The sequence below is a fragment of the Vespa velutina genome, chromosome 16 (genome assembly GCF_912470025.1).
Source record: "Vespa velutina chromosome 16, iVesVel2.1, whole genome shotgun sequence".
NCBI lineage: Eukaryota > Metazoa > Arthropoda > Insecta > Hymenoptera > Vespidae > Vespa > Vespa velutina.
Window position 1 is genome coordinate 682,501 of NC_062203.1, and position 55,000 is coordinate 737,500.

The 55,000-nt window shown below is 37.2% G+C and overlaps 1 long non-coding RNA gene across 1 annotated transcript; it reads left to right on the forward strand.

The window, feature by feature from the left end:
* The first annotated feature begins 10,430 nt into the window (after positions 1–10,430).
* Positions 10,431–51,843, forward strand: LOC124954764. The gene is made up of 3 exons (XR_007102649.1): positions 10,431–10,763; positions 25,142–25,566; positions 51,465–51,843. It is a non-coding gene; the product is annotated as an uncharacterized LOC124954764 (long non-coding RNA).
* The last annotated feature ends 3,157 nt before the right edge of the window (positions 51,844–55,000 follow it).

A 55,000-nucleotide genomic window follows, 5' to 3' on the forward strand; every position in this document is an offset into this window, starting at 1 on the left:
CAAAAAAAAAAAAGAAAATAATAGTAATAATAATAATAATAATAATAATAATAATAATAATAATAATAATAATAATAATAATAATAATAAAGAAAAAAAACGGATTAGAAAATGCGAATAGAATATTTCGAATAGAGAGAGTGAGAGAGAGAGAGAGAGAGAGAGAGAGAGAGAGAGAAAGAGAGAGAAGGGGGAAAGGGAAGAGAGAGAGGGGGAGGGGAGAGAATGGTATTAAAATTATCGCTACTTTGCCAATCACGACGACGGGATCAGCAAATCCAGCGATTTTTTCGCGAGCGGAACTTATACAATCTAGTATCGAGGCAAGAAGTGTATTCATTGTAATTCAGCATTATTACCTATAAATAAATAGTTGTTATTCTACACAGTGACCCTCCTTCCGAGTCCCACGTCGTCGCACGTCATCCCACGGAGTTTAAAAAAAGATATCGGCTATTATTAGAATACGTGTCGCGTGGATAAAAGTTCCAAGGAAAGTAAGAAGCGATCATGCGTGTGAGCAAAGCATGAGAATTATCGAAAAAAGCAAAAAAAGAAAATAAAAAAGAAAAAAAAAACAGAAAAGAAAAAATAGAAGAAGAAGAAGAAAAAGAAGAAGAAGAAGAAGAAGATGAAAAACTCCTGGCGAACGAGAAAATCATTCGAACACGTACGTATCCTATTTATTTTATTAATAATCGTAACCTTTTTCGTTTTTATTTATTTATTTATTTTTTTTTTTTTCCTCTTTTTATTTTCCCTTCATCCCTATTAATACCATTTTATACGTTGAGAAATTAGTACAGATCATATTTTAAAATACGCAATTGCATGAGATCTAAATCTGTCGAAAGATTAGAAGAAGAAAAAAAAAAGGAAAAAAAACAAGGAAAATAGTAGGTATAAGAAATTTATAATTTATTAATTAAAAAGTATTATATAATCGAAAAGTAATGATTTTTTAATCTGATTTAAAGAAAAAAGAAGAAGAAAAAAAAAAACAAAGAAACAGAAAAAACAAAAAGAAACAAGTTACTTATTGGATTTCATTGAGGCATAAGGAAATATAAAAATAAACCGAGCAAGTCTATTTTTACGTACATACATAAATACATACTAACACATATTATTCAAGCTCGAATTTCTCTCGCGGGCATTAAATATAATCGACGATATGCGGATTCTGTTCGCCTAATCGCACGTAAGAAATAATCAAAGGGCTCTAACCCGCGTGGATCGACAGCACGCAAACAGGGCGCGAGCCTAAAGAGATTTGAAAAGCACGAAGCACGGCGTAACGAAGCACGACGGCGTTCCGTGTCCGATATCTTCGGACTCAAAGTGGAGAGCTTTAAAAGCACCAAGTCCTTGTGTCTGTGTGTATGTGTGTATGAAAAAAAGAGACAGAGAGAGAGAGAGAGAGAGAGAGAGAGAGAAAGAGGGGCTGCACGAGCAGCGTGCGACGATGCATTCTTATCAATTTACAGGTTCGTAACGACTGGAGGCACGCGATCTCAGCTCATTGGTCGAGACAAGCTCCACCCTTTCCAACAAGAAATATATATATATATATATATATATATATATATATATGTATATATATATATATATATATATATATATTATTTCTTTTTATTATTATTATAATCTTTTTTTTTTTTTTTAATAGTAAAATAACGATATTCGTAAAGTTAGCGAGGCGTCGAGCAAGGTCCCTTAATTAAATCAGTCACACGGCAAGACCGTCGAAAGCATCGACGTCTTAATTGAGGCTCACGGCTCGCAACTCACTAATTAGACGTTTTCCCTTATTTCTTTTTTCTTCTCCTTCTTCTTTCACCCTTACCTATTTAATATCTTATTTTTATGCCCGTAGTTATAGATATTGGTATAGATATAGGTATAGATATATATGCGAATAATACGATATAATAGAATAATAAGAATAATAATAATAATAATAATAATGACGATGATGATGATGATGATGATGATGTTGATGTTGATGATAATGTCTATTAGTAACTATAGCAAATGATTGCTCGAGAGAGAATTCGTTTCATAATTTTAATATCGTTATTTTATGTCGGAGAAGCGAATAATTTTGTAAGTTCTCTTTTTTCCTTTCTTTTCGGTTTTTTATTTTCTTTTTTTTCTTCTTTTCCACCCCTCTCCCTCTCTCTCCCCCCCTCGCCACCACCCCACCTTTCCACCCCAGGGAAAATCAAGCTAGCGTTTTTTGCTCGTAAGATGTCCCATTTGTTCTCCCTCTCTCTCTCTCTCTCTCTCTCTCTCTTTTTCTCTCTTCCTCTTCTTTGCCATCCCGTCGGGACTTCCGTAAAAGTGTTTAGCATAATTCGTGTGGTATAGTAACGCGGACCGCTTCCACCACGTTCCTTGCCGCTTCTCGATAAAAATGTCTTGTTTTGCTCCGCTTAAACTCTCCTCGTTAGCGGCGCTGACATCTTGACGAAAGGGCAGAGACGAAAAATAAGTGTACGGTAAAAAGCTTTAAAAGATCCCGCGGGAACACGGCCAAGTCATCGGACGTGTAGACTTACCGCAAAATAGTAACCAACCGGTGAACGTATACCATGTCTTTTTAGATGTGTATATACGAGCGTGTAATAGTGTCTATTTTTCACTCTGCCTGCCCACTCCTCTCCCCCTAACACCCTTTCAATTTATTTATCATGTTCTTTTCTTTATCGCACAAAGTTACGTCAAAGATTTATAACCGAGAGTATAGTAAATTATAAGAAAAAAAAAATATATATATATATACAAAATGAAAAAATATATATGTATATACAAAATGAAGGAATAGTAAAAAAGAAAGAAATGACGAAAAAATAGAGAGGATATACAAATAAAAATGAATAAGTTAAAATAAAAGGAGACAAACAAAGAAAGAGAGAGAGAAAGAGAGAAAGTAAAAGAGAGAGAATATAGCCTTTCACGATTCTAATTATCCGGCCAGCCGGATGGGCAACAACATTAAGCTAATCGGCCGCAACGAAGGAGGGTCCTACTCCGTGACTCTTGCAAGAGAGTTTAAGAGCTACGTAGGCGCGAGATGAGAAATAAGGGAGAAAGAGATATAAAGGAGGGAGCTTCCTTGCCCCAGAGATAGACAGAGAAAGAGATGAAAACAGAGAGATAGAGAGACAGAGAGATAGAGAGAGAGAGAGAGAGCAAAAAGGAAAAAAAGGGACTCTTACGAAAGGAAAGAAAGGGATGATAGAAGGGCAAAAGAAAAAAAAAATAAAAGAAAAAGTGAAGAACAGCAAAATTAGCCGCACTGCCAACAAAATACCATTCGAAATGTTTCAGGGTTGCTACCCTGCCACTTCCTCTCTCTCTCTCTCTCTCTCTCTCTCTTTCGCTCTCTCTGTCTGTCTATCTGTCTATCTTTATCCTTTTTATTCGATAATTATGCAAATGCCGGAATGATTGTCGGGCAATATGTCCCCGGAATAAAAGTTGAGAGGTACGAGGATCCTGTTATCTTTATGATTCGTTACTCGACTTTCGGAGGGCTATAGACTTTAGAGGAAAGAGAGGAAAGAGAGGAAAGAATGGAGATGAAAACGGGGTTGTTCGAAGATGTCACCGACTATGTCTCGCTCGCCGGCAATCTCATTTGCATCTTTTTTCAACGACATTTCCCTATGTACTTTTTATTTCTCCCTATCATTTTTTTTCTTCCTAATTTCTTCCTTTTAACACTAGTAAATACCATCGAAATATATCTAATAAAGAATTAAAACTGATTCGATATTCTTTGGGTATGTCTTTTCTTTTAACATAGAACATTCTCCGTATCTAATTTGCTTATATATATATATATATATATATATATATATATATATATATATATGTATGTATGTATATGTGTGTATGTGTGTGTCTACGTACATAAATTTCTGGTAAGTTTGTTGAAAATCTTACGTTTACATTTTTCTAAATGTAAGTTTATTAAAAAATGAAATATTTATTCTTGCGTCAAGTATATTTGAACTGATGTTGTTTCTCTCTTTTTCTTTTTCTTTCTATCTTTTCTTTTTTTTTTTTTATTTTTGTTTTTTTCATAAGACCTCCTCATTCTCGTTTTTACTATGATTTTTCAAAAGTCTTGTGTATATCGACGTATGAGAAAAGTAGTGGCAAAGAAGAAATACGAAGGGTGAAAGAGAAAGCTGTGGATGTATGTGTATATATATATGTATACATACATATATATATATATATATATATGGATGTATATAGAGGAGTGGGTGAGAGGGAGGAATAAAGGGGGAAAGAAAGAAAAAGGGAAGCGTAGGTAAAGTTTGAGAGAGAAAGAGAAGAAGAAAGGGAAGACGAGAGAGAGAGAGAGAGAGAGAGAGAGAGAGAAAGAGAAAGAGAGAGCGGGGGGAGAAAGAGAGAAGGGGAAGCTGAATCGAGCCGAGGGCTTTTTCGAGTTTTGAATAAATTTGCATTGCCATCCCGCCCTCGTGCCGCATTCCAAGCAGGTTAGTTTAGCAGACGTTCTAGCGCAAGACTCGTTCGCGTCACGTATGTACGAACGTATACTATATATATATATATATATATATATATATATACACGTATGAGTGTGTGTGTATGTATGTATTTATGTATGTATGCATGTATGTATGTATGTATGTATGTATGTATGTATGTATGTATGTACGTAGGTTCCTGTATCAGAAGAGAACCGCACCCTTTCGCTGGACGAGAATAAGAAAGAGAAAGAGTTCGTTGTTCCGCTTTGACTCTGTTGCCCACGTAAAACTCTGTCTAGACGTATATATATATATATATATATATATATATATATATATATACATACATAGAAGATACCTATACTTACTACTTTCAAAAAGTTCATCAAATTCGCTTTATCGAAAAGGAAAATTGAAAAGAATTTTTTGAAGAGAGAAAAAGTGAGGAGAAGGTGGGTCAAGGAAACGGATAAAGAAGGAAAGAAATTTTCAAAATCGACGAAAAAGATAGAGAGAAAGAAGGGGGGGAGAGAGAGAGAGGAGAAAATTTAAATAAAATTAAAAAAAAAAGTCAAGCTCGTTTGAATTCGATTGTAATTTTTGTCACGTAAATGTCGATCAACGAAGATATCCACGTTCAATTTTTGTAGAATAACTTTTTAAAGATTGTTATTAATTATTTTTCAAAAATATTCAGTTACAATTATGTTAACCATTGCAAGATTGATTTTCATTTATTCTCATAAGCAGCATCGAATAATACAGAATTTAATCTTTTCATTGCTAGTTTCCTTCCTCCCCTTCATATTATATCCCTAGAGAGATGTTTCGTTATTTAAACAGATTAACGAATACTGTAGTCTCAGAGGGAACGTCTTACGTGTTTCCAATTCAGGTCGTAGTTTCAGTCGAGATAATTAATCCTTCTTCTTACGAGTTCAATTCCTGACGAACTTGTTACTTTCGAATTTTCGAATGTTTCCAATATGTCACGAAGAATGCGAATAAATAATAATTCAAATATAATACATAGAACCGAATGATCGATCCTTGCGAATTTGATTATTAAAACGATCTAAGTTAAAGGATAGGTCATACCCAAGAAATATTTCATGTAGAAGAACGAGTTGAGAGGAACCATGAGAAGCTCCTATGAACGTCTCGATCGAAACGTTACCAAGGCAAACTACTTAGTTTGCCCAGTTCGTGGACGTCCTGTAAAGTTTCGACGAAGCTCAACGTGGACGTTCACGTTGAACGTAAGAGGATAGCTCGAAGGATCGAATGGCCGGCTAGGAACAGGCTCTTGGAACCGATTCTCTAATACAAATTCATGAACGTCCTGCCGTTTACCCTCCATTAGAGGGAAGCGCAATCAAAACGGACCCGATGGACGACGCCGAGAGCTGTAAATCAAACTACGAGATATATTCAACCTCTCTCTCTCTCTCTCTCTCTCTCTCTCTCTCTCTTGTGAAACGTCGACTATTCTATCTCGCTCGTTCACTCGATGCAGAAGGGTGTAATTATGCGTTGAAGATTTTCAAGCAAAGGGGAGCACCTTCGAGACCATCTTCCTTTGCCAGATTTCATTTGGCAATCCTCTTTTTATTTTCTATTTTTATTTCTTTTTCTTTTTTTTTTAGTCTTTTGTTTTTTATTTATTATTATTCCCTTCTATTACATTTTCCATCTCTTTCTTTTTCGCCTCTCCGAAATAATAAAGAGGAAGAAAGTAATATGAAAGATTTTCGAAGATAACAAGGGCAATCTTGTAAACGATTTTGCGGATCCTTATATCAAAAATCGTCTGATATTTAATTGGTTATTAAAACACTATTAATAAAGTAATTAATGAATATATATATATATATATATATATATATATATATATATATCCGGCAAACGTATGAATTCGATCGGATGGAATGATTTAATATCGATTGGAAATTATTTAAGGCGTCAGATATTCTGATGATATCGAAATAGAAAGGGGGTGCAGTACATATATATATATATATATATATATATATATATATATATATATATATATATGTATATATATACTTAAAGAGATAAGAAAGGCGCACATTGGGAAGGCAAGTTTCTCACGGAAGAGATTTTTCCGTCTGGCCCGATTAAATCCGGCGAACCACATCCGGTCGATCGTTATGGGCTAAGGTGTAACGCCAGATCGTGCCGCATTCTTGCGTGTAACTCTCTCCGCGAAACACGAACCGCCGTCTCGTAGTATAATGAAAAAGGAGGTGCAAGAAGAGGCGCCCAGCTTGTCCGAGGCCTTCGACGGGCGCCATCCACGGAAAAACCGATCGATTCCATCGATCCGATCCATTATGTTTAAAATTTGTTAGATTTTAAAAGTCTTTCTTGAAAGTGAAATTTATAAAAAAAGAAAACAAAATTATCTAAGCTAATATTTAAAAATTAAAAAAGGAATTATAACAATAACAATAACAATTATGATGATAATAATAATAATAATAATGATGATGACGATGATGATAATGATGATAATTTTACTATTATCATTACCATCAACTTAAAAATTATTATATAAAAAGAGATACGTATATATGTATATATATATATATATATATATATATATATATATATATATATAAATTATACTCGTCAATCAAGGTCGAATAAATGATGTCATCTCGTAATTAATCAGAATACATAGTAAAACCAGTTTCTAATACCACTTGTGTAAGAACTCTTATAGTATATATAGTAAGAATATTCCAATGATCGTCTCGACTATCATGCTACTTGCAAGAAAAGCCCTTACTCTTCCATTATGATTAAAATTTATTACATTGAAAAAGTCTTTCTTATAGAGGATTAAAGTAAAGTTCTAAAAAATAATGATAATAATAATAACAACAACAACGATAATAATAATAATAATAATAATAATAATAATAATGATGATGATTTTATTATTGTCATTATCATCATCTTAAGAATTATTATATAAAAAAAAAAAAATATATATATATATACATAAATTGTATTTGTCAATTGAGGTCGAACGAATGATGTCATCTTATAATTAATCAGAATACATAGTTAAATAAGTTTCTAATCCCACTTGTCTTAGATCTTATCGTATCAAAGAATATTCCAATGATCGTCTCGATCATGCTCCTTGCGAGAAAAGCTCTTACTCTTCCGTTCGATCTTCCGGTAATTGAAAACTCGCTTCGCTCGCACCGTTATCTTGCAACGATCATTACGCTACAATTAAGGCGTCGCAGAAAGGAAGAGAGAGAGAGAGAGAGAGAAAGAGAGTATATAGATAGAGACAAAGAGAGTGTGGATGGATAGAGACAAAGAGAAAGAGAGAGCGAGATAGAGAAAGAGAGAGAGAGAGAGAGAGAGATCTTACGATGGGATCCTTTGTAGAAACCAGATTAAATCATCACGGTACATTTACGCAAGCGCACTCGATTTACGTTTCCACTCTGGCTGCTCAATTATATTTTCCAAAGTAATTCCAGTTCTAAGCATATATTATTCAAAGTAGAAAAGAAATAATGAAGGTACATATATGTAAAATAGTTGTTTTAATTTCGATACGCTAGACGGCACTCTTTCTTTCATTCTCTCCTTCTTTATTATTTTCTTTTCTTTTTTTTTTTTTCTTTTTTGCATTATTTTTCCACTTCTTTCTTTCTTTCTTTCTTTCTTTCTTTCTTTCTTCTTCTTTCTTTTTTTTGTTTTAATTCATCGAAATTTTTCATTTCAATGAACACTTTGATTCGTTCCTTGTTCTTGAAAGGAGATTCACATTGCCGACAATTTTATTATCATTTATTATCAATAAGATCTATGACGGTGAAAGATAAGAGATGCTAAAAAAAAAAAAGAAAGAAAAGGAGAAAAAATAAAAAGAAAGAAACAAGCCTGAAGAGAGTTTGATAGTATCTAGTAATAAGACCACGTGTACCTGTTATATACGAGACATTACATATGAGAACGTACTAGAGGTTGCATCAATAATTATCAAACCACGATATCGCAGCAATAACTATCGATATAATTTTATTGCAATTATTCTACGCTATTCTTTGAACATAGTTAAGCTCATAGAATTATTATCGAAAAGTCTTTAAGAAAAGTTAACTCTCATTCTCTCCTTCCCCCGCCCCCTTCCTTTCACTCGTCCCTGTACGCCCTCCCTCCCTCCCACCTCCCTCTATCCTCCATCCAACTTTATTTTCTCTGGTATAACTTTGGAATAGCCGTAATACACGATTAAATCGTTTAGATAACGAACTACACGATCGTGTATCCGTCGTGAATAAAACGGATTCCATTTCTTTTGAATAGGAAAAAAAAAGTGACAGATAGAAAAAAGACAAAAGAGAAAAATATCGTGCTTCTCACGATTATATATTTACCATCATGTCGTAAGTATGATATTATAACGAATATAATCTCTATGTATGTATGTTTATTAATGTATGTATATATATATCGAAGAAAAAGATCATTGATCTTTTAGATAAAATTAGTTTTACACACACACACACACACACACATGTGTATATATATAGTTAGAAAAAGAATAGAAAGAGGAAGTTTGGTCGCGTAGTTTCGTTACTTCGTCTTCTGAGGCTTAGAAGAAAAGAAGAAAAGTGACTCCATTTTTAAGATGATCTACGATAGTTATAAACGGTAATAGAATAACCACAGGGACACGAGAAGTAATTGTAAGAATTAACTAATAACACGTCAGCGAGATAGTAAAAGGGGGGTCGTGCGAAACCTCTATTCTCAACCTCTAGCCTGTCGTATATACCTTCGGGCCCAGCACTATTGGGTACCGTTGAGCTTCGAAGGGATCTATCAATTACTACGGTTTAAGTGGATCCTAGATCGGACAATAGAATTGGCCAACTATGAATTTTACTATGATGCCCACGCGTCTCGATCATCTTGTCTCTCTCTCTCTCTCTCTCTCAATCTTTAACTCTGTCATTGATCTCTCTATTATCCTTCTACACATTTTTCAACTATTTCTAAATTATTTTCTAATACCTCCTACTTACAAGCATCATTTCTTCATACGACAATTTCTTTATCAATTACAATTAACGATTTGAATTCTTAATTATTATTATTTTTGTGAATGAAAATTTCAGTCTTTCTGATCTGTACAGCTGAAAAAGAAATTGACAAATTTGTCATTAGAGAATCTTAAAAATTCGTTTAGTTTATTAAAGGAATTTTCGATTTTAAAAGGATTCGTTCGGTACAGGCTCAATTAATAATTTCGCCTGCGTGCTTTCTGGTCATGGGATTTTTAAATGTGTGTGTATATACAGATGTGTATATATATATATATATATATATATATATATATATATTTGTGTATGTACAAGTACGGACACATGTACGTATAACTAGGTGTATGTCGAGATATATGGTGGTGCATTATTTTCCAATATTACGTCAATGAAGATAGAGAGAGAGAGAGGGAGAGAAAGAGAAAAAGATAGAAAGAAAAAGAGAAGGGATGGAAGTATAGACTCGATCGGATCACGCACGGTTGAATTTCCGAGTTGGGGGAAACGGGGGCGGACCCTAAGCGGACCCCAGGGACACGACGTCTCGGGCTTCGAAATTCCCTAATCGATCGTCCGTTCTCAACGCGAATCGAGATTGAAAGGTTCGCGTGCATTGCTACGAATGTAACTAATTCGATGAATTCTATTTACTATGATTTTCCATAACATTATTATTTTTATAAATTTACTTATCAGATTAATAAAATCCAAACGTTTTATTATTTCCAATAGAATGAGAAATATGTACATGTACCAAATAATATATATATATATATATATATATATATATATCGTAGATCATTTTACGTTATTTAAATATGTAATAATTGATTAACAATTGATATTATTATATATTTATATATATACGTATATACGGATAAATGAATTTCCTCGAATCTAACAATAATAATAAAACCCAATATTTTTCTCTATGAGTCTCGGAATATGTAAATATCTCGTGTATAAGAAGATAATGTGCCGTAAATGTAAACACGACCGTGACTCTCCATCTAAACAAATACGTGTAACCTCTTAAGCAGTCGGTTATTGGATCTCAACGTGAGCGTAAGTGTGTCAGCATTGAAGCAACGTTAATGTCGATACTTTGTGATTTGGTGGACATCGATCGTATAATACTTCAAGGGAATTAATTACAAAGGTAACCAGCTCCCTGTTAAAAATACTGTACTGTAATTTTAATATTACAATGTGTTTTTCTACGTCTATGACGTTGTCGATGTTAATACAGAAATAGATTGTATATTTTTGTAACGCATCAGAATACATACATATATATATATATATATATATATATATATATATATATATATACCGTGAGTTAATTAATTTATTTTTAACTTTTAATTGTATAACGTCATTAATGGAAAACAGGACTTTATTTACAAATAATACATTTATACACGCTCAGACATTACTTTATTTATAAAAAAAAGTAAAAAGAATTAATTATCGTCATCATGAAAGATAAAATATTAATATTATAGTAGGTTTCGATGTTTATCGTATAAATAATTCATAGCCTATACTTATTCGTCGTTCTATTTTCATCCTTATTAGTTATCGATAATTATCAATCGCCGTTTTCTCTCTCTCTCTCTCTCTCTCTCTTTATTTTAACTATTATTCAGATATCAATAAATTCGATTGTACGTTTGAAAATAAAATATGTACTATTATTTTATTATAAAGAATATCATCGGTATGTTAAAAATATTACTATTATTCTTTGTTTCAACCTATTCTTTCATCATCGTTCTAATTTCATAATAATCGATAATTATTCATCCTTGCTTTATTTTCTTCCTTTTCTTTTAATAATTAGATAAAAATAAATAAATTTGTTTATAGAAGTATTAGAAAGTACATCCACGTTACACATACAAGTACACGTACATGTGCATACATACACATGAAGGATCGTTTTCATCAACGATAATAAAATTTGTATGAAATTATTATACGCGACATATAAAATACGTATACATAGTTTTAATGAGATCTGAGTCTACGTTTAGTTTAACTCTTGACACAGATCGATTGTACACATTTGTTCTCTTGTAATAGATCGTATTTAAGCGTTTATTCGAGTATCGAGATAAAGAGACACGACAACTTCCATAGGAAGTATTTTTCATCAAAGCAAAACAATTATTTTTTAAATAATTATTCGCACTCGTATAACGAGAGCACGGTGTATATTGTAGATTTTCATCGACGATATCGTTTAAATCATAGTTGTTGCGTCGACCATTTACAACGCTTATTCCATACTACGAGAATGGATAGCCCAACGTTGAGAGTAAAACATATATACCAATACACACACACACACACACACACACACACACACACACACACACACACACACACACACATATATATATATACATACGAGATGTAATCTGTATTGCTGTAAAAAGGAAATGGACCGAAAACGAAAAAAAAAAAAAATATTAAAAAAAGAAATAAACAACGGAAAGAAAGAATAAAAAAATACATTTAAACAACGCTATCACGAGAGAGAGAGAGAGAGAGAGAGAGAGAGAGAGAGAGAGAGGGAGAGGAATATATATATATATATATACATATTGTGTGTAGAGGTATAGAAACGAGTACATACTGTGTTTCTGCGAAGGTAAACAATAATTCGGCCCAAATAACAATCGTGCTGGAAAAGCTTGGTTTGTCCGAGGAAAAACGCGTTTATATTTCACCGGCTGCGAGAGCGAATTCCCTTTGTGACTGTAGGATGACAATTTCACGGCATTTAGCTGCGACTGGGACCCGCGTACCAGGGAAACAATGCCCGCCGAATCGCGAGCCAACTTGCGTTGTTACTGGCTCTCCCTTTCCCTCTCCCTCTTCATCCCTCTCTCTCTCTCTCTCTTTCACATTCTCTCTACACATTTTCTCTATCTCTCTCTTTTATATATATATATATATATATATACATATATCTACATGCGCATTTATTTTCCCTCTTGCCTCGGTATACACACTGGATGGTCTCTTCTCTCATCGGTTCCCTCCTACTACCCACTTTGTGTTTTTCATCGGAAACAAACGCGTTATTGCGGAAATTAAATGACACGTCGCAAAACGTTCGGAGAGAGAGAAAGAGAGAGCATGCCGTGCAAACGAACGAATGGAGAAGGATCGAAACGTTCGTCGCGATTGAAAATATAAATAATACAATTGTCTACGTTGCGGTACATCTATTCTTAAAAGTTGTAAATCAAGTAATTATACATCAATGCATGTACGTAAGTACAAAATTCGTATAATCTTATTGATTACAAATTATTTGTTTTGATCGGTTTATTATGTAATCGGTGTCTATACGAGAACAATAACAACAACAACAACAACAATAATATCGATCGAATTTTATATATGCATTGAAAAAAATAATGTAATTTTTAATTTCTATATAAATTATTGGAAATGTTTCAATTGTAATCATTGTATTGTTAATAGGCACGAAATATTTTCTATGATCTATATGTACATATCTATATATATATACATATATATATATACACATATAAAATATCAGTGGCGCGTTAAGACAATATCGTAGCGTGTATACGCAAGAACGATGAAAAGCCAAAGGCAATTAAAGGAGGTTCTAACAAGCTGAAATCACTATCGTTTCCTCTAGATCTATCCGCTGAAAGGATTCACCTGGTAATAAGATACAACGCGCGCACGACGTTCGCCTGAACGTCTGTATATGTATCTATACTTATGTATTTGAAACGTATACTTAAATAACGTGATGGTTATATCATATCCAAGATATCTAAAGGAACAATTCGATATGGCCGAACTTTTCACGCTTCGATAATTATTTTCCTAATCGTGAATATATATCGATTTGGATTTTAAAATGCTTTTATTTTTTTTTCTCTTCCTGTTCTCTCTTTTTTCAGTTATTTTTATATCTCACTTTATATAACTACGACATAAATAACATTAATTAATCTTTCAATCTATATATATATATATATATATATATATATATATTATGATGGTATCTCTACATAAAACTTTTAATTCTAATTTCGATTGAGATCCATGATTGATATCTAATACACGTTACAAATTATTTCTAATGTTTATTAATGATAATTTTTGGTGTAACGTAAGATAAAGGGTAAAAAGAAAAGAGAGAGAGAGAAAGAGAGACAGAGAAAGAGAGAGAGAGAGAGAGAGAGAGAGAGAGAATAAAACCAAGAGGCTTATCAAAAATCAGAAACAAACTATTATACAAAGGGCATTTCACGCACGGTAGAATATAAACAGATTGATTCGCGAGAGATTTCACTGTAAAGAACGAAGGGAAGAAGAATAAGGGAAAACGTTCTCATCCGTGGCACAGCTTGTCTACCATTAAATCTACACGACGTTCGGCGCGTTGAGAGTCTGGTAAACATAAATCCGACAATCCCAATTTCCTGGCATAGTAATCAAAGCGTTATGGATAGACAAGGTAGAAGGATCATTCAGCAGGGAGGCTAGTTACCTGCTGAGTTTATCTCGGATGGATCTTTCCCACTGACGTCGTTAGCGCCTGCTATAGCAATCTCTCTCTCTCTCTCTCTCTCTCTCTCTCTGTCTCTCTCTCTCTCTCTCTCTCTCTCTCTCTCTCTCTCTCTCTCTCTCTCTCTCTAAACAAACTAAACGTATCGTTTTTCTTTTCTATTTTTTTTTTTTTTTTTTTTTTTTTTTTTTTTTTTTTAATAAAATATATGTCAATCGAATCTTTTAACTTTATTATTGCCTAGTATATATTTTCAACGTTTCATTATATCGGTTTTAAAAAATTTATTATCGAGATAAGATATCTATATAAAGGGGGAAAAAAAAGGGATGAATTTAATCGTATTAAAGAGACATTGGACCGGAACGAATAAAACTCATCCTCTTGAGGCTAGATAGACACGGACAAACACAGAGAGAGAGAGAGAGAGAGAGAGAGACATACATATACACACACACACACGTGCACATGCATATATACGTACACACGTAGAAACGGGATACATACACATACGACGTGCTCATCGTCGAAGTAAAACGATCGTTAATTGGAGTAACGATCGTCGGGCATCGTGGCTCGCCATACGCCGTCGTGTTTTGTCACGAGCGCCTTTGTCGATGCAGGCATGCGAGAGAGAAGAAGGGTCGAGGGGTGGTGAGGGAGAAGGAAGAAGAGGAGAGGGAGGAGAGGTCCAGCTTTCGAACGCGTTCACTCGACGAAGGGAACGCGTGACTTTGAGAAGAAGGAATTGGTGAACCCGTCCTCGGCCGATCAGATGATCCCGAACGACTTCGTGACTTCGTATTTGCTCAGCTATTTCCCCTTCAAAGAGAAAGAGCGAGAGAGAGAGAGAGAGAGAGAGAGAGAGAGAGAGAGAAAGAAAAGGAAGGTTCTATCCGTTCGGTCCATCGACATATCCTTCTCAGTATACCATAATTATATTATAATAAATTGTAACTATAGACCTTGTTCTCAGTTTTCGTATCGCTAAGCCAGTGGTTTTCAAATTGAAATGGCGTTAAATATACTCTTTAAAAATCAACCAAATCATTTATATAGAAGGTTACGAATTATAATGTAAACGTAACAATTATTACAAAGAGGTGTTATTCAATTAGTAAAGACCACCTAGAATAAAGAGGGATGCCGACTTATTCGTCATTGATTTTGATGATAGAGTAAAAATGTTTTACAGAGAATAACAGAGTTTATTGTCGATGTAATTAGTAGAACGATCGTAATCTTTCCATGTAATTTAGTCGTAATTATTTTCAAAAGGGCATACTTATCGCCTCTAACGAGATTTAAGAAAAAGGAAAAGAGAAAAAAAAAGAAAAAGGAAAGAAAAGGAAGAAAAGAAGAAAAGGAAAAAGAAAGGATAAAGAAGAAGAAGAAAAAGAAAAAAAAACGTCTGTGTACGTACGTACGTACGTACGTAAAATGGTGTAAGTAGGAGGTATCCGCTACTCTACTGTTAGATTTCTCTTCGGGAAAAATACCTCTTCGTGTCAGAGGGCCGAGTTTATCACTGTCATCTCTTCACGCTGAAGCTTCGCTGTCTTAATAGCTTTAATGTCCGTCGTTTCGGAGGCCTGACTCTCGAAGACTATAACCACTGACTTGTACGCGTAACATCATCCTTTCTTTCTTTCTTTCTCTCACTCACTCTGTCTCTCTCTGTCTCTCTCTGTCTCTCTCTCTCTCTCTCTCTCTCTCTCTCTCTCTCTCTCTTTATCTCTTTATTTTCTTATCTTAACACGTTAATTGCGATTATTCGAATGTTGTTTGCTTGACTAAAAAATTTGCAAATAATAATAATAAACGTTTGCTATCTTGTTAATTATAGAAGGAAAAAAAGAAATTTAGTCTTATTATTATTGTAATAAATATATACGTATATATATATATATATTCCACTTTATTTATATTAAATATGTAATAAAATATCAATAAAAATCGATAGAACGATCTACTTATGTATCTTTTCTTACTATCGATAAGAGATAATTATATAAGAAAGATCTTTTAAAGTGCGAATAATAAAACGTAGACGAATAATAAAAAGAGGTAAGAAAGAGGTAAGGTAATGAGCGATGGAGGATTTGAATTCGTTGACAAAACGGATTACCTTAAGATGCCACGACGAAAAAGCGAGAGCTAGAGCGAAAGAGAAAGAGAAACAGAAAGAGAGAAAGAGAAAGAGAAAGAGAGTGAGAGAGAAAGAAGATTCACGAATAAGTAAAGGAGGTAACGTTGAAGAATGAAATGGCCCTGGATTCAAAGCGCTATCCAAACAATCCTTTTCCTTAATCATTTAAGTGATTCAGTAAGCACTTCGGCTCGCGTCGAACCGTCGGTAACTCTTGTGTAAACTCAACCCTTTCTTCCAGAGTTGCGTCCCTCCGTCGCGTCGTCCGATAATGATAATACCTTCTCTCGCGCTCGAGCGAGCACCAGGGAGAGAAGGAAATAATGCTCCTAGAGAGGTGCCGTTCTCTCTTTCTTTCTCTCTCTCTCTCTCTCTCTCTCTTTCTCTCTCTTCTCTTCCTTTCTCTCTCCGTTTTTCTCCCACCGATCGACCCTTACCCAAGACACCTAGCTCCGACCTTTGCCGGTTTCTAAAGAGCACTTGTTGTTGTCTCTCGCGTGCTGTTCTGTGTGATCGTCGACAAAACTCTATCACACGTTTTAAACGAACGCTTCGTGCTTCTTTTCCACCTTCTTGTTTTTCTTTTTTCCTTTTTCTTCTTCATCTTCTTTCATTCTTTTTTATTATTTTTCTTTTTTTCTTTTCCTTATTACTGACGACATACGCAATACGAATCATTGTCGATATCTATCGTTGTTATGTATTACATTAATCCGAATTTTAACGTTCATCTTACATACATACGTCTTCGTTTTTTTATTCCCTTTTCGTTTTTTTTTTCTTTTCCGTAATAAAATTAAAAAGAGAAATGAAAAAAAAAGAGGAAAAAAGAAAATAAAAAAAGAATCGTCTTGGACGAATTCGAAGAAAAATTTTTCATTCATTCATTCATTGATTGATTGATTGATTGATTCATTCATTCATTCATTTATTCATTCGTTCGTTCGTTCGTTCATTCATTCATTCGTTCGTTCATTCATTCATTCATTCATTCGTTCATTCATTGATTCATTCATTGATTCATTCATTTATTCATTCATTTATTCGTATCACCATAGGTAAGGTATAGAATATATCTATGATACGTTTGAGAAAGTTACAATATTCTTACGCGAAGCGACGGCACCAAGCGTGTCGAGTTCGATTAATTTTCCGGTCATTATTTTTTACGACTCCTTATCGCCGGTTCAGCCCTCGTCGACCAGTTTCATGGACCGAGAAAAAGAGTAAGAGAGACTAAGAGAGAGAGAGAGAGAGAGAGAGAGAGATTTGACATAAGGGTGCCACCACAGCAACCTCGCCACCCCCAAACTCTCAAAGTCAGTTTCTCCCCTTCTTGTGAAACTTCCGTCTGCTTTTGTCTCTCTCTCTCTCTCTCTCTCTCTCTCTCTCTCTCTCTCTCTCCTTCTCTTTTGAGCATTATTCCAGTGATGCTGCGATTATCGGACCAGCCGAGGAGGCGTTGATCCGTGCTCGATATGCTTTTACATAGACGTCACCACGGATCGTTCAGACTCCTAAAGATGTCCCATAGATACGACGAAATCCTGCTCGAATTACGACAGGACACCAGGGTGGGCCGGAATCTACTGACGTAGCAAGATCTTACGAAGATGGACCAGCTTGGAGGCACGCGTTATCGGATATACATATATCGTTTAAAATCATGCGAAAAAATTTTGATAACGTCATAGATTCTCTCACGATCGAACATCGTTTATTATTCATTGTCCTATTAAAAATTTTTCCTTTCTTTCTTTCTATTTTTATTATTTCCTTTTCCCTTTCTTCTTACTTCTTTTTTTGTTCTTTTTCTTTTATTGTCAATCGAACGAACAGAGAAAAAATGTCGATGACGATGATGGGAGTGAGGGAAGAAGACACCAATAACAGACGTTAGCGATTAAGATGATACTTGATATTTCAATCGTTAAAAAGAAGAAAAAGAAAAAAAAGAAAAAAGAAAAATAAGAATATGGTATAAGTCAAAGCTGCCCCATAAGCTCTAGACTAGTCTTCTTCTTCTTGGCTGTTCCATTTGATGGTCTCTCTCTCTTTCTCTCTCTCTCTCTCTTTCTTTCTTTCTCTCTCTCTCTCTCTCTCTCTCTCTCTCTCTCTCTCTCTCTCTCTTTCTCTTTCACGTGGCGAGTTCCACATTGCAGGGAGGAGCTCCGTAGTCGGGCTGGGCGGAGCCTCGGAACCACAAAACAGCCGTCGACTCACTTCGCGGCTCTCTGGCTACTATTAATTATTTATGCTTCGAGTGTTGCGCGGCTACCACTCCGTACAAAGCCGTTAGCGTATGTTCACGTGTTCACTTGGCAGATCCTTCTAAGACCCAACTTTATAGACTATTTTCTTCTCTCTTTCTCTATCCCTCTGTCTCTCTCTCTCTCTCTCTCTCTCTCTCTTTCTCTTCTCTTTCTTTCTATCTATCTCTTATTGTCTCTTTCTTTCACTCTTGAAGAGCCAATCCTATCGAGAGCCACGATCGATTCGCCTCGAATAATAATTATGATTGGATTCCTGGTGGTTTTGGGGGCAGGACTTGAGTTTAGCCAGCCACGACTACCCATATCCTCTGAAAGGGCCCCTACGGCCCTTCAGCGAGAATTAAAGCGCGAACGACTACGCCCTGGTCCTGGCCATCTTTTCGTTACTTCGCGAGATCACCCGTCCGACCGTCCGACCGATCGACCGACCGACCAACCGATCGATTGATTGATTGTTCGACCGACCAATCGAACGACCGACCATTTGTACGAAGAAATTGATAAAACTCTTTAAATTAATTACGGTAGTATATACCTTATATCGTTTTATATCGAGAACAACTACATTGTATCAATCGTAATCGTAACATTTCTCCCGAAGACGTATGAACTCGCGAACAACCAAATCCATCCGATTACGAGAAATCGATAAAAATAAAATCAAGGAAAAAAGAAAAAGAAGAAAAAGGTAAGAAAGAAAGAAAAGGAAAGAAGATAACAAATAAAAGATATAGAAAAGAGGAAGGACGATATAGGAGAGATATTACAAAATCCGCAATGTTGTCGTCTTCGTTCTGTCCTTTCTTCTTCTTTCCTTTTTTTTTTTTTTTGTTCTTTTTTTTCCGTTTCCCTTCTCTTCTTCTTCTTTTTTTTTCTTTTTTTTTTTTTTTTTTTTTTGAGGAATCCATACATTTGAAAGAAGACGCAACGACGAGAGGATAGAATCAGAACGGACGAAGGAAGAAAAAGATAGTGGTGGGAGGGGGAGGGGGAGGGGGGTGGGAGGAGGGGTGGTGAAGGAAGGAGGAAAAAATGGATAAGAGAGGAGAAAGGAGATCGAGTTCGATGCGGTGGAGGCGGCCGGGGAGGAGAGCAGAGGAGAGGAGAGGAGAAGAGAAGAGAGAATATCGTGCAAAAAAGGAAAATAACAAAAGGAGAGACTCGCCGCTCGGCGAAGCATTTTTCTTTGGACCATGGTGGAGCAGCCACCGTGTGATTACCAGGGACGAGGGGCATATATGAGTAATTTGTATTCAGCCCGATCATCCGTATCGAAATTCGAATCTACTTAGTTCTGAGAAGCCCTGTGGTACCACCATGGCCTCTCTCTCTCTCTCTCTCTCTCTCTCTCTCTCTCTTTCTGTCTTTCTCTCTCTTTCTCTCTCTCCGGTTCCCCCCTTTTCTCCCCTCTTTCACCTCACTCGATCCGCTATTCCACCCCGTCGGCCAGCACCTTTCTCCCCCTCCCCTTCTCTCCATCCCTTCCCTGTATATCCTATAGCTCAATATAATATTATTCCCGGTTTAGTTTAATAGTGTTGGGCGATTATTACGTGGCCAACAGTCTGCAGACCGACTGCTTCTCTCACAAGCCTTCGGGTACTCCTCTCTCTCTCTCTCTCTCTCTCTCTCTCTCTCTCTCTCTCTTTCTCTTTCTCTTTCTTTCCTTCCTTCTTTCCTTTCTTTCTTTCTTTCTTTCTTTCTTTCTTTCTTTCTTTCTTTCTTTCTTCCTTCCTTCCTTCCTTCCTTCCTTCCACCCTTTCTTTATTCTTTCTCATCTTTATCTTTCGTTCCTTTAGTTCGTTCCTTTTAACTTCATCGCTCTTAGCCGATCCAGAGCTATCGATACACGTACACCTTCGTGATTTGGTACATGTATGCGTACATGCATGTAATATCTCTAGAAGAAGACGTAGATACCAATGATGGCGGAGGTCAAAAGAGAGAGAGAGAGAGAGAGAGAGAGAGAGGATCTCCAGAGCGCAAAAAGCGGCAAAACAAAATGCCCTTGTGATTAGTTTCTTCAGTGATGGGTGGTCCAAATTACTCTCCCTTGAAATTCTTTGTTGAAAAAACAAACAAAAGGGAAAGAGAGAAAGAGAGAAAGAATGAATGAAAGAATGAAAGATTATATATATATATATATATATATATATATGTATGTATATTTATCAAGTCGTGTCTGAGATAGGTAACTATGTACATATCGATGAAAATTAATGATTAATTTATTGGACAAATTTTTCTATACATCCACGTTAAAATGAATTTAAATGAGGATAAAAATAAAAGGAATCTCTCTCTCTCTCTCTCTCTCTATATATATATATATATATATATATGTATAATCTTTTCGAGGAACAAGACGAATCGTTTCGAAGCACTCCTTCTCGCAGGAGATGCACAAGCGTTCTTTCATCTCTCTATCTCTCTCTCTCTCTTTTTCCTCCTTTCTCTCTTTCTTACTCGCGTTAGAGCTCGTAAGGAAATCTCCCAAGTCGTTACAACGCGTAAGAGTAATTAAGAGTCGAATAATTACTCGTATCGTTCGAGACTTGATAGATCGACCGATCGTGGCCAGTTTGACCCGCGAAGATTTGAGGGATCGAACAAAGAATTTTACAATCGACGATCTAACATCAACGTGGAGTTGCATATAAATGAAAAAAAAAAAAAATAAAAAAATAAAAAAAGAAGACGAATAAAATCATTTAATCTGGTACAAAAAAAGAAAAAGAAAGAAAAAGAGAGAGAGAGAGAGAGAGAGAGAGAAAAGAAAAAAATATAATTTCAGAGAGAAGATTGAGGAAAAAATTTTGGTAGTAACTTTTTTCAAATCGATCGAATCGTTATCGATTAAAATCATTGACTAGATAGAGTAGATCGTTTCGACACGGACAGCTCATTACAAGAGGGATCTCGTATGGATCTCTATCGAGGCAGATGCGAGACGAAGCGACAAATCGTCGATGCCCTTCGTAATTTACGGAGCGAGATCGATTAAATGGTGGCAAGAAGTCGAGTAATGTATGTATCGTGGCGGATGAGGATGTGTATGAGTATGTGGATGTGGATGAGGATGAGGACGTAAGAGAAGGAGGAGAAGAAGAAGAAGAAGAAGAAGAAAAGGAAGGAGGAGCAACGAAAAGCCACTGCTCTTTCTCTGTTGCTTCTCCTGCTGCAAGGATATTAATGAAGATATTCAAATGAGAGAAAAATGAAAGAGAAACAGAGAGAAGGATAAAAAGAGAGAAAGAAAGAGAAAGAGAATGCTCTTTGTCGGGCGTAAGGTTCGTCCGGTGACTCGGCCTATGTAGATTATCCTACCTGCTTTACTCTTTGCTTCCTTCACCTCAAACTTCTTTATCTTCCTCCTCTTTCTCCTCTTGTTCCTCCTCCTTCTTATCCTTCTCCTTCTTCTCTTAATTCACCTCTTTATTTTCCCTGAACGTGATCATCTTTCATTTTCGTCCATCTACAAATACACTTTAACAGATCGACCAATTCATATCGTCCAAAAAAAAAAAAGGAAAGAAAAAAGAAAAAAAAAAGAAAGAAAAAAGAAATAAAAATTATCTCTAAATTACTTTCACGGTTCCCTTAGGGATATATAAGTGTGTACGCGTAAAAAGTATGAGATAAAAGGGTAGGTTACTTTTTTCTTTTTTCTTTTTTTCTTCCTTTTTCATCGTCATCTTGAAGAACAGTGGCCAAGAATCTTATTTTCCATAGAGATAAGACGTACCCACCCACGCTGTAAAACGTAGGCTAGCTTAATTCACTTGTTTCTTCGGTTTCCACTCGGATGAAATTAGAGCCTCGGAAGTAGAGAAGAAGAGACCACCCCTCTCCTACACCCCCACTCCCACCCCCATCCCCTTAACCCGATGGCTGGCTAGGCGAGAACCGGCGAGCTCTCGTCCTCGTTGGCCAGTGGATGTCATTAAGAACCTTTTAAATCGCCCTTAAGACCCGTCGACCCATTAGACCTTCTCCTGGCGAGTGAAAAGGGCAAGTCTCGTACTACCAGTATATACACCATGCACACACACACACACACACACACACACACACACATATATATATATATATATATATATATATATACGTAGGTACATACGTATGTAGGTGTATAGATTTTTTTTCTCGTTTCTTTTCTTTTTCTTTTTTTCGTTTTTTTCTGTTTTTTGTAACTATCGTTCAAAAGAAAAAGCGAAACATCCAGCTTCCTTCTCTACCTTCTCCTTTTTTTTTCTTCTTCCTCATCTTCCTCATCTTCTTCCTCTTCTTCTTCTTCTTCTTCTTCTTCTTCTTCTTCTTCTTCTTCTTCTTCTTCTTCTTCTTCTCGGGACAACGTGGAGTATCGTCAACGTGGCTCTCCGTTAACGGTATTTCCTGTAGTACAATACTCGGCTTACGGGACACGGGGCCTCTCGTAGGTATCTACTTTGCACTTTATCCAGTTAGTTGCGACTAATGTCGTTACTCGTCTTGGAGAATGCCTTTTGCCCTCTACCACCCAAGCCAGTACTCCTCCAACCCCTTACGAAAGGGGTTGCCACCTCCAGCTTCGCTTACTTATCGTCTCGTTGACCTCTCGAGACACTATGCTTCCTTCGTTACACACTTTCTCTCTCTCTCTCTCTCTCTCTCTCCCTCTCTCTCTCTCTCTCTCTCCTGTCTTTCCTATCTCTTTTTCTCTATTTCTTCTCCTATAGAACCATACACACACACACACACACACGCATATTCACATACACACACGCGCAAAAGAATGGACATACTCTCCCTTTCGTTCTTTAGCTCACCGAAAAAAAATCTCTAGATGAAAGCCGCGCCGTAAAACGTTCCGTGAAAGAGCAGAATTAATTTACATGCCAGGGTGAATAACGGAACGAGACGTAAGACGGTAGCCAAGACTTCCTTCTCTTTCTATCTATCTACCTATCTATCTATCTTTCTTTCTTTCTTTCTTTCTTTCTTTCTTTCTTTATTTCTTTATTTATTTATTTCTTTATTTCTTGATTTCTTCGTCTTTTGCTTCATCATCCTTTTTCATTTTTTTCTTGTTCTTCTTCTTCTTCTTTCTTTCCTTCCTTCCTTCCTTCCTTCCTTTCTTTCTTTCTTTCTTTCTTTCTTTCTTTCTTTCTTTCTTTCTTTCTTTCCTCGATCGCCCGAACGAACGGCACAAAGGGCAGGACAATGCGTCTCCCGTCGCTCTTATTTTAGTCGTCCCAATTTTAATTGATATTTCGTTCGAAAGGTGGGCCATTGTTTCCTTCACTTCCATTATCGATACCTTTGTGCTCCTTCGATACGGACGAAACGTCATTTTCGTCGCCTCTCCTACCGGCCTGCCGACTCGTCGAGTCATTTCAAACTGTATACCTGAGCTCTGTCTTGGAAGGAAAAGAGAGAGAGAGAAAGAAAGAGAGAGAGAGAGAGAGAGAGAGAAAGAGGGTGAGATTCATTTTGAAAAATAATGCCAAGATCGAAGAGAACTAACACACGAACGAAAAGGCGCATCGTTCACCATGAAAATCGCGAAGAACTTTCATCTTCGTTCGATCATTAATAGTACAATGTGATAAAAAAAGAAAAAAAAAAAGAAAGAAAGAAAAAGGAAAAAAAAGAAAAAAGAATAGAAAATGAAAAAGCTTAAAGACTCGATCTGTTTATAATTAAATCATTTTGTAAAGTAGTTGTAGAGTAGGTACGTAAAGAAGATATATTTTATGTGTGTTTGTGTGTGTCTATATATATATATATATATATGAACAATTATTTGACAACTAAAAGAGAACTACGATGTTAAACGATTCAACGAGTTTTGAAGAAAAAACGAGAGTTAATTTTTGACGATAAATGACAGATACGAAAGCAGTGATTAAACCATGGTGAGAGAGTGAATACAGAGAATTTGCGATAACGCAAATATTATACCCGAGACAAGTCGTGGGAGATTGCGTTTTGAGGCACGATAATACTGATAACGTAAATCATAACTCTATGATTATGCTTGGCAACTTATATTTATGATACATCATGGTATCATGATATAAAAAACGACAAAGTCGACGACACGAGTTAAAGGGACTTTTTCGATATAGAGCACTCTTATTAAAATATATATATATTTTTTTTAAGTTATTAATATTAGTGATATATTTCAAACCGAAACGATAAATATTATTTACATATATATATATATATATATATATATATATATATATATACACATACATATATATATAGCCTTTTTTTAAATTATTAGTATTAGCAAAATCTTTCAAAACAAAACAATAAATATTATTTACATATATATATATATATATATATATATATATATATATATATATATATTAATAATATAATGATACATTTAGAGTGATATGAAGAATATGCATTTCTGAATTTTTCGAGCTATGCAGATCCGCAGTTTAGATTTAAGTTGACCTTTCACAGAGTATAATAAATAAGTAGGAGAGAAGATAGTGGTATGGTGGATGCATCGCAAAAGAGAAGGTATATAGGTACGCGTGTGCTCACAGGTTAACGACGTTGCCCTGAGACGATCATCGAGGAGGAGAGCGGTTAACGCCGCCTGGCAAACGTTTCTCGTTTAAAAAGGAGAGAAACCGAAACGAGACTGGCAGGTATCGAGCTTAGCGAGAAGGTATAGCTCGGGGCCACAAGAAGAACGAACCGAAAAAGGAAGACAGAGAAAGAGGAATCACGACGACGACGGACTCGACGAAGACGACGAGGACGAGGAAGACGACGACGAGGAAGAAAACTGAGCGAGAAGGCACTTCGTCTGACATCTGGAAGTTCAGCGACAACAACAATCTAAGAGAAAGGGAGAGAGAAAGAGAGAAGAAGAGGGAGAGAGAGAGAGAGAGAGAAGGAGAAGAAGCTCCACCAGGTTTCTTGGACATTGAAGAAGAAGAGAAAGAAGAGGGGACTCCGAAACTTGGTAATTACCAGCCGCATTAATCTGCCCGCGATGCTGATTATTAAGACGAGAACGACAATAAAAGTAAAGGCGAATTAAGTGGGAACCTCGGTTCATATATATATATATATATATATATAAAAAATATATATATATATACTGGGTGACTCTATTATACTAACAAAATCGATATCATTTCGTAATTATCATTCTTGATGATATTCAAATCGTTATAATAATTGTTCGTTCATTGATCAAGACAAACGATCGATGTTCTTTGTAATTATTTAATTGGATAAAAAATTGAAGGGAAGAGAAGAAAAAGAAAAAACAGAGAAATTAAATAAATAAACAAATAAAGGAACGAACAAAAATGAATAAATAAAATAACAAGCTCTCGATTAAAGTTGAAAATATTAATAAAATTACATAACCTGGGGAAGCGTTTACCAGCGTACATAAGTTCGTAGAAAGAAATTGGGTCACCCTTTATATACTACATGCATTCACATTTATATATATATATATATATATATATATATATACATATATATATATATATATTTATATATACTTATATATATATGTATATACGTATATTTTGCCCTAGGAAGCCGAGTTAATTGTTGCACTCTATATGCTAAACGCGTGCGACTCGACTTCGAAGCAGCGTGGTAGCATCGCAGCCACCGCGTGTGCGATATCGCGCGAACGCGACTACCGAGCGCAAAGAGTGCCGAGTTATGGGACGGTTGCCGCCTCCGTCATGCGAGCCGTCCTCCAATTGCTTATCTCTCTCTCTTTTGCGACCGTCCAACGACCACTTGGCGAATTAATTAATCGTGGTAATTTCTTTTTACCCCGGAACTTACCCCGCGTAAGTTCTCCTCGTCGACGACGGCGACAACGACGACGACGACGACGACGACGACGACGACGAAGAAAAGAGAGATTTAATGGACAAGAAAAATGCTTTTTCTTTTCTTATCTTTTCTTTTCTTTTTACATTCACGCAGGTCACGTGACAATGCAAATGACACTTGAAGTTTCTCAATATTGTGCGTAAAGAAGAAGAACTGAACTTTATTATTGGACTATAGATTGTTCTTTTTTCTTTTTCTTCTTTTTTCTCTCAATGACGAAAAACAAAAGAAGGGATTATAGAATCGTAGGATTTTGTCTTTTTCTTTTTTGTTTTCTTTTTTTTTTTTTTTTACATCAGTCACCTTCTCGAGTTCTTCTCCGTGCAAAATTCTTACCACCCTAGCGCTAGCAAAGGAAGGAAGATTATTAACGAAGCACACTGGTGTTTAAAGTAAACCGATCCAAATTCCAAAGTCCAGTTAATTCGAGCTGGCCGGGCGGTCGGTCGATCGATCGATCGATCGGTTGGTCGATCGGTCGGTCGGTCGGTCGGTCGATCGGTCGGTCGGTCGATCGATCGGTCGGTAACGGAGTAGCAAGGAACCAACCAAGGAACCAACCAAAAAGGCAAGTAAGCAGACAAGCAGACAAATAAGCAAACGCTGCCAGTCTGCCGATCATCGACTGGCTAGCTTGTTGGTTACTTACGCGATCGACGAACCAACGCACGACCGCTATTGAATTACTCCAATGTGCATAGAGTCGCGATCCTTGCCGATCTAACCGATCGCCATTCTCCACTCTCGGCTTTACCAAGCACGAAAGAGGATCCCAAAGATGTTCGATATCGCCTTACGTTAACCGCATTCGCAGCACGCGTTTGCATTTCCGCCTTAGCTTGCTCGTAATCTTCGTGTTTGAGAAAAGGGAAAAAGAACAGGTGATTATGACGACGACGATGGTGTTGGTGGTGTGTTGTTGATCCGAGTCCAATTGTTAGATTCAAGACTTAGATTAAATTAATAATCTTATGCGGAAATCCGCAAATAATAATCTTATACGGTGTACAACAGACCACGATAGATTGTTAGATAGATAAATATAATGGCACGTGCCAAAAGGACCTTAAGTAAACTTATTTAGATATCAACGTGTGAAAAGAGTAACGTCGAAATTTGCCAATGGATAAAAGTAAAAAGAACGAAGGAAAAAGTTGATCGATAATTCGAAAGGATGACTTTTTACCTGTATAACTTTTTCTTTTCTTTTTTCTTTGAAAGAATAAGAAAGAGATAGATAGAAAGAGAGAGAGAGAGAGAGAGAAAGAAGTGGGAGGTTGTCGAGGTACAGACGATTCATCATCGGCAAAGGCAATCGCTCGAGGATCGACATCGTCGATCCACCAATCGAAAGAGAAAGAACAGAGCGTAGAACAAAAGAAGAGAAAAAGAGAGAGATGGAGAAAGAGAGAGAGAGAGAGAGAAGAAAAGACGCGGTGGTCGTCGCGTCCGGTCTCGAACTCGATGATTTATCGATCGGACAATAGGACACACGATACTACCCTTATAGGGCGACGATCCTTCGACGAGACCGTTCGTCTCGTCCTACTCGTCGTAGTCCTCAACCTCTCTTCTCTCATCCTTCGTGATATTACGCACCGTCGTCGTGGACCTCTTTGTCGGTTGTACCAAGCTATATGTATACATACATATATACATATATCAGCGTTCGATGGCAGTACCACCTGTACCGCCCGCATCGTGAAACAAAAGACTCCGTCGCCCTGCCGAAGGTCTCTATTCCGATGGAATATTGAGTGACGCCGAATGGAATTCGGTTTCCATAGTTGCTGACATTCGAGGCTCGCACACCGTTCCTCTCTATCCTTTCGCGAGGATGTAATATAACGTAAACTACCGTATTCCACTTCCTAATTTATTTGTACACCTCATTTCCTGCATGTACTAACATGACAATGTTCGCCTTCCCTTCTCTTTTGGCCCTTTTAACAGACCCAGAGATTGCTTCTTTCTTCGTTCAAATTTGAAATTTGATCGACTCTTTTTTTCTTTTCTTTCCTTTCTTTTTTTTTCTCTCTTTTTCTTTTTCTTTTATCACGTCGAACGACGTGTAAACAGTTCTTTGCAGAACCAATGGGCTAATTTATTATCGTAGATAAGTAAACATTTTTTTCGCGACCGATCGGTTTACCTTTGCTACTCATTATAATCGAACGATAGAATTGAAAACCAGGTGGCAATCAATATTAATTACTTCGGACAATGGAATCTCATTGGACTTGATCGTTCGAACGGCCTCACCAGAAGAGGTAGAGGAGTAGTAGCAGGCGTTTATGTTTGGGCTCGAACGCCGTATACTCATGGCAATACATACATACCTAGCTGAGAGCTCGCAAGAGAGAGAGAGAGAGAGAGAGAGAGAGAGAGAGAGAGAGAGGGAGAAAGAGAGAGAGAGAGAGAGAGAGAAAGAGAGAGTGAGAGAGAGAGAGAGAGAGAGAGAACTCGCTCAACGTTAGGGCATAATCTATTGTTGTTGACGTTATGCGTTGTGCACGCGTTGCACAGCGTTGCAGTAACCATCCCCCACCATCAGCACCGCCACCACGACCATCACCATCACCACCACTGTAACACCTCTCATCCCCCACTCCAAACCTTACCTTCGTCGCCATATCACCGATTCGCGTTACGGCACCACCATCACCGACATATATATTGTGGCCCTTTTGACGTACCACCCCTCGCCAAACCAAGAGGATTCCTCTCTCGATGGAGAAACGACAACAACGACGACATAGACAACGCCAACAACGCTCTGTCGCTCCACCTCTTCCTCCTCTTCCTCTTCCTCCTCCTCTTCCTCTTCCTCTTCCTGTAGCTCTTCCACGATGACCACCGTGCCCGATCCAAACTCATCTATCGACCTACTACTAATACTACTACTACTACTACTACTACTACTAGTACTATTACTACTACTACTAGTACTATTACTACTATATGAGCAACGATCCATAGCGAGCCATTCCGATCGCTGTCGTCATTATCGAGATCCGCTGTCGTAGAGAATTAAACGCTTCTACGATATCACGATCGATTTTAAAATTTTCCAAAATTTCTTTTTTATCACGTATAAGATATAGCCAATTATTATCTTATACCCGTGCATATATAATTGAAAATTATATAAATGTAACTATTATTAAACTTTGATTATCGTTTATTATTAAATAATATTGTTATTATTAAAGGAAAGAATATTAAATGTTTCCACTGTATTATAATCTAATATTTTTATTTTTCTTTATTTCCCGTGGATATCATGATGTTTATGGATAAATGTAAGTTGGATATAACGTACATACATATATATATATATATATAGAGAAAGAGAGAGAGAGAGAGAAGAGATGAGACGAGGAGTTTTAAAGAGAAGGCCGTGTGTTGAAAATATAAGGTCGCAGCACGCATCGGTCTCTGATGAGGGGTGGACACGCGAAAACGATCCCTTCTGGGAACTAATTTCTACCACGTTACGTTGCTTACTTAACGTACAGGCAAACCACGTAGAAAGCGATCGTCATCGTCGTGTCATCGACGTTGTCCTCCCGTTTTCCTTCAACCACCACCCACATTGGTATACTGGCTTACCAAGTGACCAGGCCTTTCAGACTAAAGACTAATTAATTAATGGCAAAGAATCAACGATTATCCCGTTTGTAACGTTGTTATCGTACCTTTCCTAATGACAGTCTTCTCACTAAAAATTACTGATAAAGTTCATATATGCTTGTCAATTAATAGTTAACAAAAAGGAAAAAGATAAATAAATAAATAGAAAAGATACGAGATGGTTTGAATGATTTATCAGCTAATTAAGATCTAATTGTATATTTCTTAAAGATCGATTCTGATCAAATTCCTCGTCGCTCCTCGTTTTCAATGTCGTATAAAGTCTCTTTTTTATTATTAAAGAGCGATCAAGCATAACGTACAATTAAGATAATCGAAAAACGACGAGAAACAAGATGACGGATAGAAGATGGTAGTCACTATAATACGTCAAGAGTGATTTTATAATATACGAACGTAATTAAACGCGTTAATTGTAAATACATACATACATACATATATATATATATATATATATATATATATATATATATATATACATACATATATATATATATATATACATACATATATATATATATATATACATACATATATATATATATATATATATATATATATATATATATAAAGAGAAATGTATATAAAGTAAGATCGTTTTCACAATAGATCAATGATCATTAATAAAACTATCATAAGACAAGTTTGCACAACTACTGAATGATTTTGCTACTCAATGCCGATAGGATCGTATTTTTTCTCTTTTGTTTATCATATTTTTCTTTTTCTTCTTAATATCTTGAAAAAAATGTTCCTAAAGTGATGTACGACGTCGATTAAATACCTAGCGATCTTGTACCTATCTAGAAACGATCTCATAAATTTACGAGAACGATCCGACATAAAGATTCCAATCAACGATGAATGCCAATGAAACGTGGCCACAAGATGGACGCGTTTGGCTAGATATAAAATATGAAGCCGCGATAATATAGTAAATCGGTAACTCCCTGTGAGATATAATTTTAAAGTTGGCCATAAATTCCTTCCCTTGCGATTTCAAAGAATGAAGGTGGAAAACGAAGAAGACGAAGACAAAGAAAAAAATGAAGAGTAATAATAAAAAGAAGAATAAGAAGTGTACGTTGTACGCGAGGCCATAGTGGCAGGTGCCAAAGGCTTTCGGTTATTTCAGAGGAGGTGGAAGAGCAGCTACGTAATGGGGTTTCACCGCCTTACCGGTTGCCATATGTCCGATCTAATTTTGTATGGTGTCGATAGGCCCTTCAAGCGGACGTAGAAAACCTTATACGAATCCCATTTCTCATAATCTCATCGAACCCAATTATTAGGGAGATTAAGTTATACAAACATAATGTTTGTACAAAATTTTCTTCTTATTTCTCTTCATCCTCTTTTTCTTCTTATCAAATAATTTATATCCTACTATCGTTCGTCGTATTGTTTCGAATAAATTTCATATGAAAATTTATTACAACTATCATTGGAATACTTCGGTATAAACGAAGAACACGCGATTTAGCTAGCTTTCTCTTAATTGGCAAACTACTGGCTCTGATTTCGTTCGTAATCGCATTACACCCCGACATGCCATCCGATCGTCTTACCCGTTGCGAGTTCTCGCACTTAATTTCCGCATGAACGTTAGAGTAGGGCCGATTGGGTATAATATACCAAACTCCTACCATTTTCGTCATAGATTGCAATCTTGCTATGGTTCTTGATCGTTTTCGTGAATCGCATTGTTAAAAGAAAATAGAAAATCGAAAATAAACGAAAGAACAGAAACAGAAAGATAAATAGATTTGTATTAAGTTAATAAAAAAATAATAATTCTATGAATGAAATCTATGGAGTGATTAGAATTGTCCTCGTTTATTATTATTATCATCATCGTCGTCGTCATCGTCGTCATCATCATGATCATATTTGATATAATAATAGTAAAGATTTAAAAATAAAAAGGAAAAAAAAAATTGCGAAAATAATAGTTAAGTTATCTCGGTCTTTTACTTTTCTTTCTGTGATCCTTCGGTTAAAAAAATTCAATGCACTCCCTAGGAAAACTAACTGTTCATCGGGCAAGCGTGTAAACACGAGGCTGGCGATATCTGGACGCTGTATCTCGGATACTCGTACTCGTAGAGATAGGATCGAGCATCGCCAGGTAAAACCGTGTGTGCACATAAGAAAAAGAGAGAGAGAGAGAGAGAGAGAGAGAGAAAGAGTCAGCCACGAGAAGACTTTCCCGACTCCTTTGAAAACTATTAAAGAAGATACGGGTAGTTAAAGCATTTATCGCAATGTGAGATAACTCATCATTACCAGAAAGAAAGAGAGAGAGAGAGAGAGAGAGAGAGAGAGAGAGAGATTAGAGATAATTTTTTTCCTAGTACCAAACTTCTCTAAAAAAGTCATTGCACTCAGATATTCTAAATCTATATATAAAGATAAGTAACAAAATGAAAGAAAATAATAGATATATGAAATTAGCAAATATTTCTTTTTAAAATACGAAGTAACAAAGTAAAAAAGATATTGAAGAGTAACCAAAGATAAATCATGATTGTTAATACGTTCGATCGTTCGTTCATGCAGGATCGTTCCATGTAAGCCCGCTTGTTTAGGGAATGCAATGACGTTGTTGCCACGCCATACGATACCATGCACCCAACGTATACGTATGTTGATACATAGGTATAGGAGTATAGTACGTGGGTGAAAAGGTGAGCGAATCGTGCGATTGCCAAACGAGAGAAAGAGAGATAGTAAACGACCACCCACCCATCCTCTCTCTCTCTCTCTCTCTCTCTCTCTCTCTCCCTCTCTCTCTTTCTTTCTCTATCTATCTATCAGTCTATCTTTCTCAGTCAAGCACAGGCGCAGGTACTACTCTGTCGTCCATCTCGTTCCTGGTGAAGAGCGTTCGACGCGTTAGATACGCGCACGCAGCGCAGTGGTTAGTCCAACGGCCGCGATGGCGGAAGGACTTTCCGTGGATAGGATCGGGCATGCATTACATACACATACGTAGTTTACACATAGACGATTGCGTTGGACAGATTTCCATGTATAGAACGCATACATATAAGGGAGCCAGCAAGCTCGTAGTCGGCAACAAGCCCCCGGGCCACGGAGGACGGGCTAATAATTAGAAAATCGTCCCGCCACCGAATAACCGGACCCTGTCCCTTGTCGAGACACAGGCCGACGTGTCGCTCAGCTCTCTCTCTCTCTCTCTCTCTCTCTCTCTCTCTCTCTCTCTCTCTCTCTCTATTGCTCTCTTACACACTCACTCGCTCTCATCGCTACCGGCGCCCGTGGTGCGAAGAAACGTATTCCCATCGGACGTGTAATCTGCGGAAATACGTTGATAAGATTAAAGCGTATATCGTATACGAGCCACGACTACGCGGGAAAATTTAGCGCGAGGTTGCTCTTCTCTTCATGCGTATAGGTGTGGGTAGCTGTACTGGTACCGCTCGTTCAACGATGACAAAAGGTAACTCTCGATTCGATAATCGCCTGGGCGATAACAACGTCGATCGATGATGAAAGGATAACGGCGGGGAAATGATCGAAAGGATGTGATCGTAGATCATTTTGATCCTTCTTAAATTATCAACCGATGATATTATACCAAGAAAATTATTTATAATTCTTTGCTTTTCTAATATTTTGTCAATCGTTAATGTATCATCGATTAACAAACTTCTCGTACGATATTATTGTCGTAAGAATGATTTAAGAAAAAACAGAGAGAAAAAGAAAGATGTAAAGAGAAAGAGAGAGAGAGAGAGAGAGAGAGACGGAGAGAGAGAGGAAAAGAGAAGAGAGGGAATAGGTAGCGCTAGATGAGTTCCGAGTCCGGGTTCGTTGGTAATGAGGTTCGGTTTTGATTAGCACGGAGACTGTTTAACGGTTTGATACCTCGCCGGTAATCGAATCCGGACCTAATCTCTCAAGTTATAACTTGATTATTGCCTCCTCCATGCACTTGCTCTCTGCAACGTTCTCTACGTCCCACTCCTAACAGTGTCGGTTCGTAACATCGCCTTCGTCTCCCCCTGTCCTCTCTTCTCCTATTTCTCTTCTGCCTCACGGATCAACCCTTTCCTCTGTATCACCACCCCTTGTCCTCTGTTTCTAACTGTGACAGTTTATCTTCCAGCTCGAAAGATTTCCAAAATTTATTACAGTTAGTTGCATCCTCGATACGTTAATACCTTAAAATATACCTCTGTATGTATATCATATCTAACGGCAATAAATTTCCACTTCTTTTCGTTCAGCACATTACACATTAAACTTCGAAAATATTCTTAAAGCTATGCAAGTCACGATCATTTATTTTTCTACGAATTTTAAATCTAATCTTTGCTCGGCATCGAGACAGGCCAGGCCAGGCCAGGCCAGGCCAGGCCAAGCCAAGTCAAGTCAAGCCAAGCCAAGGCAAGCCAAGCCAAGCCAAGTCAAGTCAAGTCAAGTAAGTAAGTTGAACGATTTATACGGTTGCCATTTTGAATCGATAGTAGTAGTCTCTTATACAACAGGATCGTGCTCGTTGTACGTACTTAAACGTAGATACGTATGTACGTACATACATATACCTATACGTGTGAAGATCGTTCCATGGTTAATAGTGGTAGTGTTAAGTTACACTTTTTAAGTACGGCCAAATTATACGTTTGCGCGCGCGGGAGCTCGTTGAAAATATTCCAACGTTGGATGTGGCGCGGGAAAGGGCAAAATAAATGTTACGGCATTACGATGGACAGCGTGTGCTGGTTGCTGTTATAGGTTAGGTGCCACGTTTCCCCCACCACTTCGATACCACCCTCTCTCTCTTTCTTTCTCTTCTTTTCGTTCTTTTTCCTCTCTTAACCATCAGCAGTAGCTGTGAACGCATGCATGTTCATCGTTTATATGTGTTGTACATCAAAGATATATATATATATATATGTATATATATATATATATATATATATATATATATATATATAGAGAGAGAGAGAGAGAGACAGAGAGAGAACGAAAGACTACTATAGTCCTGAGAGAAGAAAGAAGAAGGTTGAAAAGAAGTATAAGAAAGTAAAGAGAAAGAGTGAGAGAGAAAGAGAGAGAGAGAGAGAGAGAAGGAAAAGAATAAGAGAAAAAAAGTGACGGGCTTGATTGGTGGAAATGAATTCAAAATGGCCGACTCCGTTCCGTGTGGTACCATGATAAAATGGCGTCGTGACGATAATCCTCGGCTATTATCAAAGAAATTTGACATTTCCATTTCGTATAAAGCCCATACCGAATGATTGACAAATTCTACGAATATTAAATAAAATATTTTAATGTACATGCATACACGCGTGAGAGAAAGCTACTGGTGTTCTTTCAATAACCAAGCAGAGATAAGCGCGAATAAGGAGTGTTGAAAGTAATTGACGTGGAAGTAAATCGCCGTGAGTCGTTATCATAGTCATTATCCTTGTTAAAGTTATCATTATCGCGCTGCTATAAGTTGGATTAACTTAAGTATATAACGTTGGCGCGGGGTGTCCGGAAATAAAAATATCTTGGGAAATTATCGGACGTCTCAATTGTTAAACATGGATAACAAGTAAAATATATCTATTAATATATATATATATATATATATATATATATATATATAGATATATGTATATATATATCCATACATATATATATATCGATAAAAAATTTGTTTAGAAAGTAAAGAAACTTAGATACCTAACCCGTAGTTTAGTAGCTGTGGGTATCCGAATATAGACCGTGCAACGATCGATCGCGAATTTACTTTCGAAGGCGAACCTGACGCCTCGAAAACTGGCTTATCCGATATACACGTATGTAACTATCTCTACCTATTCAAAACCTATACCTACATAACCTTTCTACATATATTTATACATATATATATATATATATATGTGTGTGTATACATATATATGTATGTATGTATCTAGGTATACATCTTGCTCACTCTCTTCAACGGTATCGTGGAGGCCAAACGATTCAACGTGAAAGGGTGTCTCGAGTAGAGGAAGGCGAGTTTTGAAAAACAAAGACGAAAGGGAATCAACCCTCCTCGCCCTCAGGCCACAGTATCTCTTTCTTTCTTTCTTTCCTTTCATTCTTCCTTTCTTCCTTTCTTTCTTTCTTTCTTTCCTTCTTTCTTTCTCTCTCCCAGCTACGAATAAACGCGCCTATCTCTTATTTCTTTTTTTGCCATCCATACCACCACCATCACCACCACTACCACCAACGCCTCCACCACCATCACCGCCATGATCTACCCTCCCTCCCCCGTTAGCCGCCTTTTCTCTTCGTTTCGCCTCTCGAGCACGGATTCTTAATCGGACCCATTATCTTCGCCGAGCGATCATCATCCCGAAAACTAATTCGTATTTTTTACTACGAAACCGAAAACTCATAAATCAAAGCTCGCGCTGCGCCAAGATTTTCGCTCCCTCTCTCTCTCTCTCTCTCTCTCTCTCTCTCTTTCTTTCTCTCTATCTGTCTATCTCTCTCTCTTTCTTTCTTTCTTTCTTTCTTTCTTTCTTTCTTTCTTCCTTTCTTTCTTTCTTTAAAAGTGCGCGCTGAACCGCGTGTAGACAATGGACCACGCGTCCATTTAAGGGATTCGAATGGACGCAATTTTCTATGGAACTTTGTAATTATGGGTAGTTTGTTGATGCAGCCAGTTGGGCCCCGATCTAAAGAGTCTAACCCTTCTCCACCCCCGTCTCATCTCTTTTGTGCCGAAAACCGAACGTAAAAATTGTCGAATTAAATTAAAAGGATAGACCGGGACTCGTGAAAAATACATTTTTTTTCGTTATATAGTTATAGCAACAATGTTCCACATTGTTGGGTCGGCACACTACTATGAATATAATGCGCACAGTAGTCTGGTGATAATAGCTAGCTCGAGTACTTAATAACCTGGAATCTGGATCATCGATCTAAGCTTGTTCGTCCACTGATTCGCTACGAAATTTTGACCACGAGAACATTTTAACACGGAGCTCTTCTAAATTTTCTTTTTCCTCTTCTTTTTTTTTTTTTCTTTTCTTCTTTTTCTTCTCTTCTATTTTTCTCCCATTACTTTCTAAATATACCCATCGACGAGAGAGATAAGTAAACGAATAATGAAAAAAAAAAAAAAAAATCGTATCGATCGTATACGTATATTTATTTATTATTCGATCCTCGCGGGCCATCCACGTCGTCGTTGCGCTATACGAAACGAAAGATTTATACCTCGTAATGAGAAATCATTAGCCGGCAGGCGTATTAGATAATCTTGGTAATTGGCAAAAATTGGTCTCGGCTCGACTTTGACTCGCGAGGAAGGTAAGTGGTCCCGAAACCACAACGAGAAGAGAGAGAGAGAGAGAGAGAGAGAGAGAGGCCTACGAATTTGAAAGGGGACTTTACCCTGAGGCTAGTCCTGATTTTTCTTTAGAAGCTCGACAAAATCGGCCGATGGATCGTACTGTCGGATTGGTCGGATCATCGGTCGAAAAAGAAAGAAAAAAAAAAAAAATAAATAAATAAAAAGGAACAAATTCCCGATCCAACACAAGAAATATTTTCTCTAAATAACTCGATAAATTATTTTAAATAATTTTATAAGACAAGGCCGGGGGCGGGCGGTTAAGGGGAAAGAAAAATTTTCACGTACGTTTTTTCTACTCGTGTGTTCCCATCGATCGATCCCTTGTCATCTCTGTCTTGTATCTCGAAATATATATAACTACTTACATTGTCCAACGGGATAATAAATGACGAGGACAACGGACGCAAAAAAAAATTAAAGAAAAAAATGATGGAAACGTGGACGTTCCCTTTTCTCGAATAGCCGCGAGTGATCAAACAATAGAATCGAAGGGATCCGTGTAGATATTAAAAAAGAAAAATAAAAAGAAAAAAAGAAGAGAGAGGGAGAAGGAGAGAGAGGGAGAGAGAGAGAGACGAAGACGAATAAGATATGAACCCTAAAGTTAGGGTTGGCACGTCTCACGGTAACACGTGATAAAAATCAATCACTGACAATTGACAGCTTGCGAATCCAATTGCAAAGTGGACATATGTATTGGTCTGTATTCCTAATCAAATTAGACATAAAACATACATACACGCACATACATACATATATATATACACACACACACACACACACACATATATATATATATATAATAACAATGTGCATGTCGATTGGAAGAAGACAAATACAGGAACGTAAAAGAATCGAAGAATCGATCTAAAATCGTGGTAAAATCGCGATTGAAAGGTAGCGATCGAAATTAAAGTCACGCGGTAACGTATCTCGAGGGAAAATCTGCATATCATACTAGGCGTTCCCAATCAACTAATTAACAAAAAACCGTGGAACGAGCCATTAATCATCGTCGAGCCACTCGAAATACAGGCGCGTACCGAGGTATCTGATTGGCGAACCCTTTCGCATCCGCGTACTACGTCAAAGATGGAGGGCTCTCAGTACCACTAATTTCCGAGTGACCCTTCGGCTCTTACAGACAGTCCATCCTGAACGCCCTCGAGATTTTATCAAGCTTAGCGATACGATTTATGATAGTTTATTTTCCTTTTTTTCCTGTTCTTTTTTCTTCCTTTTTTTTTTTTTTTTTTTTTTTGTTTTATTTTTCATCTCTTCGGGAGAAAAAGAAAAATATATTCTTTAACGAAATTATCGCCGGGGGGAGGAGTAAAGGGAAAGAAAAAAAATCTCTTTCCTTAATCTCTTTATCGTATTACTTGTTAAACGCTTGTCAAATCGTATATACATAGATACGAGATCGTCTATTTCTTCAAAGAACGTAATGAAGAAACGTTAATAATTTAATCTCGAATTCGGTTGAAATACGGTTGATATATGCGAGCACATGTCGTCACGCCGACAACGAATAAAAACAACAAAGTATCTTTCATTCGACGAAGTCGACCGCATGTACTAGAATAAATTTCTTCTTTCGAGTTGTCTGCGGCATGTCGGTGCATAAAGTTTCACGACGAAATTGCACCCGGCAATAATACGTATGTACGTATGTACGTACGTATCTACGTATGTATATACGTATATATGTATGTATCCACCTAACTACAAACAACTATCAACTTCCCCCCTCCCTCCACTCCAATTCCGCTTTTCTTCCTTCTCGCCTTTACCGGCAAACGAGCATTCGCAATGAGATCATCAGCAATACGAATTCGTTGTCATTCATCTTGTCTCTCTTTCATTCTCGTATCATTACCCACTATACGATACTCACTATCCTTTTTCGTGATCTCTAGTTATTCCCTCTGACCCTTAACTCCATGTTGTATGTCCTTGACAAGGCGCCACTTAAAGAGAGTACGAAAGACGAAATATTTTAACATCGAGCCGCGTGGCGAAAGCAATCGTCGTCGTTCCGAGCTGCATCGAGCTCAATTATTCCAATGCAAGGCGGAGTTCAAAGAGCTTAATTCCGGGGCTAATATATTCACCCCTTTTTACTTGAACCCCGGAGATTTCGTATGTATTGCCAATTTTGCATTTATACTCGGCGTTGCGTCCATGAATAAATTCATCCCTCTCTCTCTCTCTCTCTCTCTCTCTCTCTCTCTCTCTCTCCCTCCCTCCCTCTCATTCTCTCTCTCTCTCTCTATCTGTCTATCTATCTATCTATCTCTTTCTCTCAGTCTATCTATCTTTCATTTTCGATTATCTCTCGCTTTGTCCACCTACTTTCTCCGACTCTTCTTCGCTGCCTTGGGGCAACTTTTGGTCGTTCTTTTTTATCACCATGTAATATCTATCTTTTATAATTATTTACTCATTCATTCATTATTATCCTGATCTTTCGACCTATCTACGATTTCTTCAATACAATTGCAGATAGATTTAAATAAATCTTACGCTATCTTTTGCTCTCTCTCTCTCTCTCTCTCTCTCTCTTTAACTCGCTGATTCTCTCTCTTTTTCTCCACATCCTGAGCACCCCTTGTCGAGAGTCGATTTGAACGAAAGCAGGGGATAGGTACCTACGTGCCATTTATCACCACGGGGGAAAAAGCGCGTGTCATCGGCCGTACCAAAACCCAGATGACTTCGTGAGACGCCTGTCAACAATATCGTTCCCTTCTCTCGGTGGTAACAGCGCCGATTTCGCTTGAAATCGCAACCCAGTCTCTCTCTCTCTCTCACTCTCTCTCTATCTCTCTCTCTCTCTCTCTCTATATATATATATATATATACACATCTATTCATCTCTCTTTTTCTCTTCTTTATCTTTCTTTACAAAGAAGAAGCTATGAAAAGTCTGACGTCGTAAGGATGAAAAGAATTTTTATGATAAAACGTTAAATAGAATAGTAATCGCAATAGATAGATTATATTCTGTATCATCCTAATGATAAAAATAGTTTTATCATTTCGTTCGTTCGTTCATTCTTTTTATTTATTTACTTATTTATTTATTTATTTACATATTTAATTTTGTTTCACTTCCTTCTCCTTCTTCCTTTTCTTTTTTCTTTTACCTCTTCCTCATTTTCTCGCTCGATCCTTTTCATTAATTTATTTCTTTTCCTTTGTCTTTCCTTTCTATTTATTTATTAATTATTTATCTTTTCTTTTCTTTTTTTTTTTTTTTTTATCTCTTTTCGTTATCTCTCAAATAGTTTTGTGTAGCTACTTGAGAAACGACGGCCTCCGTAGATATCGGCTAGTAGATTTCAAGCTGTCGAAGTGTGTACGGGCACGAAAACTTAGTCAATCTGCCGTTGCCGCCGCTAACTCATCCCATTTCGACCCCGATCGACCCTTAAAGCCTTGCAACAAACTCTCCTCGCAGTCGATACTACGAAGGTAGCGGATCGTATTTCGAAAATCCTTCCCCCGACCAATCCTCCTCTTGCCTCCCCAACCCCTTTCTTCTCACGTCGTCACAAAGGAAGAACTTGAGAAACAAAGAGGAAGAGAGTAGTTCGAGTGCTACGGATAAGAGAAACGTTGGAACCCTCTCTCTCTCTCTCTCTCTCTCTCTCATTAACTGTCACAAAAAGGAAATTCGAATAGGATAGTAGAAAATATGTGGATGGTGTACGATGCATCTTAAATTAACTAATTCTAAACTAAATTAATGTTTTACGTCGAAATTTCGTTCGGCTTTAAGATCATTTAATAATAATAAAAAATTTATTGTGGAGGGGGAGGAGGAGGGGGCGACAAGTGAATGGGAACTTGGATAAGTAAAAGGAAGGTGCGCGTGGAAGATTAAACAAGTGCGTAATTTTCGGAAAGGAAGATAGAAAAGCTTTATGTTAATAGGAAATGTGTGGGATGTTAAGTCGAGTAAACATGCCCTTAGGATATCAGAGATGTGGTCAGGGATTCCATCGTCGTCCTGCTGCTGTTCGTAGGAAAGTTCACGGTACGGAAGACGAGAATGTCTTTGAGTCCTGCAAGGCATCCTGCTCCTCATTCTCCCCTCTCTTCTCGTCCCATCTTTCTCCCTCTCTCTCTCTCTCTCTCTCTCTCTCTCTCTCTCTCTTTCTCTTTCTCTATCTCGTTCGTTGCACAACACTATACGCTTTCCTCCATCCTTCTCGCGTTACCAGCCAAACGGCCCTCGAGCTCTTGAGTGGTATAGGTAGCTTAGGGGTAAGGAAAAAAATGCGCGTCTCACCCGAACTATGCCAACTCGAGAGTATAGAGAGCAGGTATGCGGGTACTACACGCTCACTGCCCGGGGCACTCGTCCTCGAGAATCCAGCACTGTTAAATCTTTGATATTTCTCCTCTTGTTTTTCTTTTTCTTTTTTTTTTCTTTTTTTTTCTTTTCTTCTTATTAATGAAAATCCAATTCGAAAATCGAAAGTAGAAGACTTTCCTTCGGAATTTATTCGTCACTTTTTTTTTTTTTTACATTTTAAGAGAAAAAAGTTTACTCGTCGAGTGAGAATCACCTCAAAGCGAAATGGTACATTTTCATTTCGAAGGTATTAATTGAAAAATGATGAAAAAGAGAAAAAAGAAAAAAGAAAGCAAAAAGAGAAAAGAAAGAAAAAATATCGATTTAATAGAATCATTTAGATTCGTTAAAGGAAATATATGTTAATAATCGATGTTTCAACGATAGCGACTCGTATAATTATTAGACAGGATATAGATAGATACGTAGCGTCGACGAATTTGAAGGATCCCTTGCGAACGGTCAATCCACTTTACCAGGACCGATAATAAGTTTGTTGCTCGCAGCGAGCTCTCGCTACGGCCGTTCGCGAGTCTCCACTCTGCGTTATTTATCGATCGTATAACGTATTTACAGTATATCGAAATATGATATCGTGATATAACTCCGAAACGTTTAACGCAGCTCATAGTCGTGTAGTATCGATCGAGCTGCCATCGGTTATCAAGATTCATCAACACTTTTCCCTATCCCCAATGATTTTTGTTAAGTATCATTTAATATCTCCTATCGATTGTTATTACTTGTTATATCAGCTTTTTTCCTTTCGTCTTTTTTCTTTTTTTCTTTTTTCTTTCTTCTTTTTTTTTTTTTTTTTTTTTTTTTTTTTTCTATCGAACACGAATACATCGTCTCGCACGAGAACGACAAATAAATAAACGCGAGATGATTTTACTTTGATCGTATTAATTCGTCTGTGTATGTGTGTGTGTTTTTTTTTCATTTCTTCTTTGTTTTTTTTTTTTTTTTTTCTTTTCATTCTAGTTCATTCTAGTTCACAAAAAATTGTCACGAAGTTCTGATAATGTCGAATCCATCGAGATGATCGAAGGAAGAGGATGAAGAAGAAGGAAGTGTAAGGGATAAGAACACAGAAGCCGAAGAGAGAAAAAGGGAAGAGACAGAGAAGAAGAGAACCGTAAAGACGAAGTTATGGGTTTTCGCGAGATTCGCTCGCCTCCACCCTCCTAATAATAATGGATAAAACGATCATAAATTCGACGGGTCGGGGCTTTTCGGCCTCTTACGAAATATTAATTAAAATGTAATTGTTCCGTACGGGGCCCCGGAGAAGGGGTTATATAACTACAACATAGCTTCTCGGTTAAAGCCCTTCGCGATTTCGCGTCGCGAAACCTCTTTGTTTTCGCATTCGATAACTCACTTCACGACTCCTTCCACTTTTCTCTTTCGCCTTTTCCGTCCCTCTTTACTGTGTGTCTCGACTTGGAAGAGTATTTGAGCTTGAAACTTCTCGTTAAAAGCATCCAGTAAGATTTACGGATCAGAAGGGTTAGTCAAAGTGTGTCCGATTTTCCAACACAAAAGAATTCTTCTAACACGTTCAATGCAATCAATTTCTTTTTTCTCTTTTTTTTAACATCTTTCTAAAAATTATTAATAAATCATAGGAGGAAAGAAAAGAAAAAAGAATATATGTATGTATATATGTGTGTGTGTGTGTGTGTGTATGTATATATCTACATAATGTATAAAATATGCGGATTATTATCACGATACTTCGAAATTCTAGACGATATTAAGGAAAGTAGGAAAAGAACAGCGAGGGTTGATATCTGTCATCGAAATGGCAGCTTACGTGTTGAGGGGTTAAATGGTGTGCGTTATAAGAGCCCTCTCCATTCGTGACCGAGACCGATATTCGTGCGTAAAGAAGAAAAAAGAAAAAAAAACACAAGAGGAAAAGAAAGAGAAAAAAAAGAAGAGAAAAAGCAAAGAAGAAGAAGAAGAAGAAGAAGAAGAAATAGAAGTAGAAGTAGAAGAAGAAGAAGAAAAAGTAGAAAGGGAAAAGAGAAAACGAGAAAAAAGAAGAATGAGAAAATGGCGAGCGGGAGAAACGAACCCTTTCAAAATGGCGATTCACCTGCACGCATTCATCAGATAGATCGATCCTCGGATAGGAGTCCGAACCTGACAGCTGCTTTTGTGATCAAAAGGAAACATTTGTAAAATTTCTTAATCGATACTTTCTTTGAACATATCTTTTTCTAATAATTTCTATGAATATTATTTGATCATTTTAAAAGAAGAAGAAAAATAGGAGAAAAAAAGATAGTAAAAATGAGAAGAAAAGAAAAATGAAAAATCTATCGTTCCTTCGATCGTTAATTCGTTCCGTTTGATATTTTGTCGTACAATGTAACAACGGAGACAAATGGATTTAATCTTTATCGACTCGACGTCTTCCAAACTAACAGACGAAAGTAGTGAGAGAGAGAGAGAGAGAGAGGGAGAGAGGAAGAGAGAGAGGAAGAGAGAGTGAGAGCCAACGGCCATAGCTAGACTCGTGTATACCTATAAAGTGTTAGTGTGCAATGAACTTGTAAACCACTGACTGAACACACAATGGCCGTCGACGAGGACAGGGCTTCTGGCCGGTTGGTGACGTCATCACTTTGTGTCCCATGTCCGAATTGCATCGCATCGTACGGGCCTTCCTCCTACCCCACCTCCAACCCCCCACCACAGCTTTGTTTGTCCTCTCTTTGATGTCCACCTCGGGCCGACGGACTTCAGAGAGTCGGCCGGTCGAGCGGTCGGTCGGTTGGTCGGTCGGTCGGTCGGTCGATCGGTGCCACCTCCGGAACCGAAAGTAGAAAACGAGCCATGTGTCAAAAATATGAATTTTTTGGGAATATCCCTTCCTCTTATCTCTCTCTCTCTCTCTCTCTCTCTCTCTCTCTCTCTTTCTCTCTCTGTCTCTGTCTCTCCTTTTTTGTTTTTTTCCTTTCGTTTTTTATCTAGCCGATCACGAGTGACTAAACATCGATCTATCTTTCTTTTTTCTCTTTCTTTCTCTCTCTCTCTCTCTCTCTCTCTCTCTCTCTCTCTCTTTCGATGCTCGACCAACTCGATGCCTCGTAAGTACTTACTTATTTACTTACTTACTTACTTACTTATTTACATACTTAGATTATATTATATTGATTATTTCAACAAATAAGTTTAAACAAATAGAGAATTCTTTACGCAGTCGATTGTCGAATTATTTATTTTCTTTTTACCTTTTTTTATTTATTCATTTATTTATTTATTTATTTATTATTTTTTTTTTTTTTTGTTATTATTCGAGAAAAGCGTATCTACTCATCAGAGACTCTGATAGGATCACTTCGATAAAACATCCCGGCCAAAGGTTTTAAATCGATTTTTCCCCTTGGAAAATGGAGTTATCCGGGAGCAAAAATTTGTCGGCGTTAACGTCCTCCGTATTTTTCCTCGGTTTTGCGTCACGGATATCGCGATCAGCGCGAGAGGGAAAGAGGGGTTGGATGTTTCGAGGTAGAGAGCGATATTTACAGGACGGTGGGTGCTCCGGTCCACCTCAAAATAAGCAATTGACCCAGGATACTTGCCACCCTCTCGTCCCGTTCTCTCTCGCTCTCTCTCTCTCTCTCTCTCTCTTTCTCTCTCTTTCCCACTCTACCCTTCCCTCTCTCTCTTTCTCTCTCGCACGCGCGGTAACAAAATCCGTTCGTTCGGTGCGCCAATATGCGGCTAATTTGCACAACAAATAAAGCTTATTCTCCGGATTTGCATGTGTTTGAACTGCAGTGTAATTGGGTGGTACGCTTCGCTCGACGCTGTCCACTCTCTCTCTCTCTCTCTCTCTCTCTCTCTCTCTCTCTCTCTCTCTCTCTCTCTCTCTCTCTCCTTCTCTCTCTCTCTCCCTCCCTATCTCTCTTTCTCTTTCTCTCTCTCCCTCTCTCTCTCTGTCCCCCTCTGTCTCTCCATCTATCTATCTATCTATCTCTCTAAATTTCTCTCTCTCTCTTCCTCTTCAAACGATCGACGTACTTGACAGGTCAGGATTCGCGAATGAAACTATCGAAATTGAACTCTCTCTCTATCTCTCTCTATCTCTCTCTTTCTCTCTCTTTCTCTGTCTGTTTGTCTGTCTGTCTGCTTGTCTCTCTCTCTCTCTCTCTCTCTCTCTCTATCTCTCTCTCTCTCTGTCAAAGTAGATAGGAATTGTCAATAATTCTAATTAAATAGGTAACATCGTTCACGAGTTACGATTTGATCAATTTAATTTATCAATCATTTCGAGTACGATGATAACGGTTCTAGTAATGCTAATTCATCAATTAAAAAATTAGATATTATTAATTATTCGTATTATGATTCTAACTAACGATTTAAAAGCCCCTTCGGATTTATGTGAGCATGGAATAAACAAAAGGAAAATAAAATGGTGCAGACGTAATGGAAATCAATAAAAAATATAGTCTACACTTTCTCTCTCTCTCTCTCTCTCTCTCTCTCTCTCTCTTTCTCTTTCTCTCTCGTTCTGCGTATAAACAGAAAGAAAGATAGATAGATAGATAGATAGAGAGAGAGAGAGAGAGAGAGAGAGAGAGAGAAACAGAAAAAGAGAGTATGCCTAGAGGATCTCAGTGACGGACGAGAGGGTCCCGAGGGCTCGATCTATCCTGAAGGGAGGAGAAAGGTAGAAAGAGGATGAGGAACTCCGCGATAGCCCTTGACCCAACACTATCCTTCATGGACATCGAACCTCGTACATCCCGCGGGATCTCTTAGTCAAGACGCCGGCATTTTGCTAAATCTATCCTATGCCGTTGATGCTTCTTTACCGTATATGTATGTGCAAGAAATATTCAGGCACTCCTCCTTCTCCTCATTCTCTTCTTCTTCTTTTTCTTCTTCTTCCTCGACTTTGACGGCTTCGTTTCTTCCTTCTATCCATCTCTCTCTTCCCCCCTTTTTTTTTCCCAACGCAGAAAATACGAAATTCAATGTGTACGTCCGCTCGATTCACAGTCGAACGATTACAATACGTTTCGTTAAGAGGGTTGATGAAAATTGATCGCCCTTGGCGTGTAAAATCCAACATACTACCACTTCATTATTATTATTATTATTATTATTATTATTATTATTATTATTATTATTATTATTATTATTACTATTACTATTATTATTGTTACTACTACTATTATTATTATTATCATTATCACCTCTTTTTACATGAGAAATTTGACGATTATTTTCTTTCGGATATTAAATTGGAGAAGAAAGAAAGAAAGAAAAAAGAAAAGATTACACCTACCCATATATATTGAGCGTGTTTAAAGAGAGAAAAAAAAAACAAAACAAAAAAAAAACAGAAAAAAAAAAGAAAAATAGTAGAAGAAAGAGGAAGGAAAAAAGGACAGAGATAAAAGAGAGTAGGAAAAATAACACGGGCAGCACGAGAGGGTTCGCGTTTGAACGATTCTGAGTCGTTTACCCGGTGACTTGCAGTCTATTGTTACTCCTCCCTTCGGCTAACTCGCACGGCTCATTCCTTCTATCGCTATTACGTAGCACCCCGCCTCAGCCCCTCGTCCTCACCCTCATTCTCCTTCTTCGTCCTGCCTCTCTGAACACCCGACCGCCCCGAACGCCCCGACCGCCCGCCTGCTCCGCCTTCGTCAGGCGCGCTTTTTTAAATCCGCACCGATTTCGTCCGTGCGGCTTGAATTTGAATCGACGGCGCAAAAGCGTAGAGTCACCAACCGTTCATATGTTAGCCGTTGCCCTGGCACGCAGGGAATGGAAGGGTGCTGCAGGCGGTGGTGGCAAACGCCGCTTTCTCACACATACACACATTACACATTGTTAAAGAATCGCAACACGAACGCGATTCCGCGAGATGGAACGATTTTTCCGATCCACTTCTTCGCAACTCGAGCCATCACAACTCGACCGTACCGTTCCTGTCACTAACCGGAAGAACCATGAATTTTTTTTAACCTTCCCTCATCTCCAAAGTCCCCTATCAGAAAATACGATAAGATTCCCACGTAAAGATAGATTATTGCGTATGAAAGGAAATATATATTTTGAGATATGTCATTTTATAGTGATCGAAAATGAAGTGAAAAGGGGAAAAAGGGAAAGAAAAAAAGAAATCGTATAAAGCGATTTAATAATTAGAAGAAAAGAAAGAAAAACGAAGATTTCTTAATATATTATAGAATAATTAATGTCTAGGATTATTATTTTCTAAGATATATATATATATATATAACACACTTGATTGTAAGCGTTCTATTAAATAATCTCTGAAAAATGACATCAGTAATTTTTGGTAATTGGTAATAAAGTGGTAATTCTACACAAGGAAACAAAAAAAAAACAAACAAATTGTATTCTAATAAATATATTAAACATGTAAAAACATATTCGAGGACGTTCGATAACTGATCAGAATAGTGAATAGTTTAGGTCAGATTGTACAATTCTCTTTATCGAAAAATTGTCAAATGAAAACGTAGAAAAGAACGAGAAATAAATCTTTAATAAAGGATTCAATGATCCAGATAGAGAGAGAGAGAGAGAGAGAGAGAGAGAGAGAGAGAAAATCCACACGGATGAGCACATACACGTACGCATAGATAGATATAATGTAGACAGAGATAGATATAGATAGAACGTTAAGAACTTTTGGACGAGCAGAGGCTCTCGTCATGAGTGAAAAGAGGGCAGTGAGTCGAGTGCCTCGCCGACGCGTTCGCTTCAATCAATATGCAAATATGACTGACACTAATTATACGGAAGCTCTGGACTCTCTTTGATGTCACTCGGCTGACTACACCACTCGTCGTCGTCGTCTTCGTCGTCGTCGTCGTCGTCGTCGTCGTCGTCGTCGTAGTTGTCGTTGTCGTCATCGTCATCGTCAACGTCGTTGTCGTCGTTTACTACAGTATCAATGATTTCAATAACATTTCGTGATTTTATTGGAGAAAGCAATCGGATTTATTCGAATTTTTCAAAACTGATTATTAGAACAAACATAAATCTCTCCTATCCAAATGAAATCTTTATTTTCTTATATATTATAATTATTTTTATATAATTATATGTATAATTATATTACTGTTATATAATTATATGTATATATATATATATATATAATAATTATATTATTGTTATATAAACGTTATATAATTTATATGTTATATAAATGTTATATAATTATGTATGAGTGTATTACTTTCCATTAGATTTATTGACTTTTTATATTATAGATATAATAGATAGTTATAGTACACGATGTACACGTAATATCTATCGAAGGATCATATAATAATTATTCGTGACAATGTAAAAATATATCAATAGATTATTCCTATTATCTAAGAATCGCCGGATTGACAAATCTACGTGTAAATATGTCACTGGGCTTGTGGATGAAGAAGAAGAAGTAGAAGAAGATAAAGAAGAAGAAGAAGAAGAAGAAGAAGAAAAATATGAAAGGGGCTGCTGCCTCGTCGTTCCAATTAAGGTCGAAACAATTCAAGTGCAGAGAGACAAGATGGCCGACGTCGATCTTCCACAGAGAAAAGCTCCTTCCTCGAGCTTTCTAGGAATGGCACATATACACCAAGACTTTTACTCGTGAAAGTAAGTATAGTTCGTAGAGAAAGAGTAAAGAAAGGAAAGAGAGAGAGAGAGAGAGAGAGAGAGAGAGAGAGATAATATGAAAGAGAAAGAAGGATATAGAAAAGAACGAGGATGCTCCGCGAAAGGACTCGTCTCTTTCGATTTATTAACGACTCTCTTCTACTTACTTCGACGGCCATATTCCTGCAACGCTTAAGTAGGAAAAGGAAGATTCATCGTCTTTTCACCTTTTTACTACTCAACGGAACTTACAAAGACCATGAAGGATGATGGTTCTTCGTGTTCGAAGACGTACTACGAAATATTTTATGTTCTTTCCCTCCTAAATCCACGACGTTGAATTAACATTAAATTGCTTCGTTGAAATACAAAGATCATTCGATTCATAGGATTTATTTAATTTATTTCTCATTTCTTTGCATTTTTCTTTTTTATTCTTAATTTTTTTGTTTTTCTTTTTTATCTTTTTTTTTTATTTCTTCTTTAGAAATGAATTGTTTAACTAATTGTTATTTGATTATTTGAATTTACGAGAAAAAGAAAAACTACATAACTAATCTGCATAAAATTAATCCTTCTAATAAATTGACTTCCCTTTCTCTTTTTATTTGTCCCCGTGTATATATATATATATATATATATATATATATATGTATATTTATATTTATATTTATATTTATATATATATTTTGTACATAGGCTGTTTAGATACACTCGGTGGTGCGTCAAGCCACGAAATAATACCGCTTTATATGCATACGCGATTTAACGCGTAAGGCCATGATTTTTTTTTCTACGGGGGGGTTTTGCCTTTCTTCTACCCCTGCCTCTTCCAACCCCTATCCTTCCTCCTACCCTCCGCTCCGCGTAGATTGTTACGCGTGCCTGCTCTAACGCACATAGAAAAAGGGAGAACAGTTTGGAGGTGAATCAACCGAGCTACTGTTTTACGATTATTACAAAAACGAGAAGAGAAGAGGAAAGAAAAAAAAATAATAATAATAAAAAGAAGAAGAGAAATATGTATCAACTACGATACATATATATATATATATATATATATATATATATATATACATTCACATAGAAAATAATTGTATGAACAAATAATGGAATAAAATCTTAAAATGTTAACGAAGCGTGATAAAGTAAAGATTGATCGGAGAATAGTCATTAATTAATACAAATTTAGATGAAGAAGCAGAGAACGGAGAGATCAAGGGCGGGGGGGCGGGTGCATGGGGAGGAGAGGGAGGACGTTGGATAAGAGGGGATGACGACGTTAAAAGGACGTTGTTGCTGTTAGAGAAAGGAAGAAAGGGGAGTCGTTAACGGGCGAACAGTCACTAGCCCCGGAAGTTCAACGAAGTCGAAGGCAAGAACGTGCACGGACCCACGTCAGGACGTCCAGAGAAGAAGATGGCCGCATGGTTGAGGGACTTTAATATCGTTGATAGGAGAAAGACGGTGTGGATACATCGTCTGCACTCTCACACTTACATCTACACAAGTATATAGGAACGGGTTGGCACGTGCGAGGAAGAAGCTCCGCACGCGTTCTATTCGAACACTTGGCAGATATACCTACACATATAAACGTATACATAGACAACAGGAGCTTCTTATCTCGTAAGGCCGAGTTTCCTCGGACAGTTTGCTAGCGCTAATGAGCTGGCAAGATAATTAGCATTATGTTAATGTGTGACGCAGAGAGAGAGAGAGAGAGAGAGAGAGAGAGAGAGAGAAGGAGAACATATCCGCTTCTCTACTACTAGTGGCGGCGTTGCTCTAGCCTCGATGGACTAGCTTGACGTATCCTAAACTCCTCTTCAGGGTAAGACCCGGAGGGTCTTACCCTGAAACTCTCTCATTCTCTCTCGCTCTCTCTCTCTCTCTCTCTCTCTCTCTTTCTTCTCTTCTCCCATGTTTGTATCTAATGTTTGGACTATCTTAGGTAAGTTCTACGAGAGCATCGGGCCAGCCAGTCGAGACAGCCATAACCATCATCCTCGCGTACATCGTGCGAGAGCGAGAAATTCACTAACAGGAATGGGGAGGGAGGTGGACTACTATCTAGCTTCTTCTCTGCTGACTTGCTCTCGGTTCTGCGTCTTACAGGAAGGAACGAGAGTTGCTCGCTTCTTTGATAGAAAACGCACGGACACGCTCAACTTCGAAGGCTTCAGGCAAGGATCTTCCTAACCTTCGAAATAATCCTAGGTTCCTTACAGCAAGTCATCCTGCGTCTGTTAAATTAATCTTTGATAACTTAACTATACAAGGAATAGAAGAAAAAGAAAAACAAGAAGAAGGAGAGGAAAGAGAAAATGAAAAAGAAGAAGAAAAAGATCAAATTGAATAATAATAATAATAATATATATATATATATATATATATATATATATATATATATATATATAATAATGAGACGATGAGAGACGATTGATAAATATTCAAGTGTCGACAAAAATATAGATTTGAACATATGAATTAATATGTTCCGATCTAATATCTAATGATTCTAATAATTTAAATCTATCTATTATTATTATAATCTATCTACTATGCGTCTCTCTCTCTCTCTATCTGTCTATCTATCTCTCAACTTGTCTCTCGAAAGACAAGAAACTAAGTGCACTTGTAGAAGTACACTCTACAGTATCTAAAGTAAACGTCCAGGATCTTTGCGATTTGAGAGATGGTAGTAAGGACAGTAGTGATAGAGGAGAAAAGACAGGAGACTACCGGCACGCGATCCACATTGGAAAAGTTAATATCCAAAGGAAAAGAGGGAGGGGAGAGAAAGGGGGTTGGTCATTCAAAGTTATATTTGCGGAGAAGTACGATAGGATCAACGAGATAGGATTCTACCTAACAGCTTCTCTCTCTCTCTCTATCTCTCTCTCTCTCTCTCTCTCTCTCTCTCTCTCTCTCTTCTGTATTTCCTGCAAGTACTTATACGCAGAAAGATAACGCTGCTCCGTACAGCTCCTCGAACTACGCCATGTTTGTTCGTTCTATATTTTATGGGAACACTCGGTGGTACAAACCCACGTAGAACATAGTCAAGCACCGTTCCCCAAATGAAAATAATACTATACGCTTCCTTTCTACTGGGATATAAAGGGAACACGAATTCGTTTTAATCCCTTCGAACGACCATCCATCCATTTCTTATCTCGATTTCTTATCTTCTCTATTTCTTACATCGACATTAGTTTCAAATAATTATATACATTTTTGGAAATATTCGAAATATATATCAAATTAAATCCATTAAAATATATATATATATATATATATAATATATTTATTTATTTGTTTATATAATATATTTATCTACATAGGGATTAACAAAGCCTTACGTTTAGAAATTTGTCGATATAATAGAGAAGAGGAAAGAGTCAAAGTGGAAGATCGATCCATCGATAAGACATCATTGATGGTCTCTACCGATGATCGATCCGTCTGCGGTTTAGCACGGCGTAACAACCGGGCACACCTACATACATCTACATCGCGTAGAATCTACCACCGTCCTAACTAGCCCGGGCTAATTAATTAATCATGCACGTTCGCAGACTCCTCTCACCTCTCCTATCTACAAACCACCTTCGTCTCTTCCTCTTTCTATCTATCTATCTATCTATCATCTATTCTATATATATACATATATATATATATATATATATATATATATACACACACTACGTTAGTCTTCTTTACAAGCTCAAGTTAAGCTACTTGCCCGGAAGCCCCAGTGAGAGCCAAGTTTACCACCAAGTCGCGTATCTTCGCTATTGTTGGGATCGGTTCGACTAAGGTGTCGAATATCCCATATAGTCTTGGTCCTCTTTTCCTCTTTCTTCTTTTATTTCTTCCTCTTCCTCCTCCTCTTCCTCCTCTTCTTCTTCTTCTTCTTCTTCCACCACCATTTCCTCCTCCATTTCTTCTCTTCTTCTTATCCTTCTCCTTGCTCTCCTTCTCTTCTTGGTTAGACTTAGCACTCATTATCTTGATTAATTGATCGATGTCCTCCTCCCTCACCAACTAACTTTTCTTATAGCTGGTTATTTGTTTAGACGTAAACACTTTTCAGTTGGTCCCTTTTTATTGGAAATGTTTAGTAATTAAGAAACTTGTTTAATCTATCTCTAATTAATATTCATATATAAATTAATATTTATATATATATATATATATATATATATATACGTGTGTATTATTACGCATGAATATCTTTATGAATATATTTAATTTTAATATATATAAATATATATATATAAGCATTATTTCACAAAAACAGAATAGTTTATTAATGAATCGATTTCTATTATAAAGAATGAGATAGAAAGTAAGTAGGAAAGAGATATGAAAGAGGATGGGGATAATTCCTCAGTAAAATTATAGAGGATCGTTATTTTATTATTAACGTTAACGTTGATTATAGACAAAAGCGCGGGAAAAGTTGAAGCGAGTCTTCGAAACCAGGATTAACAAACGGCTCCTCGCCGCTGGATGATTCAGCTCGGCGTGCTAGTCGTGGCAACAAAGAGGCAACCGGGTGGTATCGGACGAGTCTTAATTTAAAGTTAAAATTAATTTCTATCCTCACGAACCATATAGCTCGCGAGCGAGAGCCGGCTAGTAAGAGCAAAGGTTTTGCGTTTGCCCGTTCGATCCTTTTCGAACTGGATCATTCCCTCTCTCTCTCTCTCTCTCTCTCTCTCTCTCTCTCTCCCTCTCTCTCTTTATATCTCTCAGTCTCTCTTACTCACCCGTATCCTTTTTCCTATTCATCTTTTATCCAACCCCCTCTATACCACAATCTTTACCCATTTCGTTATTTCAATTAGCAACGTAAAACGTTAGTTAAAATGTAATTCAATTTATAATTTTCGAGAATCGAATTGTTATGTTGAAATAATGCCGATAAAAAATTATACGATTTTACTTGAGAGAACTTGAGGGAACCGGCGGGAAGGGGGAGGAAGGAAAAAGGAAGAATATCGAAACAGGCGGGTTACACGCGTCGCTCACTTCGCATCAAACGTTTATCGCGTGAAACCATAAGAGAGCAGTTGGCACGGATGATTCATGATGGGCTAGAGAAAACTTGAGAGAGAGAGAAAGAGAGATGGTAGGAAGGGTAGCAAAGTAAGAAGCAAGAGGGAAATAGTGCAAGAGAGAAAAAAAGAGAGAGAAAGATAGAGAGAATATTGTATACATACATTTCACGTACACACTTACATACATATCATGCAAATGGTTCCAATCATAAGCAAAGTCTATAATCGATCTATAAATCTGCTTACGGGGAAGAAAGGATCGAAAGCGAATCAAGAAGAGGGACTTCGCGATCGTTCAACTGTACGTATGTATACATATACATATGTAAAAGTAGTAGAGAGAGAGAGAGAGAGAGAGAGAGAGGGGGTAGTTTCACTAGCTCGAACACAGATACAAATATACACATATACACACACGCAG